The 70746-nt window shown below is 49.6% G+C and overlaps 1 protein-coding gene across 2 annotated transcripts; it reads right to left on the reverse strand.

The window, feature by feature from the left end:
* Positions 854-42031, reverse strand: FLT4 (fms related tyrosine kinase 4). 2 transcript variants are annotated; one of them, XM_018051629.1, is made up of 30 exons: positions 41922-42031; positions 28162-28258; positions 27272-27516; positions 26961-27073; positions 26674-26836; positions 26335-26474; positions 25894-26062; positions 25481-25598; positions 22767-22921; positions 22514-22676; positions 20885-21011; positions 19677-19785; positions 18333-18695; positions 17907-18053; positions 17677-17808; positions 17412-17518; positions 16998-17133; positions 16421-16525; positions 15753-15866; positions 15497-15585; positions 15226-15376; positions 14449-14543; positions 13956-14078; positions 12640-12751; positions 11386-11485; positions 10920-11025; positions 10172-10323; positions 9007-9127; positions 7840-7925; positions 854-2733 (listed from the first exon to the last, which is right to left on the reverse strand). In XM_018051629.1, exons 1-30 carry the CDS (start codon positions 41986-41988, stop codon positions 2541-2543), a joined length of 4098 nt encoding a protein of 1365 aa, XP_017907118.1. In that variant the 5' UTR covers positions 41989-42031; the 3' UTR covers positions 854-2540. The 2 variants fall into 2 exon arrangements, with proteins under 2 accessions (XP_017907118.1, XP_017907117.1); XM_018051628.1 differs by having other exon boundaries at positions 20885-21014.

The following is a 70746-nucleotide window of genomic DNA, read 5'->3' on the forward strand; positions in this document are numbered from 1 at the left end:
AGAGTGAAAAAGCTAGCTTAAAATTCAACATGCAAAAACCAAAGATTATGGCATCTGGTCCCATCACTTCATGGCAAACAGATGGGGAAAAAGTGGAAACAGTGTCAGATTTCATCTCTTGGGCTCCAAAGTCACTGAGGACAGTGACTGCAGCCACGAAATTAAAAGACGCTTGATCCTTGGAATAATAGTTATGACAAACCTAGACAGTATATTAGAAAGCAGAGACATCATTTTGCTGACAAAGATCCATATAGTCAAAGCTATGGTTTTCTACATAGTCACGTATGGATGTGAGAGTTGGACCATAAAGAATGCTGAGTGCTGAAGAATTGATGCTTTCGAACTGTGGTGTTGGAGAAGGCTCTCGAGAGTCCCTTGGTCTGCAAGGAGATCAAACCAGTCAATCCTAAAGAAAACCAACCCTGAATATTCATTGGAAGGACTGATGCTGAAGCTGAAGTTTCAATACGTTGGCCACCTGATGTGAAGAACTGACTGATTGGAAAGACCTTGATGCTGGGAAAGACTGAGGGCAAGAGGAGAAGTGGGTAACAGAGGATGAGATGGTTGGATGGCATCACTGACTCGGTGGACATGGGTTTGAACAAACTCTGGAGATACTGAGGGACAGGAGAGCCTGGCATGCTGTAGTTCACAGGGTGGCCAAGAGTCAAACACAACTGATTGACTGAACAATAGCAGCGTTTTGGGCAGAGAAAGGGGGCATGGGCTGCCTCTGCTGCCGTTTCCTTTGCACGGCCTGTCCAGTGGCCTTGTAGGGCTGACGATCAGGTGGGAGGAAGGCTAGAATAAAATCTTAACAGAGATCTGGAATTTAGCTGAGACTCTATTCACTGTAACTCAAGACTGGCATCACATTTATTATTATCTTTTGTTAAATACTTTATATTTTTGGAGCATATGTCCTGCAAGGGGCAGGGGGAGGCTTTCTTCTCAGTACATTTTTGTGTGTGCAGTTATGTGACAGGAGAATGGGTGGACACGTTTCAGGAGGGGTCTTGGGCCTGGGCCACTGCACGAAAGTCCTTGAGATGTTTCTCTGATGGAAACACCCTTTGGACTTCAACCAGGTAAACCTGAGACCCAGGTCTCACAAGCAGGTGATATCAGGGGAGAAGGACACCTGGGGACAGTTAGGGTTACAGCCACACTTACAGTCAATGTATCTTAAAGGAACAATGTACAACGTGGTGGTGGTGGGGCGGTGGTTCCTGCCAGGCATGCCCCTACTCGCTGCACGGCCGCCTGTCCTGCAAGCGTCTCGTGGTGGGGAGCGGGGTGTCAACCTCCGTGATACTAGGGATGAGGGTCTTTCTCCTGGGGTGTGGGTGGCCAGGCAGTGCGGAATGGTCCAGCCTCCAGAGGGCCCTCCACTGTTCTGTGGCAGCAGAGGCTTGACCTTCCAGGCCACTGATGTCAGGTACAGACCAGGGGGCAGGAGACAGGGGCCTCCATGGGGGTGTAGGGACATCTGTGGATTGCCTCCCGGTATACAGCAATACTGGTAGGTCCTCTGGGCCAGCCCCAAAGCCTTTCTTAAGGAACCCATAGTATTTGGCTCTCATAAGGATGTTCACAGCTTGGGCGGTGCCTTGGGTAGCAGATCCAGGCCCCAGAGGGAAGAACCAGGTGGCTTTCCAATGGGCAGCTCTAGACCATCAGATGACTCTTCCAATTCTGGACCAGGCAGGTACGGCTGGGGGCCTTCTCCAGAAAGAGGTGGCAGCCACAGTGGGGTCTTTTATGCCAGCAGTTGACTGGGTGTCAGAGGCAAGAATTTCCCAGATTCAGAAACACCTTTCCTGGGTTCCCTTCAGACTGAAGTTTTTAAAAGTAAAATTTTCACAGCAGCTCAAATAGCCTCTGAAATTCTAATGAAAAAAAAAATGTTGAATAGTTCTCAGCACTCAGGAGAAGGCTGCTGTAACTGGTTTGGGACTGCAGAGATGGCTACTCTGAGCTGCTTGGTCAGGCTAAGGAAAGGAGATCTCCATTCCTCTCCACTCAAATTTCTCATTTTTTGCTTTGAGTTGGAAATATGGCACCTTCTCTGAGCCTTGGAGAGGCAAATGAAGAAAGCCATTCCCACAGGAAGGGGCAGGGCTGGGAGACCACACTTCAACCTCGACTATTATGTTATTCCCATATTTCTCATCAGAAGTCAGGGATCACACCATCTACCATGCTGAGAGAGGCACCCAAAGAGATATTTCCTATAAGAGTGCCCAGCCCAGAGCTGGCCTCTGTGGATGTTGAGCCAAGTGGAATCTGAGTCTGAAGGGGAGGAGGGCCCCAGGGATCTGCAGGGTGTCCTGGGCAGGCATGCTGATGGAATTGAAGGGAATGCTGGAGCCTGGGTTTTACTCTTCCTAGCTAAGGAGGAAGAAATGTCTCCTGGCCCAAATTAGATGAGACAAGCTTCCAGCCTGGGTCTCTAGCCCTCTGATCACTGGCCAGGCGTGACCCCCAACCCACTGTCAGAGCCCAGGGTCCAGGGTGGCTTGTCCGAAGCTGCTTTAGTAGCTGCTGTCTGTGAAGAAGGGCGCTCGGGCGGCTGGGGTGCTGGAGCTCTCCTCCGGGGGCCCCGCCAGCTCCCCGTACTCGCTGTTGTAGAACTCCTGGCCCTGGGGCCCCAGGTCGGGCCGCCGCCTCCCCTGGGGGTCGAGGTGTGCCGCGGTCACGCTCACATTCCTGCCTGGTCCTTTACAGCTGCCGAGACAGGAAGGTGACATCAGTCAGAAAAGAAGAAGGATTGGAACTGTGTTCAGGTCTGACTGGAATCACCAGAAACAACCAGAGCAACAAGCAAAGCCAATGGAAACACACGCAGATTTGACTTAAATAGAAAAACAAAGCAATGTGCCTGCTGGCAAACACCGTGCCTAGGCGCGGGACAATGGAGAAAGCCCGACTCCATCCCACCAAACCTGCTTCTCTCCCAGTCTTGCTCATCTCTGTAAATGGCACCAACGTTGATTTAGCGTCTCAAGCACCCAGGTGTCTTGCTTTCCTCCTCCCCTTCCCTCACCCCTCACATCCAGCCCACTCGGCAGTCCTGTCCTTTCCGTGCTGAAATGCGCCTTTAGAGTGAGCTGCCACCACCGTGCGCTCTGTACTGCCCTGGCACGTCTTTTTCTCCCACTCATGCCTCCCTACAGGCCAGCCTTCAGAGATCCTTCAAGTCACACCCTCAACACAACTGGTTCACTACAACTCACTCTCTGAACAAAGTCCAAGCTTCTGCCCCTGGCCCAGAAGGCCCTGCAGCGTCCGGTCCCCTCCTGCCTCACCGATGGCCCAGTGATTCCCCCTCCTTAGCTCTCATTTTCTTTGAGATTTCTGCAAGTTTGTTTCATTGCTTTTGCTTTGCATGGTGCTACTGAAAAGCCTGATGCTTCCGTCTATCTCTCTCTCTCTCTTTTTTTGGTGACTTGATGTTTTACCTGAATGTTTATCTCTAGGCGAACCTGATACTTCAGCTAGGAAATGTCTCAGAGTTTACTCTTTTTGGACCAGTTTTCGCAGGTACCCTTTTAATGTGTAGATTTGGTCTCCTTTTATTTAAGAGCATTATCTTGAATTACATATTTAAATATTAGTTCCACTTCACTGTTGGCATTTTTCTCCTTCAGAGACACCAGTTGTACATATGTGGGAGTTTTCTATTCAACTTCTAAAATTTTCACATTCCTTCTGACCCTTTAGATCTCTTGATTTATTCTCGACCTCTTTTCATATCTATCAAATGTGCCCTCCACTGCAAGTCTGATCATATTCAATTGCCCCTTGGGCACTCTGCTCTTCATTTTTGAGAGGATTTGTCTTTTATTTCAATTCCTTCCATAAATTTAGTCGGCTCCCATTTGATATTGTCACACTTTGTCCCTTTTTATTCTGAATTTTTGAATTTATGACTCATAGTGCAGCTACTTATTTCATTATGATTTATGCCGCTGTGTTGTATCACAGTTTTTCCACGCTGTTTTTGGAGGGTTTATGGCTACTGAAAAGTTTTAATTCTGATTTCCTTTTTTATTCTTATAATAACCGTATGGATAGTGCTCATTTTTTTTCTGTTCATACTTATCAGGCTGAGATTACCTTATGGGTTTGATCTGGACCGCAAGGAGATCAAACCAGTCCATCTAAAGGAAATCAGTCCTGAATATTCATTGGAAGGACGGATGCTGAAGCTGAAACTCCAATACTTTGGCCACCTGATGCAAAGAACTGACTCACTGGAAAGACCCTGATGCTGGGAAAGATTGAAGGCAGGAGGAGAAGGGGACGACAGAAGATGAGATGGTTGGATGACTTCACCAACTTGATGGACATGAGTTTGAGCAATCTCTGGGAGTTGGTGATGGACAGGGAAGCCTGGCGTGCTGCAGTCCATGGGGTCACAAAGATTCGGACATGGCTGGGTGACTGAACTGAACTGAACTGACCTACCCTATGGCAGGAGGGCCAGGAATGTAGGTGTCTCCGTAGCTTTCTTCATTCAGGAGTGCTGTAACAGCATAACACCTTGAATCCAGCTGCATCCCTCTCTCCAAAGGCTCCATTCATGTCCCATGCTGTATCACCAGCGGGGACTTGCCACTCCCTTAAGAGGGAGTGCTGGACACCTCCCCAGCGGCTGCTGTGCAGCCATACTGACCAACCACAAGCCTAGCGCTTTCAGATCTCCCTTTCACCTAGAGTTGGGTGAACTGCCATGTCACAGGGATCCTAAGGCACATGGCATCCTAAGTGCCGCTGAAAGGACTGGGTGAGTCACCTTGAAGTGAGGATGCGTTAACTTCCCACAGGGTGAGTACTAACCAGTGGTTAACAGAAGATAGGAAAGAACAGAGGAGATAAACTCCTTCCTTCTCCCTGACAGATGCTTTCAAGGTACGTTCCATCCCACCTCTACATCTGTTTGGGGAATGTTCCATTTGCCAAGTGACCGGCTACACCTCTTTGTGGCTCATCATGATGTGTTTCTAAGGGAACCTGGGAAGAGAATAATGTCCTCTGTTGCTCCCACCATGATGTGCAGTTTCTGTAATGAAGAGACCCTTGGGCGTGTAACTGTCTTTTCAACTCTTAATATAATCTTGTTTATATAAGGCTCTTCTCCCCCACTAGGTGCCTGAGATGCACATTCCCCTCCTGCTCACTGTCCTTTCAGAAGCATAGCCTTCCTAAGGCCGCTGTCCTGATGTTTCCCCTCCTGCTCACTGTCCTTTCAGAAGCAGAGCCTTCCTAAGGCCGCTGTCCTGGTGCTCACACTCTGCAGTCTCCTGTCTGTGTGGCCATGGTCCCAAGGACCTTGACGGTCCCCTCTCAGGGGGCAGTCCCCAGACAGCTCTCCTGGGCCAGGCTGTGGGCATGGCTGTGCTGGTTCTGCTGCTGAGTTCTCTGCTCACACACAGCTGGAGTCTCTCCCTTGCTCATGTCACAGTCACGGGCTCTGAGAGGTCTTGTTTCATATGCTGATTTTAGAAAGATGTGTGGAGACTGGAATTTAAGTAGTTAGCATCTTCTGGCTCATCCTCTTACTGAAATACTATTTGGGGAGATTAAAAAACAAACAAACAACTGTTTGGTAAAGAAAAATTAGCCAGAAACTATTTTTGTTGAATAAGTAAAAAGCATTAGCTTTTCAAAACTCGGTTACTCATACAGGTTACATGACAGAATCAATAAAAACAAAGAAGGAGGTCAAGATGCATGCTGGAGGTACAGCAGTCATCTGCAGGCATGCGACCCCACGAACCTCTGCGTTCACAGCGCTGCAAACGTGCCTTTGCAGGCTGCTGGGAAGGTAACAGATATTTGGCTAAGTTGCAGAGATCTTAATGATACCTACAAGAAAGGCGAAGAATGACCTCAACTATCCTGCTGTGATACAAATTAACACCTGTGGTCTAGGGTAAACTATTCAATGATAACACCTATTGATTCAAAAACAGCCTAGGCAGAAGACAAAGAAAACTACACCAGATGACCCCAAAAGGGGTCCCTGAAAGACACAGGTGTCACAAAAGGATCTGTAAAAAGCAAAAGAGAGCACTGTTTATATTAATATAATATTTTAGGTTCTATCATTTAAACAGCTATGAGCAAGTCAATTACTAAAGTAAATAAGTAGAAGTACAGATGGATACGGGGCACATGAAAAGATGCTCACTATCACTAACCATGAGAGAAATGAAAATAAAAATTACAGTGAGCTATCACTTCACACTGGTCAAAATGGCCATCACCATAAAAACCCACTAAGAATAAATGTTGGAGAGGGTGTGGAGAGAAGGAAGCCCTTCTTCACTGTTGGTGGGAATGTAAACTGATAGAGTCACTATGGAGAACAGTACGGAGATTCCTTAAAAAACGAAAAATAGAGCTACCATGCTGCTGCTGCTGCTAAATCACTTCAGTCGTGTCTGACTCTGTGTGACCCCATAGACGGCAGCCCACCAAGCTCCCCCATCCCTGGGATTCTCCATGGCCCTGCAATCCTAACTCCTGGGCATATATCCAGAGAAAAACATGATCTGAAAGGGTGCATGCATCTCAATATCCATTGCAGCACTGCTTACAACAGCCAAGACATGGAAGCAACCTAAATGTCCATTGACAGAGGAACGGATAAAGATGTGGTGCATAGATACACTGGAATATGACTCGGCCATGAAGAAGAGTGAAATAACGCCATGTGGAGCAACACGGACGGGCCTAGACACTGTCATACATACTGAATGAAGTGAGTCAGACAGAGAAGGACAAAGATCATATGACATCCCTTACATGTGGGTGGAATCCAAAAAGACTGGATACAAAACAGAAGGAGACTCACAGACTTAAAGGATGAACTTACAGGAGCTGAGGGCAAAGATGTGGGGAAGGGACAGCTAGGGAGTTTGGGATGGACATGCATACACTGCTATACTTAAAATGGCAATCAGCAAGGATGCACTGCGTAGCACATGGAACTCTGCTCAATGTTATGTGGCAGCCGAGACAGGAGGGGAGTTTGGGGGAGAATGGACACGTGTGTATCTACGGCTGAGTCCCTTCACTGTTCACCTGCAACTATCACAACATTGTTAGCCAGCTATACCCCAATACAAAATAAAAAGTTAAACAAGAAAGACACTAATCTTCACTTATGTGCTTCGCTTCCATGCAACTGAGTATCTTAGGCCATTGCCCAGACCCATCTTTAATGTGCAGTTTCCCCTGGATTTTAAGAGATGGCTGTGTGAAAAAAGAATTGTGTGTTCCAAAGAAGTTGAAAAAAATGGATCAAAAGTTAAAAAAAAATGTACTCATTTAACTATTTAATGTATACCCTTCAAAGTTTAAATAGTCAGATCTATTTTTAAAGAGTGGAGGTATCTTCTTGGAAAATGGAGGTCATTGTTTATGGAGCTCACCCCCTATGCAAGCACACTGGAAGATTTCTCTGTAACTGTATTCTCATCAAAGAAGTACAACAGCCAGCTCTAAGTCACATGATCTGTGGCCTCCCCTGGCTGGGGGAAGGGTGTTACATCCATTGGACACAGCAGATGTTTCGTGGTTTCACAAAGAGGTTATTGTCTAGTATCTGTCAAAGGGGAGAGAGGTTTTTGGGGACAGTGACGAGGGGTGGGGCTTATGGGAAGGCTGGTGGACAAAATCCTCAAGTCCCAGTGTGGTCTGCCTTGAACACACAAAAAGGTAATTTGGAGACACGAAAAGTTTCAGGTAAGAGAGTGAGAGGCACATGGAGGTCCGGCCTCCCCGCGCTGGGCCCTGGCCAGGAGCGGGCTCCAGAAGCCCTACCTGAGCCTGCTGTCTTCTCTGTGCCTGCTCTCCAGCTGCTCAAACTCCTCGGAGGCCAGCACCATCCCACTGTCCGTCTGGCTGTCCTGCGCAGAGAGATCACGCCAAGATTGTGGGTGGGTCCCAGGAGGGCCCGTCTGTAGGCAGCTGCCCCTCAGACCTGCCCCACTGCTGCCTGGACGCTCATCCTTCGTGCGGGAAACAGGCCTCCGTTCCATCACGGAGGCCGTCGGTCAGGGTCTCATGCCCCTGCCGCAGAGGGAGGAACTGCGGCTGGCGGGGCCCCGCCCTATGAGTCAAGAGGGTGGCAAGACGGGGACGCCCCTGTTGGGAGATATACAAGGCGGCCATACACCTGCTCAGGACACAGCAGAGCAGGAGCGCCGGGAGAAACAGGGGAAGTCTAGAAAGAATCTGACAGCTCACAGTACAGAGAAAGGATCCTCAGATATATCCAAGGTTTGGTGGGGCTCTGTCACAATCAGTGTGACTTGGAGTGGTCTTGATTTCTGTGGAGGGGGACTGAACTGCACTCTCATCAAAGATGGGGGCCCTCCCCCTACGCCTTTATCTGACCCTGGGGATGGGAGCTCGGGTCTGCATGGCGCTGGTTCAGGGCACCCATCGCAACCCCTGTACCCAGCCTCCCCTGGGCCTGTACTCACCCCAGCCCCATCTGGATGGAGGCTACAAGGCTGTGCTTTTACACAATGGTCAGATTGCCTCCAGCCTTACTGAGCTGTAAGAGGTCTCCTCTGCTTGACCACATCTGAGAACATGAGTGGCCTTCCCGTGCCTCTTACCCTAGACTTCTTGTCTAGTTCCCCATCTTCTCCTCTCCAGTCACGGGGCCCGATGGCCACCCACGGGGGGCCCTGACTCGGGTCGATCCCAGGAGAACCGTCTAGAAGGAGGAGCTGACTTTCCACTGGGTTTCTACTAGGGTTTCTACCTTGCTGAGAGAGAGAGGCTGGGTGCTGGGGAGGGGAGGCCCTGGGTGGGTGAGGAGGGCACAGTGAAAGGAGCAGAGACATGGTGGCACGGGGCTCCTTGTGCTGAGCTGGCTTCTGCCACGAGCCTCGGGACTTCCTGACGTCCAGCTCCCTGTGGAAGGAGTCCAGCGGCCCTCACCTGGGGCGGCGGCACAGGCCCACGCATCCCACTTACCACTATGGCCTTGTAGGTAGTTGGGGTCATGGGAAATTCCTCAAATGTTTTCATCCTGGAGGAACCTTGGGTTTGAGTCCCTCTGGCAGGGCATCCCGGAAAGGACACACAGTTATAATATCTGTGGGGAGGAAACGGCAAGTGCTGAGAAGTGCAGCCCAGCACCCCTCCTGAATGCTCTCTCCACCTTTCCTTCTGCACCCCTCTCCTCTCGGGAAGGACCCCAGGCCTGGGGCTGAGTACAGGGGCTGGTCTAGATGGCTCCCCAGGCCCCCGAGTCTTGCCTCTGCTCCCAGGCAAGACGAGTGAACCTCCCTGAGGCCACTGCTGGGGAGGATGTGGGAAGCAAGCAGCAGAGGGCACCTGGCCTGGGTGTGACGTGGAGCTGGAGAGAGACTTGGGGAGGACTTCCCTCCAGGATGGGCCACCCTATGCAGGGCAGGCAGTACTGATGTCACAAGCCCCTGCCTGACCTGCACGTGTGTGCGTGTGTGTGCACATTCGAGTGCCTACAGCAGGGCTGGTGGAAGGAACCTGGCAAACCCAGCTGGGTGTTGCTGCTCCCCAGGCTCGGCTCGCTCTCTGCTGGGGAAGATGGCGTGGAGAGTCCCGAGCTCTTCTCTCAGCAACACCGATGCGAATGTAGATATATGACCTTCTTGGAATGTGAATATTCACTGGCCTCTGACCCCAAACTCTGGATACTGAGGCTCCATTCTAAATCCTGAATAAGGTTAGTGAGTGACCAGCCCCATTCTCAGGGTCCCTGGGAACTCGCCCCTCTCCCTGCCTGCTCCGTTTTCTTTCCTTACAGGGTGGAGCTGGCCAGGGTGTTGTGCCTGAGAGGGGCGCTCCCTTGAAATGGATGGCGGAGGGCCTTTCAGGGCCTAGGAGTGTGGGCAAGCAGAGGAAGCCAGAGGGCAGAACTGAGGGGGCATGGAGAAAACCAATGTTGAGAGGCCACATGGGCTTGGAAGGACTCGACACTGACCACACCCACCGGGGCATCAGCGATGCTGTCACTTAGCTCTTTGAATTGATAAACAATGGCCTCTCAAGTCCTTGTCCTTCACTTTTCCTTGATGACTGATGAGGATAAAACTTACATGTCCAAACTGCTTTCCCCTTGCCCGTGGGACCCTTGGATCTGAAGAGGGGGGCTGACCTGGCGGCCAGGCTGTGCTGGTGCAGGCTCAGCGGGCTGTCCTCTGCGTCAGTATCCGTCTCTGTGATGTGCGTTGCCGTGGTGGATGCCTGCAAGAAGCTGCCTTCCTCCGAGCTCTGAGAACCACAAGGAGCCACACAGTCCTCATCTTCCTGGCAGGAATGGCACAAAAAGCTAGGTTCAGAGGCCCCTAGGCCCCACTTCGCCCCTACTCCTGCGCTCAGGACTTCTAGAGTTCCTGATCCTTCAAGTGCTGTTCTCAAGGGCTCCAAGGGCTAAAGGAGCTGGGCAAGTTCTCCTCACAGCCCTTCCAGGTGCCCCATCTAAGGAGGAGGCAGGCATAATAATAGCGTCCTCGTTCCAGAGCCTGGCTGTCCCACAGCCTCGAACATCAGTACTTCCCACCCTCAGCTTGGGCAGCACTGGCCACCAAGTGCCTGTCTCAAGTCCCTGAGGCTGGGGCAGCAGGCAGCTCCCTGCCTCCTCCTCCAGGTCTCAGGCTGCCCTGAGCCAGCCCTGAGCTGGGGGAGGGAGATATAAGTCAGAGGTGGGTGCAGGGGGCAGAGGGGCAAAGAGGGAGGTAGAAGAACACGTCACTCTTCTGCCAGGAGGTGGGGGCTCCTTGCCAGCTCCCTGAGGACCAGCCTGGGCCTCTTTGTGGGAAGTTGGGCTCTGACCATCCACGTGATGATCCCTGGCTTGGGGGCCAGAGGTCCCTGCAGCAGGACAGGGAGAGTCGGGGCCTCACCTGCTGGGCGCTGCCCTGAAGCAGGTTCCCCAGGATCTCCACCAGATCTGAGAAGGCAGGCCTCTCTTTGGGGTCTCCCGCCCAGCAGCTCAGCATGATGCGGCGTCTGTGGGTACAGCTGGATGCTGGACGGCCGTCTGAGTGCACCCCGCACCCGACCCCAGCAGACCCAAGTCTCCCACCTCCTGCTGATCCCTCACACCTGCTCTGCCTGCCTCCCTCCCCTGGGCTTAGGCCGGGCCGTCTCTCCTACCTGCAGGGAGGAGAGCTGTCAGCAGACCCATGGTGGAGTGAGAGACGGTGTCTGCAGGCCTCCAGCCCGGCTCCTGTGCCTGAGCCCCCTCCCGCCTCCCACCCCTGCTGGCAAGCCCCATTTCCCAAGCCTGCACACAACCCCCCCTTACCTTTTCCTGGTGCCCACCCACCCCTACGGCCCCTCTGCCTCGCGGCTTCCCAAGAGACTCACATGGCAGGAGTGGCTAGCTCTGGGGCCCGCATCCGGGTGCCCTCTTTCAGCCGCTGGCAGAACTCCTCATTGATCTGCACCCCAGGGTATGGGGAGGCCCCTGATGGTGGAACAGGATGGGGGCTGGGTGGGGAGCAGGCTACCGCTGTTCAGCTCAGGTCCGAACCGCCTCTGCCCCGGCCCCTCATGGCAGGAGCTCACCCTGCTGCCCCCCTCCCCTCGGACGAGTTCTTTGTTTGGTTAAGAGGATGGTGGCACCCGCTTGTGACAACTGCCATGAGCATCAGAGCTTTCACAGGCACATTGGCAGAAGCACTTCCCATCCTGGGACCGTCAGGGTCAGTAGAGCTTTGCTGAGCCAGCTGAGCGGCCCTGTCACAATGCCCCCTCTTCAGAGAAGCCTTCTCCAGTTCTTCGTTAAGTCCTGTGTCTCTACCAGCAAAAAGGACCTAGCTCCTGCAAGCCATACAGTAGTGGAAAGGCCCTTTAAGATAAGGGTCTGCCCCTCAAACCCTGCACGGCTCCCAGTAGACTTAAATTCCAGGCCCTCACCCCAGAGGGCCTGCAGAGGCTGCCTGGACCAATACAAGCTTTTGTGGCATCTCCCAATGCTGACTGCTTGCATCCTGCTCAGCTCCCCAGCACAAGGACCACGGCCCTGGCCAGCCCTCACCCTGGACTGCTGTTTTGCAGGCCCTCTTGCCTCCAGCCCACCCACCGTCGTTAGCCTGCCCCTCCTGGCCCCTCTGGCTCACATCCAGCACTGTCCTTCCTCGGCTCCCCGTGCACTTTTATCTTTACTAACAGTATTGGTCGTGGTTGCCATTCAGCGTTTTCACTTTTCTACTTGTTTCCTGCCTCACCCCCAACCCTGGTTGGGGCCCTTCATCTTGGATCCAGCGAGGCCTGGTTTACTATGTGAGGTGGTAGCAACTGTGGTCATCGAGGGAGCAGCCGGTCTCCTTCCAGATGCTCCCCAGCCCCATGACGGCAGGAACAGTGTCCTCAACGGCTTGTGAGGAAGGGACTCGGCCAGGGAGGGAGGGGTCTAGGGAACTCCTACGGCCTTTCCCTCTGTGATGGGTGACGAGCCCAGGAGCTGGTGGGTGAACACAGGGTTCTGCCCTGGGCGCAGGCATGAAGGGGGGGACCCAGGGGGCCCTCCAAGCACCTGTCTCAGAATGAGCGGGACTGCTCGGCCCAGGCGTGCACCTCTGCTGAGCCTGCCCTGCCCTGCCCCCTTCCTGTACTCACCCAGGGAGAAAATCTCCCAGAGCAGGACCCCAAAGGACCACACGTCACTCTGCGTGGTGTACACCTTGTCAAAGATGCTCTCAGGGGCCATCCACTTCAGGGGCAGCCGGGCCTGTGGGATGGACGTGTGTCCCAGTGGGGAAGGGAAGAACGGAGGGAGGCCAAACCCAGGGGCATCCCTCCCCTGCCCCTCCTCTCCCCAGGACTCTGGAGTCACCGCACAAGAAAGGCTCTTTGGTCAGGCCCACCCTGCGTATATTCAGGTGGCTCCCGCAATTGCTCTGTCCCCCCCCACCTCCCCCCAGTCCATTCCACAGGTGCCTGGTGACTTTGAAGGCTTCTTCCCTGCTACTACTCTGGGCAGACATCCAGTCCCTCTCTTCCCCTGTGCTCTCCCAGAGAAAGCTTGTAGCCTGTCTCCAGCTCCAGACCCTCTGGCCCAGTATATTGAGGGATGCTGTATCCCTGCACACCCTCACCAGCTCCACCTCTATCCATTCACTTGAAGCCTGGTGTCACTCCCGAGCCCACTTTTGGTGGCTCCTAATGTGACTTCCCTCCTATGGCTTTGACCTGGGAGCCTGGAGGACCATGGGCCTTCCTGACTTGCCTCTGCCTCCACCCTAGCACTCCCCCCACCCCTCTCTTGTTATAGCTTGTAGAGGGAGTTTCTGGACAGCTGACTGTTACCTCCACAGTCCCCGCATAACTGAGAGTTAGAATAAAGGACAAAAGCCTGCATGGCGGGCCTCTCATTGTTGTCTGTTGTTTAGTCGCTAAGTCGTGTCTTGCAACCCCATGGACTGTAGCCCACCAGGCTCCTCTGTCCATGGAATTTCCCAAGCAAGAATATGGGAGTGGGTTGCCATTTCCTTCTCCATAGCCTGGACCCAATGTGCCTGTCAACCTCCCTCTAAGCCTCTTCATTCATCCCCTGGGGCAAAACCCTAAACAAATTTAGATGCCAGATGCCTGCTTGGCTACCTCTGAGCACCACCAATGAGACACAAGATGCACCTAGCGCCCAGGTATTCTTCTGTAACTGTGCTACACTAGGCGTGTCCGCCTCGAGGGCAAACAGCATGTGGGATCTACCTCAGCATGGCCAGCCCCTACGCAGCAGGTGTGTGGAGTCAGTGCCCACCTAACAGACCAAAACGGCCAGACACGGGCTCCATTTGGAGCACTGGGGCCATTGTCAGCTCCTGTCTCCACTCACCTGCTGCAGGGTCTCCAGGATCCCTGTGGGTGCAGGTCCTCAGACCTCCCGGGTGGATGGCCCACAGCCCCCACCCCCCGCTGTGGCCTGTACTCACACTGCCCTTGCGCACATAGTCAGGATCCTTGTAGATGTCCCGGGCCAGGCCGAAGTCACAGATCTTCACCACGTCGCTTTCTGACAGCAAGATGTTTCGAGCGGCCAGGTCCCTGTGGATACACTAGGGGGGTGAAGAGGAGCCGTGAGGCGATCAGGGCAGGCCCCTGTGGCCACACCCGCACCTAGAGCTCCAGGATACCCTGCGTGAGTCCTGCTCTCCTGAGGATGGATTCAGTGTGCCCCACGACTTGCCATGGAGTAGCTGGTGGCACTGTGCGGACAGCAGAGAAGGCTGCGCAGAAGGACAGACTGGCTCTGTGCCTAGCTCTGCCCCTGACTAGTGGAAAACCCTGGGAGTTCGGTTCTACCCTTTGGACTCAGTCTACAGCTCTGCAAAGTGGGAGAGATGTGCCTTGACTACAGCGTCTCTGCGGGCTCAGCTGGTGAGTTTTGGCCTTTCTCCCCTCTGAAGAGACTGCTGGGGCAGTCACCTTTCGAGAGGCCAGGAACTCCATCCCTCGGGCCACCTGGAAGCTGTAGCAGACAAGATCTTCCATGGTCAGCGGGCTCAGCCACAGGTCCTTGGCTGCACGAAGAAGTGAGGCTGGCTAGGAGGGTCCTCAGCCGTGACTCCCGCTTTCCACCCAGCCCCAAAGGGAGCTCTCACGTGTTCACTGACCCTGGCTGTGTCCCTCCTGGCCAGGCTTAACAAGCCTACTGGTCCCCTCTCCTGCCCCTCAGCTTCCCTTCTCTCCGTGGTACCCAGGGCAGTGAGTACTGTTGCCACACTAGACCTCTGCCTTTGCTACTTCTGCCTGGACAGCTCCTCACCATGTTTGCAGGGCAAACTCTTATTTATCTGCTGCTGCTAAATCGCTTCAGTCGTGTCCGACTCTGTGCGACCCCATAGACAGCAGCCCACCAGGCTCCACCATCCTTGGGATTCTCCAGGCAAGAACACTGGAGTGGGTTGCCATTTCCTTCTCTAGAGACGACCAAATCAAACATCAGGAGTCTCACACCCCCAGGAGGTTGACCCCCCGTGAGGATTAGGATTTTGAGCTCTGACATTAGGGCGCACGGCTCGCTGGCTATGGCGCCCTCTGGCGGGAGCATGGGTGCTTTGCTTCCTGAGGTGGCATCTTTCTAAGGCAGAGTGCATTTCATCCGCTCCCGTGTTAAGTCCCTCCAGGAGGGCCCCAGCTTGGCTTATCCCAGGGTCCTGGAGCATGCCAGCCGTTTTGGGCAAGGGGAAGCCAGACTCTTACCTTCTTGGACTGGAGCGGCCCGCCCTGCCCCGCCCTTGCCCGTTAGGAGCCTTGTGAAGAGGGCCATGTCGCAGTTCCCTGGCCTCCTTTGGTCAGCCTTGGCGCCCTCCACCATGGAGCAGAAGCGCCTTTGTTGCTCAGCAGACTTCCCCTGAGATGCACAAAGCAGGTCGGAGCGGGAGGAGGCTCGCCATCTACTGGAAAGGCACTTTCCGCCCTCCCCACCCGGCTCACCAGCAGAGGCCTGGCCCTCGGTGGGGCGCCCACCTACCGCGCACGGATTGAAGGCCTCCCGCTTGGCGCGCAAGAAGTTGGAGAGATTGCCATACTTGCAAAACTCCACGATCACCATGAGAGGGCCTGGGGCAGGGCAGGAGGGTGCGCTGGGGGGCAAGCAGCACAGCCACGGACCCGCCCCCAAGCCCTCCTGTGTCCAGCCCATTCCCAGCCCGCCTGGCCCTTCACACCCACAAAGATGAGGGCACCTTGGGGCTTTGCCCTCCCCGCAGGGCGCCCGAGTTCTTTACCATTGGGCTTGGTGCAAGCCCCCAGGAGGTTGACCACGTTCAGGTGGTTACCAATGTGGATTAGGATTTTGAGCTCCGACATCAGGGCGCGATGTTCGCTGGCTGTGGCGCCCTCTGGAAGCAACATGGGGGCTTTGCTTGATTCCCGGGCCCATCTGGCCCCTGACCCAGGCCCTGAATATCCCTTTTTCCGGGCCACTAGCTCAGACGGTAAAGAATCCCCCTGCAATGCAGGAGACGCAGGAGTCCCAGGTTTGATCGATCCCCTGGTCTGGAAGATCCCCTGGAGGAGGAAATGGCAACCCACTCCAGTCTTCTTGCCTGGAGAATCCCATGGACAGAGGAGCCTGGCGGGCTATAGTCCATGGAGAAGCAAAGAGCTGGACACGACTGAGCGACGAGCACTTTCGCTTTCAGCTGAGCTGAGGCCTGACCAGCGCTCTTGCTGGTGGGAGTGCAGTAAATACCGCTTCCCTCTGAGGCTAAAGGTTTAGGTGGGACTGATAAGTATTACTCAGAGGTGAGCCCCAGGCCATGGATTCCCTGTATAACCTCTGGTAAGAATCTGTTCTGAACCTGTTTCCCTTCCGGCACCACAGACCCACCAGCCCACCCAGAGTTGCTGATCCTCACCAGCTAAGCCACCCCTTCTACCCACGACCCCACACCTTTCAGCATTTTCACGGCCACAGTGTCACAGCTGCTGCCCTTGTTGATGCCAAAGGCTGAGGCTTCCACCACCTTCCCAAAGGCCCCGTGGCCGAGGACTCTCCCTGTGGGGGCAGGGAGCCGGTTCCAGGTGAGCTGTATGGGGGTGTGGGTGGAGAGGACTGGACAGAAGGGACAACCCCTGTGGAGGGCCAGGAAGGAAGGCCCAGGAGGGGGAGGAAAGTCAGGAGCCCCCTTGCCAAACAGGAAGTGCATGGGGAGCAGGGTGGGGAGAGAGGGAGGAGAGAGACAGACAGGAAGGCCTGCATCCTCTCCCAGCAGGTGTGAGAGGCCCACCCTGCTCAGAGCAGCAGGAAGTGACCTTGGGGGGCCTGGGAATTGGAGCCCCTATAATAGTTCTGGGGATGCGTGCCTAGATGGACAGGTCAGGCCAGGTGGGGGCCAGGTGGGACTTTCTGGCATGAGTTCTGAGAATGGAGGGATTGCAGGACTCCAGCCTGCCTGACCCCAGAGCAGCTGAAGCAGTGTCCGCCCAGCAGGACTGGGTGGGTGAAGCAGGCTGGGAGCGGGTCTCACCAAGGTGCAGCCGTTCCCGGGGGAACTCCCACTGACTAGCGTCGTAGGACAGGTATTCACACTGCTCCTCCAAAGGCACCTCCCCGGGGTCCATGATGATGGACAAGTAGCCGGTCTTGATGTCTGCATGGGTTGGCTGGGAGGTGGGGGATGGGGACAGCTCACTGACTCGGCCATACCATCCTGGCTTCAGTAAAGCTGTGCTCAGGACAGATGGCCTCTCCTTAGGGACTTCCGATGTAGGAGGAGACAGATGGACAACCTCTTGTCCTCTAAGAGTGCAGCATGGAGGGGTCTGGGGGGCCTCCCAGGATACAAGGCTTCCAGGTGAGCCAGGGTGAACCATATTCCTTAACTTAGGGGCTGGGCAGGGTGGAGAGAGCCCATGAGCAGCTGGGGACGAGGAGTGCTTACCCTCCTCATGTTACAGAAGATGAGGAGAAGGAGGACCCAGAAGAAGACAGCGATGACTCCTGTGCCAACAAGGATCACGATCTCCATGCTGCCTTTATCCTCAGAGCCTGAGTGGGCAGAAAGAGGGGGTGGCTACTGTGCACATATTGTGAGGGGGGAGAGGGTTCACCCTTCCGGCGGGCACAACTGGCAGTGAGGTGGCCATGAGGAGACGGCATCGAGCGTGGGCAGAAGGTGGGCTGAGGGGCGCGGGGGGAGGCGGGACCTTCCACAGCCACGCTGGCAGAGGAGTTGACGCAGCCCTTGGCGTTGCACGCGCTGCACAGATAGTGGCCCGCGTCCTCCTCGCGCACGCGCTGGATGCTCAGCCTCTGGTTCGAGTCCGCCAGGTCGATTCCTGCAGCGAGGGAGGTGGACGTTTGAGTTCAAATAGGTCTGGGGCTTTGGCCTCGAGAGCTTCCGGACCCCGCCCTCCACCCATACCCATCCCCCTACCGGACTCTTCTTCCAGCAGCCTCTCATCTTTGTACCACACGATGCTGGGGACGTGCGCCCCAGCCACTGGGCACCGCATCTCCAAGGAATCGCTCACGTTCACCAGGAGGTCGCTTAGGTTCTGTGTGAGCCGTGGGGCTTCTAGGGCTGGGGGCGGGGTCGAGAGAGAGCTGAGTGGAGCTGCAGAAAGCAGGAGGGCACTCCAGGAAAGGGCCCTCCAGTGCTAGGAGCTCTCCAAGCTGAAGGGTCAGGGTCTGAGCTTGGGGTGGGCAGGGCTGTGCACCCCCCGGAGGGGAAGGAGAGGGGCATGGGTGCTCTTGCATGCTTGGGCTTGTGAATGGACTTCCCGGGCGCGTGCTGGGGGGGTGGGGAAGGCTCCTTGGGGAGCGCTGCCCACCCGGCCCCTCTGGCCCCGGCTTGCCTCACCCTGCACGGACAGGTACTTCTTATGGCAGTGCTTGTCGTGGCTGCGCCGGTCCTGCACCTCGCACACGTAGTCACCTTCGTGCTCTGGTGCCACACTGGGGATGGTGAGGGTGAGCGTGGCGTGGGGCTCCCCGGGCGCCCCCTCTTCCAGGCTGGCGGCCAGCGGTGTGGCAAACAGGTGCACGTTCTTGCAGTCAAGCAGCAGTGGGTTGCCCTGCGCGTCATGCAGCGTGGACAGGTTGAGGCGGTACCAGTGCAAGTGCTCGTATGTGTAGTTGTCAGCCCGGCAGCTCAGGCGCACGGCCTGGCCCTCCAGGGGCTCTTCTGATGGCTCTGACTCTATGCTGAAGCCGTCGGGGATGGCTGGGGACGGAGGAGGAACCACTCGCTGTGACACTGAGGTGCTGGTGAACCTACCCACCTGCTCAGGGACTCTCTCTCTTTCTCGCTGACCTTTGAACTCACTCAGCTCTCAAATAGGGGTGTATGTCACCCTGCCTGGGCCAGGGACACCACTCTGGAGACCTCTTCTCCATCTCGCTGCCAAGAGACCAACTTTCCCAAGTCAATTCCACCAGGGGCTCCTCCTGCTGTGCCTCCCTCTAGTTTTTCCTGAACAAGCCCCAGCTGGGTACGGCCCCTGCCTCTCCCAGGAGCCCAGGCCACCAATGAGTTTCTTGCCAGCAGCTGAGCAGGTGCGCGAGGGCCCATTCCCCCTCACTGCTGAGCACACTCCCACCCCGTCCTCTTCTTGACACAGTCTGGCTCCATTAGCCTTTGGCAGGGGCTCCCGATCTCCTTTTGCCCCTCTGGCTGTCCACTGTCGAGCTCCCATGGGCTCCTCTCTCCTGCAGAGTGTTTTCTTTGGCTCCACCTCTCTTCCAGGTGCCCGCATTTAAACCTCTGGGCCCAGTGACTGTCCTTCCATGGTCTTCCTAGTGTTCCTGAGGTCATTAACAGGTTTGAAAAATCTGAGGCAACCATGGACCTTCTTCCCAGGGCCAAATGCACATAAGAACCAGCTGCCGTGCAGGATCCACGGCTCAGGAAGGGGGTGGGAGGGAAGTGGAGGGAGGGAGCTGTGGGGAACAAGATGGCACCCCTTGGGAGGCACCTCCTGGTCTAAGGGCAGATGGCGCTGCCTCATCCCAGTTCATATGCCTGTAGCCTCCAAATCTGTCCTCCTGCTGAGGCCCAGAGGCCCGGGGGCCTGGGGTTCCTCCTGGTGCCTCATAAGACACTCACTGGGTCCCCAAAGCTGGCGTATTGTCTCCTCCCAGGCCTGGCCTCCTCCTGCGCCCACCTGGCTCCTGACCTCTATCCAGGCCTGCCCAAGTCACTCACTGGCCACGTAGAAGTAGATGAGCCGCTCATCCTGGCCCACTTTGTTGAAGACCACACATTTGTACATGGCGGACACATTGGCCTCCTGGATCACCAGCTTGCTCACCGTCTGGACAGGATACATGTCAGGTATAAGGATCCATTTCCTGCCTACATTCCCCTACCCTAACCTCCTCTTTCTGCATGGAAGTTGCTGTGCCCACCAGAATAATGGGGGAAACTGAGGCTCTGGGCTGGAGATGACCAAAGGACTGGTGAGGCAAGGAGAAGGTGATGAGGTCCTCGGGCAGCAGCAAGAGGTGGCTCCCCTGAAAACTCAAGGGACAGCACGATGGACAGCTGGCCTCAGCTGTGGCTGGGGTCAGAAGGCAGTGTGAGGCAGGGCCAGAGAGGCCTCTGGCTGCAGGTGGGCTCAGGGTGCTGCCATGCTGAGGAGGCGACAGGGGCCTGGTGGCACTGGGTTGGTCCAAGCCAGAGTTCGGATGCACGCTCGGGTCACATCGAGTGTCAGCCTGTGGTCCCAGGAGTCGCTGTGTGAGGCCCCTGGGACGTGCCCACAAACACTTCGGGGCTGCCCCCTGTGATGTGCCCACAAACACTTCGGGGCTGCCTGCAGCGCCTCTCAGTGCTCTGGGTTGTGGCAAGGGGAGGAGATGGGGTCCAGGGCTCCAGAAGGACTCTGGCCTGGGGGAGTGGGCAGCTTGGAGGCAGAGGAAGAGAGAGGGCCATAGTCTCTGCCTACCAGCCCAAGAGCCCACCCCCCAACCTCAAGCCGGGCACTTCCTGGCCAGCCTGGAACAGGAAGAGGCTCTGGAGGTGTGTAGGAAAACAGGAAGTGACTGTAGGAAGTGGGTGCCTTTGTTCAGTCCTTCCCCTGCTTGGCCTCTTCTAGGGATTGCCCCCAGCCTGGACCAGCCGTCTTTGGGGAGGATAGAGCTTGTCCCCAGCCCCAACTCTCCCAGTCCTTGCTAGTTTGGGCCCACAGCTGTGAATCTCAGCTTCCCTCTCTGGGAAGCAGCGGTAGGTCAGGCCCCTGTAGTCTATTGCAGGCAGGGAAGCTGATGTCCAGAGACATTGCAGAAAGGTTACTGACTCTCAGCTGCTATTGCAAGAACTCTGCAAGTCCGGTGGAGACTGAGAAGGCTAGGAGAGGACCTCACCTCTCTCTTCTTCTCCCCCAGCCACTCAGTGGCCTGGCTGGTCCATACCTTATTTTTGCCCTCTACAAACTCCGTCCAGGTGTCCAGGCTCTCAATGGGGTTCACAGCATCCTGTGTGGTCACCTCCCTCCAGTCCTGGCACTGCGGCATTCGGTCTCGCTGCTGCCGCCGCCTGCTGCTGAAGACAAGGAAGGACAAGGGCAGTTAGGGATCCAGGCAGAGAGCGACTACACTAAGGGTAGGGTCAAGCTTTTCTCATACTCAGGGTCCTCTCATCTCGTGGTGGGAAAGGTTGATGCCCCAAAGTAAGTGAGGAGGGCAGGAGCTTTGTTTCTGGCACACTGTTCAGGGCTCAGCAACCCATCCTGCATGGGCTGCCAGACACAGCCTTACCCAATAGACCAGGATCTGTGCCTGCAGAGCACCACACGCCTGTGACTCTGTGCCAGTCCTTTGGTCTGCTGTGTCCCCTGCCCCTAGCCACACGTGTCCCTTCCTGCAAAATCCACCTAGATCTCCTGGGGCAGCAAAGTCACTCCTGTTAACTCCTGCTACAGGAAGCCCTCTCCTTCCGTCCCTCTTCTAAAGCTGCAGCCCCTCCCTGGGATGGCTGTGCATTCCAGCACCTTTGGTCTCCTGCTGGGATGAGGGCCTAAGGGGGAAGGCATGGCTCAAGGGAGGCTCTTGTCTGCCCCTAGGGAAGCAGAACTGGCCCTGGGGCTCTGTAATCATGCAGGGCATAACAGTAGAGCATCAGATGGAAACACATTTGGAGGTGCCAGTGATCTGCAGCTTCACAGTCCAGAAGATTCTCTTATGAACCCCAAATGTTGTGGGCTGGCCACCCCTACTGAACCTCCCTAACTGACCATGCCAAGGGCCACAGTCTCTCTGCCAGTGTAGCTGCCTCGTCTCCCTTGGTTTCCCAGCTAATGTCCTTCCCCAGCCTGGGACCCTGTCCCCTGTCCCTTAGGATCTCTTGCTAAATGGCCGATGTGACTAGTCCCTCCCCTGCTCAGCACCATTCACTGTCTCTCTAGTGCTTTCCAGACCACTAACCACCTTGGCGCCCTCCATTCCTGGCCCTTGCTGGTTCAAGTTTTCCGTTCTCCAGGACTGACTGTCCCACTGGCACCCAAGTAGGGCAGTGTGGCCCAGCAGTTAGGCAAGCTCTGCTGCTCACTGCCATGACATTAGGAAAGTCATGCCCCTTCTCCAACCTCACTTTCTCCTCTCTAAGGGGTCATGATGAGCACTACACAGATGAGCAGGTGAGCCTGGACATGCTTAGTGTGCCTTGGAGTTCACTCAGTCCATGCCTCACAAAACCAGCCCAGGCCTGCCTGCTTGGTGAGGGGTGTCCTCCCTAGTGCCCAGAGGCATGTCCTTTGGTCCCCTCCAGACATGCAGCTGTGTGTCTGGGGAGCATCGCTTTCAAGGGAGAGGATGGTGGGGGCTGCACCATCCCTGTGTCCAGCCTGGCCTGACAGTACAAGGGAGGGTCTGAGCCTTGTTCAGGCAAGGTGAGGTCAGGGATTGACTGCAATGCATGAATCATGATAGGGTTTGGGTTTAAAGTGGAGCTATGGGGAGGGGTGCTGGTAGAGAGAGGGGGTTATGGTTGAAGTCGGGGATGGGGCTGGGAAGTAGGGGGAGGCAGGGTGGAGCCACACTCACAGGCTGCGCTGGCTGACGGTCCTGCAGGGCGTCCACGGCCGCCAGTGCCACTGGACCCTGAGAGGAGGGGGCACCCCGTAGGCCGTGCAGGTGAGGGCCTGGCGACTATGGCGGGAGTAGATGCTGGGGGAGGAGGCCTCCTTTTCATGGATGTGAGGGGGTACTGGAGACACAGGCGGACAGCCTGTCACTCAGCATACCCCCAAACACCCCTCCTGCCCCCCTCCCCCTCTCCTGCCCCACCCGCACCTACCATTCACCACCAGCTCCAGGCTGATGTTACGCCTCAGGCCAGCTGCGGTGTTCCACAGGGCCAGGGTGTAGATGCCCGCACTGGCCTCTGTCACCTCCTTGAGCACCAGAACATGGGGACTGTGGCGCCCGGACACTGCCTTTCTGTCCTTGTACCTGGCCCAGGGAAGGAGTTCAGGGGGCTGTGTGACCTCCACCCCAGCCCTGTCCTGTCCCTCCTTCCCTGAAGTGCCCCAGCCCTGACCACTAGGACACAGTCAGGAGATGGGAGAGGCCTCCCCGCCCCAGACCTGCTTCTGGACTGGGGGATAGACGGCTGTGCACCCCAGGCTCAGGACCAACGAGAGTCCCCAGGGGCCCTCGTCTCTGCCATAGGCTTCATGGGGCTGAGCTGTGAAGGAGTGGAGGCGTGGTCCGCAAGGGTGCAGCTCAGATCCTGACCACGTGGGGGTCTGGGAGCTCTGACCCTGACTCTGCACTTCCTGGAGCTCTCCAGATGCGTGGGCTTCTTGTTGCCCTGCCCCTTTTCCCAGGGCCTTTGTACTCACTTCCCTGCTTTGCTTGGATGCTAGACACCTGCAGGGCTCCCTCTCTCCTATATCCACCATCACCCAGCCATCAGAGCAGCTGTGTGGACCAGGAGCTGGCCCTCGGCCCTGTCCCTGCTCATCTGCACGCTAGCGTTCACACACGCGCCTGTTGCTTGTCGGTTCCCACACTGAGCTGTACGTACGGCCAGTGCCGTACGCCCTATGTGAAGAGTGGCACCCAGCACACATCGGCGCTCAGTGTTCATAGGTATAAATGGATGACTCATACCCCAAAGGAGACTCCTCTCCAGTCCTGAGTTGGGAATGAACCCAAGCTCTGGCCTCTGCCTGGAAGTAGCCCTCAGGCAGGCATCGTCTTCTGGTTTACTAAGCCAGAGAGACACGAGGAAAGCACAGCCCTCAGGATGGAAAGTAACAGCGAGGGGCATGCAGGGGACTGGCTTTCAACTGCTGCACCACAGCCCATTTAGAAGAGGTTGGACTTGCCAGAAGTCACACAGCAGGGCAGGGCAGAGAACGGCCAGGCTGGGAGGCCTGCTGGGCTCTGGTGCAGAATCCTGGTTGCTACTTGCTGCGTTTGTGATCCTAGGCACACTCCTTCATTGCCCCAAGCCCCCGAGTCTTCACCTGAAAACCAGGGAAACCACATGCTCCTTCTTGCAGGTGTGGTCAGGTCTCCCAAGATACAGCCTTGGGGTCAGTGTGGTGCTGAACACACAAAGGCTGCTTTGGGGGGAGGACCAGCCTGTCCACTAGATCTCAGTCTATTCACTTGCTAGTAATCACCGCATGAGTACCTCGAAGAGTGGACCCTGGTGGGGCTATGCTCACCACTAATGCCCTGGGGCAGGTGTCTCAGTGGACAGTGGGCCCAGTGGAGCACTTCTTGGAGGCAGATATTGACCAAGAGAAAAAAAAAGAAAGGGCCAGATGTGGTGGGAATGGCAAGAGGAAGTCAGCTGCCTGAGGATCAGGCCTGGACCAGATCTTTGCTGCAACAGAGCTGGCCACCCTCCCAGACAGGGTCAGTACTACTGGCCTTGGAAAGCAGGGGACAGGGCCTTAGCCCAGACTGCACCAGTGCCCTGCAGGATACTATCTCAAGTGTCCCGGTCCTGCACCAGGTGGCCCGGACGGACCCCAAAGCCTGTGCCTCACAGGGAGAGTCCCAGAAGTCCCAGGCCCAGGGCTTCCAGGGCCCTCTCAGGAGAAGCCTGCTTCTGGACTATGGCCAGAGAAGTGGGGTGCTGGCTGAGAATGTCTGGGCTGCTTCTTGCCAAGCTCTAGCCTTTCAGAAAAGGTCATCCTGCCTGGTTGGAGGTGCTCCAGGCTAGAAAGGCGAGGCTCCCCTGGCCAATTGTGAAAGGACCGAGCAGATGAGTCCCGGGAGGCACAGGGCTTGGGCAGGAATGCCCTTCCCCTTTCCTGGCCTATTTCCCTCCTGTGTGTGATGAGAGTCAGGCGAGAGTGTGATCTCCCAGGATCAGGCTGTATGGACTGCTCAGATGGCCGAAGGGTGCATGGTGGGGTGCTGCGCCTTCCCGAGTTCTCGGGGAGCGTCTGGTGAAGGTAAAGCCACCACTGAGGGACGTCTCTCTGACTCTTGGCATACCCTGCAAGGAGTACCTTACTCTCAGGTCACACCCAGGAGTGGGGATCTCGAATTTGTAGGCCTCGCGGAAGCTCAACTCACTGCCACACAGCTCTCGGGCCCAGCCCAGAAATCCTTGTGAAACTTCTATCATATCTCCAAAATTCTGGTTAGAAGTATCGAGGGAGGCAACCTGTTTGGAGAGGAGCCTAGGAAACCTGAACCATTTCTCTTTGACCCCCTCCAGTAGGGCCTCAGGGAGGCCGAGTGGGTGCAGGAAAGAGCTAGATAAAGCCCTGGGCTAGGCCCACCACACCCACACATAACAGGAGGCCAGTATTCACACTCTTTCACAGTTTAGCAGCAATTCAGGCCAACCTGCCCTCCAGCCAAAATATCACATGATGTGTATATTCCTTGGAATCTTCATAGGGGGTCCCCCACTCCAGGCACAGGTCCTCATCTAGGTTTCAGGAAGAAGACCCTGATAGGGGGAATTTTGCCCTTCCCTTTCTGTGGTTCTTTCTTACACTGGACTTGGTGGGTAGGGAGGGGCAGGAACAAGGGAGGTACCATTGGAACTCCGGTGGGGGATAAGCTGCCAGCTTCACGGGCAGCTTCACCAGCTCATCTCCTGCTGTGGCCTCTAGAACCGGACCCTTGAGCCACTCGACGGTGATGAAGGGCTTCTCTGTCAGACAGGAGACATCAGGGTAAAGCCAGGGCTGGTGGGGCTGACCCACCACCACCCAGGGATTCGCAGCCACCCCCAGTTGCTAGATGCCCTGCTCTCTGGGGCGTGGGAACTGGGCAGTCGATCCATTCATGACCCTCCCTTCCCTCTGGCTGGACTCCACATGACTCGGGTGCACCATGACCTATGGCCCGGGGCCCACACTGCACAAGAACCCTTGTGCTCCAGGCTTGACAACTGACACCCAACCTAGCCCAGGCCACGCTGGGCACAATGGCCTGACAGGCCGTACCATGCACAATGACCTCAGTGCTCTCCTGGAACTGCTGGATACCATTGTTGGCCTGGCACACGTATGGGCCCAAGTCACGCTGGCTGACGTTGTGGATGGTGAGGATGCTGGAGAGCTCTGTGTGAGTCTGCTGGGAGCGCCGCTCTGGTACCCACTTACCCCGCTCTGCCTGCCCAGGACCAGGGGAAGCACAGGGTCAGAGCAGGTGGGCTCTGACAGAACTGACCCCCATAGGCACACCCCCCCCAGCCCAACCAGCAGCAGCTCCAGAAGCCTTGGACTCAGACTGACTTTTCCTTGGCATAGGAAAACTTCCCTATCAGACAGGGGCTCCTGGGACAGAGGGAAGTATGTGTGGGCCAGACCAGGGCGAGTGTGGGCCGTGACAGGGATTCCTGGGGATGATTCAGGTACAGCCCCTGCCAGGGATGCTGAGCTCACCTGCTTCCCTGGATAGTTCCAGTCAAAGGTGACACCTGAGTTGAACTCGGCCCACACGGTACAGTTCAGGACTAGTTTTTCCCCAACCAGCAGCTCCAGTGATCTCTTGGGGAACAGCTGGATGTCGTAGAGCTCATTGCCTGGTGACACATGTACAGGAACCCCCATGCCCTTTGTAGGACGGTGCATGCGGAGTACAGGGCGCAGGGCATCCCCTGAGACCAGCCACACCACAGCGCCTACAGCCCTGCTGCTGGGAATTAGAGGGCTCCTGTCCTCTTTCTGCTCTTCTCCTCCCGGGACGTGGGGAGGGCCCCGCAGCCCCAGGCAGCCCCCTACCTGTGATGTGCACAACGAAGGGGTTGGACAGGAAGGCCTGGCCGCCCCAGGCGGTCTCACACTGCAGGTACAGGGCGTCACGCAGCAGAGGTGTGGGTACCCGCATGCCCCGGCGGTCATCCCACACCACCTCCTGTCCATCAGGCTGCAGTGCTGAGCTTTGCTGTAGGGACGCAGTGGCTGTCAGGGCCCAGCTACCGCCTGCCCCTTGGCCAGGCGAGTGGCCATTCCCCCAGGGACAGAACCAGAGGGCCGGATCTAGGGTGGAGATTGGGGTGGGGCTGTACCGAGCGCAGCGTGACGTTCAGGCCGGGGATGGACACCAGGCAGGGCACCCACGTGGAGTCCTTCCTATTGACCAGGAGTGTGTCTGGCTTGTTGATGAACGGCTGCTCCCAGTCTGAAGAGAGGGGACAGGGTGTGGGAGGTGGGGCGGGGCTCAGGGAGTGTCTGCCCAGGTGTGGAGCCGCAGGGCAGCCCCCCTCCCCCAGGGTCCCGAGGCTGGGGTTGCAGCCACAGATGCCAGCCACCTCTTGAGGACCCAGGACCCTGCCCATGGCTCCCGAGTACCCTTGGGGTGGGTGCTGGGCCCCCTCACCTCTCACAAACACATAGGTGCTGGCTGCAGTGGTGCCCTCGATGCGAGCCTTGATGTACTTGTAGTAGCAGCGGTAGCTGCCTGTGTCGTTGGCGTGCGCCTCCTGCAGCTGCAGAACCTTGCAGTAGGGCCGGGCATCTGTGCCTTCGCAGTCTCGGACCGTCCCCGTGTCCTCACCATCCTTCTCCTCTGGGACTGGCGCAGCCTGAGCTCCCGGCCAGGCCCACTCCAGGGGGTGCTGCCCCCTGGCGAAGGAGGCAGGACATCAAGAGAGGCCCAGGCTGCAGCCCCGGGGGGCAGTCCCTGTGGAGCCTCTCAGAGGCCCAGCCTTGCTCATAGCCGATTTCACTCAGAGGTCAGGGCAGACCAGCCCTTGGGCACATAACGCAGGGTACCCCTGAGCCCCCTGGGGCCCCTGCCTGGCTCCTGGGCCTGCACTTGGCAGGCTGTCCTTCAGAAAAGCCTGGGCCTCAGACTACAGCTGGGGCTGAAGGGAAGACAACAGCTTGGTGGTCTGTGCAGGTGGGTCTGGGGCCAGTGAAGGGTGGCAACCTAGCATCTGTGTGGGCTGACCTGGGGGTGGGCATGGGGTGGCCCGGGTCAGCAGGGTGATAGGTCTGTGGTCCGGGAGATTGTGAGGGCTGGGTATGGGTGAAATGGGGTAGGGTGCAGGATGCCTGTGTCTACAGGGCAGGGGATGGTCTGTGCCTCTAGGAACCTACACTGAAGCCACCTGGGGGCACCCCTAAGCCTTGAGGCCTCTCTGCCTTGGGGTTGGGGTGCTGCCTTCTGAGTCCTTTGCCACCATCAGCTCCACCTTCTGCAGTCTCCTTAGCCTGCTAGGTAGGAGGGACTCAGGCCCAAGCCCCCCCTGGGTGAGGGCTGAATACCTGCAGGAGATGGACAGGCTGTCACTGGAATCGATGACATATGTCTCTTCCGTGATGTTCAGGGCTGGTGGGGTCATGGAGTAGCCACTGGCCAGGCCTGGGTTGGGAGATAGGGTTAGTGTGGGATTGGGTCATAAGTTCACATGACGATATCGATCTGGTGCTGGCGGGCCCCTCCACAGGGCAGGTGCTGCCTAGCCTTTCAGCCCAGAGCAGGACTGATACGATCCAAGACATCTGGGAACCTCCGCCTCAGGCTCGGCCTGCCTGCTGGCTGTAGCCCCAAGTGAGCCCTGATTGAGGCCTGGGCTGAACTCAGGCCTCTGGTCCCCCAGGAGTGGAGCTGCCGACATGAAGTCAACAGGGGAGACCGCAGGCTCCCTCCTACATTAGGCGAAGCCTGCAGTACATTTCCTTGGCATTAAGACCCCCCCCAGCCACTGCTTTTGAGGGGGTCCTGCACAGCGCAGCCCCCCAAACATGCCCCAGACTGAGGCCTTGGTTTCTCCCTGGGATTCTTCCTGTGGCCTTGCCCTCTTCTACATCCCATGGAATCCATCTCACATGTGCTTGGTGCCATCAGTTTCTCTTTGCCCCCAAGGGACCTTCGGGCTGCCCTTGTTCCCCACTCCCTGCTCCCCCTGCCTCAGCCCCTCCATGATTCCAACAGGTCTAATCCCCAAACAGAGAACTGCCTCACCTGGTTAAACACTGTCCTGTAGCCCTCCAGGACCCCGGCCCTGCTGCCCACACGGCTTCTTAGTCTCCATCCTCCTCCCAGCAGGAGAGTGTTGCGAGCATGTGTACATATGTGTGTGCATAGGCGTCTGTGGGCATAGATCTGCGTCTATAGGACTGATGATGTGTGTGATTTTGTGCATGTGTGTTACTGAGATGTCTGTGTGCGTGCGCATATGATCCTGGAGGAGGGTGGGAGCAGGCCCCAGGGGAGGTCTGGGCCTGGAACTCTGGCAGATGCATCCTGCCAGGACCATCCTGAGACAACAGGAAGTGAGGACTGTGTGGCTGGAGGCCCAGGGCTCTGTTCTGTCCCTCCCCCGAGTCCCTGTCCTCCTGGGGGGCACAGCCCGCTGCCCTGCCCTAGGTCCACAGGGCCAGTTCCTCTGCCCTCCCCAGTTCAGCTTCCTGAGGCTTAGAGTCTTGCCCTGGCAGCAAACTGTGGGAGGCAGACCTTGGAGGAATCCCCACTATAGTTGGTTCTACATCACCCTGACCCCAAGCTGCCCTAGAAAGCAGCATAGGATGGCACACTCTGCACACCACGATCTCATTTCAGCATCACATGGACAAGATAGCTGCCAGGGTCTGGCCTCTTGCTGGCCAGACTTCTCTGTGTACCACACCACCACTGGTCAGAGGCAGACGGTCCTCACTGAGCATCTAATCTAACTAGCGTCTACTCCAGCCAGGGAAACTTTGGCCCTCTGGGACCACTATGCAGTCTCTCCTTAGCTTGAATTCAGTGCACCCCCTCCTGGCACTCAGGACAGAGGCCCCACCCTGGGGTCCCCAGGTGGGAAAGTAGCAGGTCCATTCCTTCCCAGGGTGGGTTCCGGCTCCCCATCACACTGCCTCACCTAGCCCTGGGGCTGCTCAGGTGGAGAGGCCCCACAGTGGGGAGGATTCCTTCTGGTGGTGAGGGGCCGGGAGTGGATGCCAGGAGGACACCTCTAAGGTGGGTTTTGAAAGAGAAGTAGGATTTTCCAGGCAGAGGAATGTGAATAAAGCCACTCTACAAACTGGCTTCCGACCTACAGAAGCGGAGGAGGGGCAGGGATGATGGACGTGGGCTTGGACGTGTGAAGGGTGAAAGAACCAGCTCCCAAGTGGACCACTCAGGGTTCAGGCCTGAGGCTGGCGTTTGGGCACCAGAGCAGCCAGGCAGCGGCCAGGACCTGTTTGCCCTGGGCCATTTGTGCCCCATTGTGAGGGCTCTAGTGTTATGCTGGGCTGGGAAGGCCAAGCTGGAGCCCCCTTCCCTGAGGTGCTCCTCCAGGGCATGCCCTTGGCACTAGAGCTATGGCAGTCGCCAGCTCAGCCTCCTTCGGCAGCTCTCCTTTGCTTCCAAGACAAAGTGGGGAGACCCCAGGCCTCTCCTGTCTGCCCACTTGTCTTCTTTCCAGCTTTATCGAGACATCTGAGAGGCACAGACTGCTCACAATTGTCCCAGAGTGCCAGACTTCATCCTGAAGTCTCTGTGTTCATTTTTTCACCCTGGACATTTGTACTTCCTTCCCTCCTGTGGATCTGCTTCTTTAGGTTCCAATTCACGAGTCCCTCTATAAGGGGCAGTCACTCAGGAGATAACTCAGGCGGTGCTGGCCCCTAGGCTCATGCTGCTAGAACACTTACTAGACTAAATCATGGTTTTCTGGTCACATCTGAACAAAGACTGCATTTCATCTTCCTAACCTTAGTACAAAAGAAGTACACACCCCAAATTGAGGATACGTATTCAAGAATACGTGGGCAAACTGGGAGACTGTGGAGCGACAGGGAGGACTGATGTGCTGCAGTCTATGGGGTTGCAGAGTTGGACAGGATTTGGTGAGGGAACAACAACAAATTCAAGAATGGCAGGATGGATGAAGGATGATCAGATGAATGAATGGATGATTATGTGGAAGGATGGTGGGCTGAGTGGCTGGATGGGGTATGGAGCCTACAGGAGCTTCCTCCCTAGAGGCTACCATACCGCCAAAGGAAGCATCTGAATCATGGTGCTAAATGGGAGGTTCATCCATTATGCTTGCTGACCCTTTCAGCCATCTGAGAGCCTTTCCTTTATTGCCACATGCCCTGAATTTCCCCTGTGCTCCTTTCCTCCGCCCCCCGCCCCCGCCACCACTTCCACTGGACCCCGTGTGAGCAGTAGTCTGCGCTGAACACATCCCTGGCCTCCTCCATCCTTCCTGCCTTAACTGAAACCTGCATTTCTGAGGACACCGCTGTCCCTGGGGTGGTGACTGCTCCCCCCGTACACGTTGGAGACCTCCTTGTGGCCACTTCCCCTTCTCCAGCAGCACCGCCCGCTCCCCACTAAAGCTGTCATCAGCCCTGTCCTGGTCATTTCCCCTCATTCTCTGCTCCTGGCTCTCCAGGCCCCCCAACCTCAATCCAGGCCATTTCTCAGAACTTCGGCAGCCACAGGACCGAGTCACCAGCACCCCGCCTTCGCGGTCCTCATGTGCCCTGTCCCCCGCCTCCCTGCAGCCCCTCACTTCCTGGGCATACCCGGGTCTTGGTCCACCCAGAAGCTGTCCCCATCAAGTGCCTATTTTCCTGTTCTTGCTTTGCCTCCTCCGTCTCCTGCTGAGTCTCACCAGGGCTAAGTCCTTCAACCTCATCAAAACATCCAGGCCAGGAACCCCTCTGCGCTGCCACCTCCTCCTGGCCCCACCCCTCTTCTGGCTTTGTGTGGCCCACAGCTCATCATTCTGAATGCTCCCTTGCCCCTGCCTGCTTCCCCAGCCCTGCAGTGCCCATGGCCCTGAGAGGCTCAGCAAGCAGCGCAAAGCCCAGGACCCATGCTGACTCCCCTCTCTCCTGGTGGCAAAGCCTGAGCGGCCTCGGGCTGAAGTCCAGGGCGGTCCCTCCTCCTTCCCTCTCAGCACTAATGAAGTAGAGGCATCAGATGGAGACCCCTCATCTTTCCACACTCAAATCCCACACCCTTCCCATACCCACATCTCTGACATTCCTGCTCCCAAGGCCAAGCCCTCCAACATGTCGGGGATCCCAACTCCCCCAGATCCGACCTTTGCAGATCATTTCTTTCTTTTCTGGCTACCAACTTTCCTCTATGCAATCATCTCCCATCTTGTAAACAAACAAACAAATAAACAAAAACTCTCCACTTCCTTGATCCTATATTCCCTTCCCCTTTTCTACCCCCATTCATAGTAAAAATTCTCTTCGCTGCCTCCTTCCTTTCATATTTGCTCATCTTCCCACAGAGGGCAGCCTCCCTCTGCTCCCTGGAGCCACTGGCAAGGTATCCTGTAGCCTCTGTGCCGCTGCAGGAGGCTCTCCAGGGCAGAGAGCAGAGCTGTCCCCTCTTCTGCTAGCTTCTGTGAGCTCACCCTCCTCCCCTTGTCTTCCATCCCTTCTGCCCAGCACCAAATACTGTTGCTCTTAAGTGGTCGTGTATTAGGTTGGCCAAAAAGTCCATTCAGGTTATTCCATACGATCATATGGAAAAACCTGAACAACATTTTTGGCTGACCCAGTACTTATAAAATCTCTGCCTCCAGCCCAGAGCCCCTTCTCTCAACTGCAGCTTTAAGGGACAAAATCATGCTTAAATTTCATCAGTGACATTCCACCATACTTCAAGGGACATCCAAACTTCTGACTGTGGCCTGCCCATCACCCTCTTTCCACACCCTCTTGACCAGGAGGTGTGACCACTCTGGCCTCCTGCTCTTGTCTTCCAGCCCCCGTGGCCCCAGGCTGTTCCATATCACACCACGCTCCTTCCTACCCCAGGCTTTTACACACACCACTCCTCCTGACGAGCCTCTGCTCACATGCCTTGTACAGCCAGGCCCTTCTCACTTTCAGGCCTCAGCTTAGACATGGCCTCTGCACTCCCACCCCCAAAACCTATTCTTGTCATAATATGTAATTTTGTTATTTACTTAGGTTATGTTTTTCCATTTCCTCTCCTAGACAATACGTTTCAATGGGGTAAGGACCCAAACGGTCCCCTTTCCAGCCCACTCCATGCCTAGCACCGCACTTGACACAGCCAAGGCTCCATAAACCCTTGTTGAATGAATAAACAAACGGACAGATGAACAAATGCACAAATGAGTGGATGGATGGAAGGATGGATGGGTGCAAGGGTAGAAGTGTGGAAAAAAGGAAGGGTGGCTAGATGGAAGGACAGACAGACAGTCAGATGGAGGGATGGGGAGAAAGACGAATGGATGGCTGACTGAATGAATGGTTGGTTGGCTAAACACACCTCTGCAGTCAACCTCTGGGTTAAAACTCTGTCAAACCTTGTGACTTCGTGAAAGATTCCAGTTTTAAAGGCCAGGTCCCCTGGTGACCATGAATAGCCCAGACTGCTCCGTAGCTGGGGGCGGTTCAGGCCTGTGCTGCCATGCCTGAGGCTCTGTACTGCCCAGCCCCCACATGCAACCCCAAAGAAGGCGCATCCTTCCTGCCTGGCTGTTGTCTGTCCCCGCTGTCCTTCCCTTCCCGAAGCAGGAAGCACTGTCATCCCGGCCTCTGCTGCACTCCCCCTGCCTTCCTGTTCCTGGCCCAGGAACTGGCTTCTTCCTTCCCCTGGCCAGCAGCCCTGGCCCCCTGGCCTGAGCAGAGCAGTCAGGGTAGGCGCCAGGCCGAGGTCAAGGGGCCAGAGTGCATCCCTCCTCTTCCCTGTGCTGTCAGCAGCCTTGGGCAGGGGGGCCCTGGGGTCAGCCGCAGGTGCTGGGCATGGGAGCAGCACACCGGCGTCCTGGGCGAGGGCAGCCAGCAGGGTGGGAAGGCCGGCGGGCTAGATGCTGGCCACATCCCAGCACTTGGCGCCTCATTTGATCCTTACACTTACTGGAAGGGAGGGACGGATCGGGAGTCCAGTCAACAGGGAGGACACTGAGGCTCCAGCCTCCACGTCAGTGGTAAGCAGCAGCTGTGCAGGAGCCCAAGTCTGCCCAAGTCCAGGCCCGTCCCTGCCTGGGACCCAGCCCTCACACTTCTCCGTCTCCTCCTCTCCATTGCCACCGCTGGTGCCAGTCTCCTGACCTCTCTGCTCCTTAGCAGTCTCCTCCCTGGCCTCCAATTTGTCCCTCAGCCCAAAGGACACCTTCCTTGGCTCCTTGTGGCCCTCCGGATCTATAACGGCCCTTGGCCCAGCCTCCAGAGCTCTGCCCTGCCCCACTGGCCCCCTTCCTGGCCAGTTTCACCTCCCAGTGCTTCTGCCACACGGTCAGGATATCAGCCACACCCAACGTCCCCCGCTGAGCACCCCAGGCACTCATCTACCACACAGGAAAGGGCTGTGTCACTGAGCGGCTCCTGAGGGCCAGGATGTCACTGGGCCACGTCTCTGTCCTGAGGCCCAGCACAGCCAACCCAGGCCCATGATATCAGGATGGTGCTCCAGCTCGGGGGTGCCATTCCACCTCTGGCAGTGTGTGGCAGTAGTGGTTTTTGCATTTGGCAATTTCCTATTTCAGGCCCTGTGATGATCACCCAGTGGATAACAGGGGCTGTACAGCAGTTCTGGTACTGGGATCCATGGTCTCCTGAGCAGCTGTGCCCTGCAGACTGGAGGCAAGCTGAGGGGGAAGCACCGGGGCCAGGCGAGGCCAGGTGGGGGCTCTGTGCAGCAGTCCCAGGGCTCAGCCAAGCTGGAGAGCCTGCTCTCCCTTCACTCTTGGGGCCAGGCTTGTGCACTGACCTCGGGGGAAGGCTCACGGCGTGTTCTGCCTTGGCGTTCTCCCCAGCTCCAAGTAGATGGCAGTCTCTGTGCTTCCAGAGAACAAGGGTGAAGGCATCAGAGAACAAGGGTGAGGGCATCGGTCCTCCTGCCTCCCGCCCTGCGGGGCTGAGAAGGCTAAGCCGGGAGGGGCTGTTCAGAGAGAGTGCTCAGCCCTGAGAGCCCAGCTGTGTCCCCACCAGTGTCACTCTGACTGTATGACCTTGGGCAAGTCACTTCCCCCAATCCACACTTATGACATGAGAATTGTCCCCAGGATCACTGAGTACCACAGACCACAAATAACGTACTATCACACGAAGAACAGTGGTAAGATATGCTGTTGTGGGCTGAGGCACACTGAGAGCCTCTTCCAGCTTTGGAAAAGCGTTGCCTTTCACAGCTGGAGCAGCTACTGTGACTCGGTGCTCTGGCCACAGTGCTAAGGTTTGGGGCGATCAGAGAAAGTCTTACCAGTGGAAGGGAGTGTTCACATGAGTTGAAAAGGAGTTTGTGGAATGAATAAGAAATCGCTGGTCCAGGAGGAGGGCGCAGAGGGCAGAGGGCCCTGTGGCAGAGTGCTGGTGACCTTGGGCTGTCAGGCAGGCAGAGCTGTCAGGGCGGCGGTGCACAGCGTGGGGCAACAGGCCCCAGAGTGGGGCCACGGGTCACAGGCCTAGCCGTAGGCTCTTGGCAGGCTCATTTAACTGGAGCCCTGCTCAAGGTGTGCTTCCTCCTCCTAGAGCTGGCTCCAAGACTTCAAGCCCACCTCTGAGCTCCCCCGCCCTCCCTGGCAGCTCTCCTGAGCTCCAGCCCTGGGGGCTCTGCTTCCCCGATGTTTCCTGCCAAGTACCCCCAGCCCTAAGACCTGGACCATCCCCACTACTGAGGAGGACAAGGAGCCAGAGGGCAGCACAGAAGTGTCCCCGGCCCAGATAAGCAAGCATTTAAAGGGCAGAGAATTCCCAGTATTGGCAAGGCTGTGAGCAAACAGGTACTCACAGAAATGAAAATGATGCTCATTCACTTTGACCCTCAAATTCTGCTTACTCCAATACATCCTGTTACAACAGACAACAAGCGCAAACACTTTCTGTACGCCAGCACAGCCTACACACTTGTGCGTACCACACCCCTCTATTGCCCCCCTGGAAGAAGAAAGTGAAAATGTTAGTCACTCAGTCATGTCCAGCTCTTTGTGACCCCATGGACTGTAGCCTGCCAGGTTCCTCGGTCCATGGAATTCTCCAAGCAAAAATACTGAAGTGGGTAGCCATTCCCTTCTCCAAGGGATCTTCCCAACCCAGGGATCGAACCCAGGTCTCCTGCATTGCAGGCAGATTCTTTACCATCTGAACCACCAGGGAAGCCCCCTGAGGTGGGTACTATCCTGATCATTGTGGAGATGAAAAAACTAAGACACCGAGGTTAAGTTAACTAGTCAGAGATTACCTTTGGGTGACAGGATTATGGAAACTGCTGTTTACTCTATACCTTCTCAGAACCAGCATCAACAGCAGAGTGGCTGGAAGCCTCAGGGTTGCTTCTCGCCTCTCCCTACCACCCTGGCAAAGTGCTTTGCACTCCCAGAGCTCCAGCATTGAACAGCAGATGTCCTCTAGCCCGAGTGTGACCCCTTGACGTTCCGGGACTGCCCTTTTCAGCCCCTTTCCTTGCCATCCGACTGTCTGGCCAGCCTCAGTGTCCCATAGCTGGGTTACCACTCTTTCGTCTCCCCACTAGTCCAGGCCTTTCGCAGTGGTTAGAGGAGGCTTTGAGAACACAAATCCTTCTTCTACCTAAAACCATTTCCTGCCTCTCTGCTGCTTGGAGATGGAATCTGAGTTTCTCATATGACTCTCTAGTCACTCTTGTCACTTGCCTGGTACCTGCTCCAGCCCTAGGCTTGCATTTTTAGGTTCCTGGGAGCCTCTCTGCACATTTCCACAGCTTCATGCAGCAGCCTGACTGATTACACTCAACAGTTCCTCAACGCAAGGGTTAGATCCTTTCCAGGGTGGCATCACCAGCATGGGACTTGGCCCTGGATTGCTCTTGACTGGCGTTGAGGATCCAGGGAACAAAATTAGAGTGCACAGCGTGTGGGCAGAGGTGGAGGTGGGGATGGAGGGCAGAGGTCCTGCACTGAAGCACGCACACCTGTCAGGGGCAGATCCAGGGGGAAGCAACGTGTCCAGCGGCATGCTGTTTTTGAAGGCTCTCTGGGGCATCGAGGTGAAAATGTCCACGAGGTGGTCAGCAATTTAGGACCCCACATGCCCACCTTGCTGGAATATGGACACACCAGCTATGCCTGCCACTTCCTACTCCTTAGCCCTTATGCCATGTGGCACCAGACCCCAGACACCTGTCACTTCCCTCAAAGCTGCTCTGACAATCTAATGAGCCATTTCACTCCTCTAATTTTCTAATTAATTTTACTAATCTCCAAAATGAGGGCAATAGCCTATGTCACAAGGTTAAAATCTTCACACACCCTGTGTGGAGAAATTTGATTAACCATTTCAGACTGAGGTGGGACTCACTGGTAGTGTGTGCGCGCGTGTGTGTATGTGTGTGTGTGCATAAGTGATGCTTCACACAAACAAAACTTCATTAGGTAGAATTCTGAAGAGCTTTGAGGATGGTGTTTAGGTTGGATAAGGATGAGAGCCTCCCGTGAACCTACCCTAAAGCTTAGATTCTGTGCTCCTGGGGCACACAAGGGGTGGGGAATGAAGCTCTCTTCCTGCCCCAGTAGATTCCTCCCACTTGGTGCAGCATCACCTTCTGTCTGAAATTCTTAGCAGCCTCTCGCATGTATGTGGAGCAGAAGAAAGCTCACACACTGAGACTGTGGTGTGGGTGCAGGCTAGGTGGATATGGGGCTCGGGCTCCTCTTGGAGGAGGCCCTCTAGCAGGAGGGCCTGTACCACCAGCCCAAGGGGACTGAGGAAGGCTCAGATCTGTGTTTCAGAGTGGTCTTGCTAAAGCAATTTTTGGAAGCAGGGAGTTTTGGAGAGGCTGAGTGGGACTGTAGGCTGCTTGAGTATCCTCAAGGGGTGAGATGGGGGAAGAGCACCCTAGTAGGTGCAGGGCGCCCCGTGCAGCAGTCATGGGTGCAGCCAGCTTTACCAGGCAGTTGCCCTGGCCTTTCTGGGGTCAGGGCTCTGCTCTGTGGCGGCAGGACGGGCAGTGTTATCAGACAGCCCAGCTGGCTCAGAGGTGGCCCCCCAGTGCTGCTAAATCTGGGCCACGGGCTCCTGCTGCAGGAAGAGGGAACGCAGGCAGGATGTCCTCTCCTGTGGCCGGCAAGTCCTTTCCCATGAACCCATGCTGACCTCACTGGCCACGTGGCGGGGCTCCCCCACTTGCCACCCTGACTTGTGCGTGCTCACAGGGCCACCCGCACCCCATCCGGCCCTCAGAGATGGGGGTGGCCTGGGACACTGGAGCCAGGCAGGGCTGTGCCTCTTTCGGGCCACACCCAGCCTCAGTGGCAGCCAGTCCCAAAGCCTGCATCTTCCTGCTCCCAGACTTCTCCTTTCAGTGTGACCGGAAAACGGAGATCCCAGAGGAAGCCAGTGTCTGAAAAGGATCGAAACTCAGGAATCCCTGGCTCCAGCTGGACACGTTGGCCATGTCTTGTTCAGAGGTCGGTGCAAGGAGTGTGGGAGTCTCTGGACTCCTCTCCCTACCCATCCCCCTTCGCCAAGGGATATCTCAGGACTGTGGGGCACAGACTAGGTCCTAGTGGGAAGAAATCTGCATGGTAGGGGGGAACACCAAAATGGCAGCAGGAGGGGTGTAAGCTAGATGCAGGAAAAACCTTCCCCTCATGACTGAGACCCCACTTAATTTCCCCGGATTCCCTGACTTCCCTCTATCATATCACACTCCCAACTTTCTTCCTTCCTGCCTTTGACTGGAGGCCCGGCCTCCCCAGTGGAACGCCTCATTTTCCCCATCTCCTCCTCTTCTCAGGGTTCCCATCTGGTAAACAATTTCATGATCTATTCTGCCACTTCAGCCAGAGACTGGCACTCGTCCCTCTCTCTCCACCATGCCCTGCTGCCTCCTTCCCTGGTATATCTCCTGGGTGCACCTGCAGCCTCCTCGTTGTGGCCTTGCATCTGCTCTTGCCCCTCTGGCGATGGCTTCAGGGGAGTCTGACCATGTGGCTCCCCACTACACCCCTCTTCCAGGTGTGCCGCTAGCTCCTGCGTCTCCATTTCCTGTCTCTTCCACCCCATTGCTCTGCCCCCAGGACTTTAGCCTCATCTGATCACCATCTGACTTTTCTGTCTCTGGGCCTTTGAGGCAGTCTTTGTCCTGCTTGGAACCCCTTTCCTGGAGTCTGCAGACCCCTCAAGGAAGCTCCAAGCTGGAAGCAACTTGGTGGAGCCCACACCACCAGCTGGACCACACTGGGCTCACTGAGCACTATCACCCCTGGGCTACGATGTCATGTTTGTGCCCCTGCAAGTCTGGCACTTGAGAAGCTCCTGCAGAATGGACTTGGTCCAAATCTTCCCTTTGCCACCCTGAGCAGACACTAGAGCTTTCACCTTGCACAGGACTATAGTCCCCCTCACTGGTTAGGCTGCCTGCCACTGCCTGGGGGTCAGGCTGGGGGCGGCACAGCAAGGAGATGGCCAGACAGTCCCCTTGTCACACCTCACGCCCAGCCTGGCGCCTGGTCATGGGGACACTGTGCTGTGGGGAGGCAGAGTCCTTCGGCCACACTGACCCAGTGCCTCCAGCATGCTGGGTCGGTGAGCACACCTGTATGTGAGTCCTCAGAGCACTGAGCTAAGGCCAGTGCTGTACCTGCACTGACTCACATGCCCGCCCCTCTCCCACACCTCTGTCCACACCTGGCTCTGGCTCAGGGCTGAGGAGCAGAGACGGGAAAGAGCTGGGATGGTCATGAGTGTCTCAGCCGTGGCAGGAGCCAGTAGCCTCATGGCAGGCCATCCAAGCTTCCTGGCAATTGCCTCCTTCCCCACATGTCCCTGAGCTGACTGCCCACTGTTCAGAGGCACAGACAGCCCCTCTAGAGTCTAAGCCCCAAGAGATAAAGCCTGTAGGAGGTGGCCTCTGCCATCTGCCTTCTCTAGTGTGACACGATTGGGGTAAGGAGTCCAGCCCCAAGCACAGCCTCTCAGAGCGTGCCAGCTTGTTGCAGTGCTATGTGTGGGCAAACTGAGGCATAAGGAGAGGAAGGGAGGGGTCCAGGCAACACAGCAAGTTTAGGGGTAGAGCCAGGAAGGAGCCAGCTCTGGCACAAGCACCGCATCTCTGAGGGTCGCCTTCAGGCCAGGCTGCTCACCTGCCAGCACGTGGCCTCCCACTGGGGCTGCGCTGGAATGTCTGTGCTTCTGCTCCAGCACCCCCATCAGTCTAGGGGCTTCTCAGGTCCTCTTCAGCCCCAAAGTGGGTGGCACAAGTATAAGGCTCAGGGACTGTGGCAATGGTCTGCTCTCAACAGGTTATCTCCCTACCAGCCGTGCCCTGGTCCAGCCAAGGCCGTCCCCCTCCACGGGCCCCTTGGCTTCATTCTTTCTCTTCTCCCTCACTGCCCAACTTTGGTAAGAATCACCTGTACTCACTGCGAGACTGACTTATCCCCCCTCTGTCTGCCACCTTGCACTCTGCTCCACTCAGGAGCACCAGGACGTGAGTCTCTCCTGGTTTTCCTTACACTCTGCACGTTGGATGTTTTCTATCTCCCTGGAAGCCTCTCGCTCTCTGGTCCCCTCTTTGGGGAAGATGGTCCCATCCTGGGACAGCTTCCTCTTCAGCCTCTCTCCTGAGCCTTGGACACTATACCCACTGCCTGCTGGATGTCTTCTCAAGGTGGGGTCTCCCACTCCTCAGCCCTGAAGTCCAACCACGGCACCTGTGAAAGCCTGGGCCTGGGAAGGGTGCAGGGGAGCAAAGAAGGGCCAAGAGGCAGCCCCTCTGCTCAGACCTGCCCTGACTTGGAGGCCAGAAGTTGTCTTCTTCCATCCTCCTCCCCCTAGGTTCACCCACACGTCCCTTCACTCCACTCTCCCCAGCCCTTCAGCCCATATAGACACAGAGAATGGGGTTCTGGTATCCCAAAGACCTGGGTTGAACATGTCCTTTACTACTGGCTTCCTGAGGACTTTGGGGGAAGTTACCCCTGTCCTTGGTTCAAGCGTTCCCGTTTGTAAAAAGGGTCTAACATTTCCTTGTGAGGATTAAAAGAAATGAAACATGTAAAGCCAGTATTCAAAGCCAACAGTGTTTAAAAATAGAGGTATCCATTTCTCCCTTCAGATCTTTCAGAACTACTCCCTCAGACACTGGGGACCCATGATCGGTCCTCCGCCCTCTGACCCCCAGGGTCACTGAATCTCTCATGGGCTTCCAGCTCATCTGCCTCTCATTCCTGATGCCTTCCCCCTGACATCTCCAAACAGCCACCCCTCGCTCAACCCCCGAACTCTCTTCCCTCCAATCGCTCAGAGGCAACCTTTAGTCATGTTCCCATCACCTGTTTCCACACTGCCTCTCCTGTGTTGAAGACCCTTCTTTGCAGCCCCTGCCTTATGATCCTTAGCTTGGCCATCCAGGGTGCTACCCCCCAAATAAGGCGAGGGCCGGCCTTCTGCCTCTTCTGCCATGCTGATCACTTACGAGCTGCTGACTCAAGATCAGCCTCAAAATCCAACAACTGCGCCCAGTTTTCCCGGACTACGCCTGATTCCCTCCATCCCTTGGGACTGCTCCATCCCAGCAGTCCTTGGCCTGGGGAAAGTGAACAGCAACCAGAGTTCCCTCAGGAATGCTGATCTCGAGCGCAGACTAGAGTCGCGGGGAAGTGCGCCTCCGGGACTACGACCCGGCGGGGACTGCAACTTCTGCGCTGGGGGACAACCTCAGTGCGCGCGGATCGCAGGATAGAGTAGTGCGGTGCCCGACTCCGCAGAAAAGCGTGTAAGCAAGCGAAGGATCCAGGCTGAGGATGCAGCGCGAAGGGGCCCGGGTCCAAGGGAGCTGAACCATAGACCGTGGAGTGAAGTCGAGAACCCATCTCCACGCTGCTGGGCTGCCCCGCGGCCCGTCCTCTCCCTTTCCTCACCCCGGCAAGCCCGGCCCGACTCTCTCTGCTCCTTCCGGGATCTGAATTCGTGGCTCTCAACCCTGTCTCCCCTCGTGCCCAAGGGTCCCGCGGGCCCCGTCCCCCGACCGGTCTCGCGTCCGTGCAGTCCCACCATTTGCCCAGGGAAAGCGTCCCCGCTCGTGGCCAGCTGCGCACTGGGGCCGGCGGAGGGCTCACCACGCTCGTTGTCGAGCAGTCCGAGGCAGAGCCACAGGCGCAGGCACAACGCGGCACCCCGCTGCATCTCCGGCCGCGGTGGCGCGGATCAAACGTGCGACCGCAGCTCTCGCTTGAGTGTGGGCTCGAGGCACCGCGCGGGCGGGGCCGGGGCGGGGCTGCGGCCGGGGCGGGGCTCCCGCGGCGGCCTTCGCATCGGAAAGCAGCCCTCGCACCTCTTAGGACCGCCCTCTCGCCTAGGAGACTGCCGCAGAGACGTGAGGGTGCTGGTGCGAGGGAGGGCTGGTCCGCGCCCCACTTCCGAGTCAACCGCAACCCTTCAGGTTGGCCATTGTGAGTTAAAAAGGGCATGAATCCAGCCGCCAAGATTGGACAAAACGTGGCAGCACGTATTTTTCTGTAATTTTCTTCAGTTAATAAATACTATGCTTAAAGTAGGAAAAAGAAGAAAGCAATATAATTTAAAATAGCAATATATCAAATCTTTGAGACCGTTCAGTAAACTTTATCTTACCGCCTACGTGGTGTAGATGCAGACTGTACCCTTGGGCCAGGCACCCAGTATAACTAACCTCCATCCTGCAGGCATGTCCTCTTTAGATTTCCTCCAAATAGTTTTGCTCTGAGCTCATTCATAAGTCCTTTCATCAGGTGACAGTTTGCTCTCTGACTTGGTAACCCTTTCATAGACTTCCTTTCTCTTTTCAGGTCTGTCTCTAGATTTTTCCTATTTAAAAACAAATCCCATGAGCATGACTGTCTCCCTCTTCTGCTTTCATAATCACACTTTTACTATCCCTCCCCCTACCACCTGCAAAAGTCCATTCATCCTTGTCAAAAACCATTGTTGAAAACAATTGTTACTAAATCTCTAATGCAAGAGAGAATGGAACTTAAGTTGTAATCATATATGGAATATTTAATAAATAATGTGAAAGGTAGGCAACCAAATAAATGAAGTTAGATCCTTTTCCTCAACCACATGTTGCTTTTCTTTCAACTTTTGTTGTTAGTTTTAACATATTGAAATCTGGTTTTAATATATTGTATTTAGTTTAAATATGTTGATATATAATCAATGTACTATAAATGAGAATTTTAAAGCAAACACTTCTGTTTCAGTCCCACAGATTAAAGAATATAAAATGGCACAAGCTTTCCAGAAGCTTGCCCTTTCTCCTTCTTAACCCCCAAATCCTGGCTTTATCATTTCCCTGCTTTTCTTTATCATTTTATTTCCCAGATATATTTTGCTTGTTTTTAACCTTATTTAAATGGATTCATTGCATAATCTTTTGCTCAGCATCTTTTGTGAGATTCATGTGTATTGCTATGAAGACCTATGAAAAAGTGAGTGTTAGTCAGTCTTGTCTGACTCTTTGTGACCCCGTGGACTGTAGCCCACCAGGCTCCTCTGTCCATGGAATTCTCCGGGCAAGAATACTGGAGGGGGTTGCCGTTTCCTTCTCCAGGGGATCTTCCTGACCTGGGATTGAACCCAGGTCCCCTGCATTGCAGGAGCTTTACACACTGACCCACTGGGCAGTGAAGACCAACACTTCACTCATCTTCACTGATGCATAGTCTTCTGTGTGACACAACACAGTTCATCTGTGCACCTACTGTTGATGGGAGTTTGAGTTGTTACCAGTTTCCAACTTTTCTGCTACAAACATATGTTTTTTGGTATACATGTGCCCTGTTCTCTAAGTTACATGTACAAGAGTGACACTACTAGATTTCTTCTACTTTGTAGTTGGTACCAACTATTCTTCCCTTATTTGTACACTTTGCACTGTGATTAGTTCCCTGTGTTCCACACCTTCACTGACACATATGTCAGTTTTAATTTTCGAATTTAGCCATTTTAATTGATTTGTAGTGGCATCTCTTTATGGTTTTCACTAGATTTTCCCTAATTAATGTTGAATTTGAGAACATCTTTTATAATTTTCCATTTGAATGTCAAGTCTTTTGCTTCTTAGCACTTCCTATTGTCTTTTTTGTATTGATTTGTAGGTTTTTTTTTTTTTTTTCTTTTGGCTGCTGAAATGTTTTAATCTATTTTTTAAAACTTTTATTTTGTATTGGGGTGTAGCCAGTTAACAAACAGTGCAATGTTGTGATAGTTTTAGGTGAACAGTGAGGGGACTCAGCCATATATGTATATATATATATATATATATATATATATACCCCAAACTCCCCTCCCATCCAGACTGTTACATAACATTGAACAGTGTTCCATGTGCTGTAACACTAGGTCCTTGTTGGTTATCCATTTTAAATATAGCATTGTGTACATGTCCATCCCCAAATTCCTAATTATCCTTTCCCCCGTCCTTCCCCTTGGCAACCTTAAGTTTGTTCTCTAAGTCTGTGAGTCTCTTGTTGTTTCGTAAGTAAGTTTCTTTGTATCATTTCTTTTTAGATTCCACATATAATGGATGTCATACAATATTTCTCCTTCTATGTCTAACTTACTTCATTAAGTATGACACTGTCTATGTCCATCCATGTTGCTGCAAATGGCATTATTTCGTTCTTCTTCATGGCTGAGTAATATTCCTATATATATATATATGTACCACATCTTTATCCATTCCTCTGTCGATGGACATTTAGGTTTCTTCCATGTCTTGGCTATTGTAAACAGCACTGCAATGAATATTGGGATGCATACATCCTTTCGGATCATGTTTTTCTCTGGATATATGCCGAGGAGTGGGATTGCAGTGTCATATGGTAGCTCTATTTTTAGTTTTTAAAGGAACTTCTTTACTGTTCTCCATAGTGGCTGTATCAACTTACATTTCCACCAACAGTGTGGGAAGATTCCCCTTCTCTTCACATCCTTTCCAGCATTTATTGTTTGTGGATTAAAAAAATTAATTAGTTTGTTTTCATTGGAGAATAATTACTTTACAGTATTGTGGTGGTTTTTGCCATACATAGACATGGACCAACCACGGGTGCATATGTTTCCCCCAACTTGAACCCCCCTCCCACCTCCCTCCCACCCCATCCCTCTGGGTTGTCCCAAAGCACCAGCTTTGAGTGCCTGCTTCATGCATCAAACTTGCACTGGTCATCTGTTTTACATATGGTAATATACATGTTTCAATGCTATTATCTCAAAACATCCCACCCTTGCCTTCTCCCACAGAGTCCAAAAGTCTGTTCTTTACATCTATATCTCTTTTGCAGACTTGCATATAGGATTGTCATTACCATATTTCTAAATTCCATATATATGCATTCGTATACTGTATTGGTGTTTCTCTTTCTGACTTACTTCACTCTATATAATAGGCTCCAGTTTCATCCACCTCATTAGAAATGACTCAAATGCATTCTTTTTTATAGCTGAGTAATATTCTATTGTGTATATGCATCACAACTTCCTTATCCATTCATCTACCAACAGACATCTAGGTTGCTTTTATGTCCTAGCTATTGTAAACAGTGCTGCAATGAACTTTGGAGTACATGTGCTTCTTTCAGTTCTGGTTGCCTTGGTGTGTATGCCCAACAGTGGGATTGTTGGTTCGTATGGCAGTTCTATTTCCACTCTTTAAAGGAATCTTGTTTGTGGATTTTTTTGGTAATAGGCATTCTGACTGGTGTGAGGTGATATCTCATTGTAGTTTGGACTTCCATTTCTCTAATAATTGGAGATGTTTAACATCTTTTCATGTGCCGATTGGCCATCTGTATGTCTTTGGAGAAATGTCTATTTAGGTCTTTTGCCCATTTTTTGAGTGGTTGTTTGTTTTGATGCCATTAGGCATCATTTGCTATTTGTAAAATTTGGAAATTAATCCCTATTGGTCATATCATTTGCAAATATTTCCTTCCAATTTTTGGGTAGTCATTTCATTTTGTTTATTGTTTCCCTTACTGTGCAGAAGCTTTTGCATTTATTTTTGATTTTATTTTTATTTTTCTGGGAAACAGATTGAAGAAGACATTGCTGTGGTTTATGTCAGAGAGTGTTCTGCCTATGTTTTCCTCTAGGAGTTTTATAGTATCTGATCTCACATTTAGGTCATTAATCCATTATGAGCTTATTTTTGTCAATGGTATTACACAAAGAATGATCTAATTTCATTTTTTTTTACATGTAGCTATCCAGTTTCCCCAGCACCATTTGTTGCAGAGACTGTCTTTCCAACATTGTGTAATCTTGCCTCCTTTGTCATAGATTAATTTGTCATAGGTGCATGGATTTCAGGGTTTTCTATCCTGTAACATTGATCTATAGTTCTACTTTTGTGCCTGTATCATACTATTTTGACGAATGTAGCTTTGTAGTATAGTCTGAAGCCAGGGAGCCTGATTCCTCCAGGTTTATTGTTCTTTTTCAAGATTGATTTGGCTATTTGGGGCCTTTTGTGTCCCTATACACATTTTGAGATATTTTTCCTAATTCTCTGAAAAATGTCATTGGTAGTTTGATAGAAATTACACCGAGTCTATAGATTGCCTTGGGTAGTTTAGTCATTTTGACAGTATTCGTTCTTACATTCCACAAACTTGATATATCTTTCCATCTGTTTATGACTTTGATTTCTTTCATCACCATCTTATAGTTTTTGGAGTACAGGCTTTTTATTTCCTTAGGTAGGTTTATTCCTAGGTATTTTATTCTTTTTGATGTGATAGTAAATAGAAATCTTTCTTAATTTCTTTTTCTGATCTTCCATTGTTAGTGTATAGAAATGCAACAGGTTTCTGTGTTATTAACTTTGTAACCAGCAACATTACCAAGTTCATTGATGAGCTCCAGCAGTTTTCTGGTACCACCTTTAGGATTTTCTACATATAGTATTGTGGTATCTGCCATTAGTGACAGTTTAACTTCTTCTCTTCCAATTTGGATTCCATTTACCTCTTTTTCTTCTTTGATTGCTATAGCTAAGACTTCCAAAACTATGTCGAATAAAAGTGGTAAAGCAGATAGAAGAAGTAAGAACTACAATCCTGCAGTGGCTAGAATGAACACCACAACGCAGAAGGTTAATCAGAATGAAGAAGCAGAGTGTTAGTTCCCGAGATGAAGGGACAAGACGAAACCCCAGAGGGAGATTCTGGTTCAGGTTGGCAGAGCAGAAGAACCTGTGCTCCTCTCCTCCTCTGCGAACACCAAAATTGCAACTAGTTGTTGAACAGCCATCGACAGGGGGATGCTGAAACCCAGCAAAAAAGATACCGTACATCCAAAGACAAAGAGGAAACTGCAACGAGATGGCAGAAGGGGTGCAAACACAATAAAATAAAATCCTATACCCACTGAGTGGGCAACTCACAACCTGGAGAACCATATGATACCAAAGAATCTCACTGTTATGAAGGTTCTGAGCCTCATATCGGGCTTCCCAGCCTGGGGAGCTGGCAAAGGAATTGGAAATCCCCAGGAAGTCTGACTTTGAAGGCCAGTGGGATTTGATTTTAGGACTTCCACAGGACTGGGGGAAACAGAGACTCATTCTTGGATGGCACATACAAAATCTTGTGCACACTTAGACCCAAGGGAAAGGAGCAGTGATCCCACAGGAGACTGAACTGGACTTACCTGCTAGTGTTGGAGGGTCTACAGTGGAGGAGTGGGGTGGCAATGGCTCACCCTGGGATGGGGGCACTGGCAGCAGTGGTCCTGGAAAGAACTCCATGGCATAAGTCCTCTTGGAGGTCACTGTTAACCCTATTATAGAGTCCCCATAGACCCCAGGGCTGCATCCCCATAGGCCAAACAACTAACAGGAAGGGAGAGCGCCACCACCCATCAGCAGATTTTTAGATTTAAGTTTTATTGAGCTTGGCTCTGCCCACCAATGCCCTGTTTTGCCCACCACCAGTGCCTCCCATCAGGAAGCTTATACAAGCCTCTTAGCCTCATCCATCAGAGGGCAGCAGCAGAAGAAAGAAGAGCCACAATTCCACAGTGGCTAGAATCAAAATCACAACACAGAAAGTTAGCCAGGATGAAAAAAACATAGGGTTTTTTCCCAGATGAAAGGGCAAGATAAAACTCTAGACAAACAACCAAATGAAGATAGGCAACCTTCCAGAAATAGAAATCAGAACAATGATAGTGAAGATGATCTAAGATTTGGGGAAAAGAATGGAGGCAAGAAATAATTACCAATGACCTAGAAAACTAAAGAACAAACAGAGATGAATGATACACTAGAAGGAATCAATTGGCAGAATAAATGATGCAGAAGAATGGATAAGTGACCTGGAGGGCAGAATGGTGGAAATCACTGCTGCAGAACAGGATGTAGAAAAATGAATGGAAAAAAAAAGACAGCCTAAGAGACCTCTGGAACATTAAATGCACTAACATTTGCATTATAGGGGTTCCAGAAGAAGAGAGAGAAATGACCTGAGAAAACATTGAAGAAATAATACCTGAAAACTTCCCTAATATGGGAAAGGAAATAGTCAACCAAGTCCAGGAAGCATAGAGTGTCTCAGGCAGGATAAACCCAAGGAGGAACACACCAAGATACAGAGTAATCAAATGAATGAAAATTAAAGACAAAGGTAAAGTATTAAAAGCAACAAGGGGAAAACAACAAATAACATACAAGGGAACATCCATAAGGTTATCAACTGATTTCTCAACAGAAACTGTACGACTCAGAAGGGAATGGCATGATACACTTAAAGTAATGAAAAAGAAGAACCTATAGCCAAGAATATCCTAACCAGCAAGACTCTTGTTCAAATTTGACAGAGAAATCAAAAGTTTTACAAACAAGCAAAAGTTAAGAGAATTCAGCACCACCAAACAAGCTCTACAACAAGTTCTAAAGGACCTCCTCTAGGCAGAAAATGCAAGCCTAGGAAAAGACCTACACAAAATAAACCCAAAACAATTTAGAAAATGTTAATATGATCATACATATTGATAATTACCTTAACTGGAAATGAATTAAATTCACAAACCACTAGGCAAAGTCTGGCTAGGCAGATGAAAACATGTGCATATATATAATAATTTTCCTTCCACTTCCCACATCATTCCACTTAACCCCCAAATTGTAAGTAATTATTTTATATTGTTAGGTTAATCATGTTTCCTTTATGGCTTGCAATTGTAATTATATTTTATATTTTGTCCAGCTATTGATTGTGAAAACTGGTAAAGATCTTTTACTATTGTGATTATGTCAGTATTATTCACTTAATATCATGGTATCATGATTGGTCAACAGAAAACAATAGAAAAAATAGAATTAAAGTGGTGAGAGTTGACATTCTTGTCTTTTTCCTGATCTTGGAGGAAATACTTTCAGCTTTTCACTATTGAGTATGATGCTAGCTGTAGGTGTGTCATATATGGTCTTTATTATGCAGAGGTATGTACACTCTATGCCCACTTTTTAGAGAGATTTTACCATAACTTGGTGCTGAATTTTGTCAAAAGCTTTTTCTGTATTTATTGAGATGATCATATGGTTTTTATTCTTCAATTTGGTGATATAGTGTAACACATTGATTGATTTGCACATGTTGAAAAATGCTTGCATCTCTGGGCTTTCCTTGTGGTTCAGTTGGTAAAGTATCTGCCCGCAATGCAGGAGACCTGGGTTTGATCCTTGGGTTGGAAAGATACCCTGGAGAAGGGAAAGGCTACCCACTCCAGTATTCTGGCCTGGAGAATTCCATGGACTGTATAAACCCATGGGGCCCACAAAGAGTTGGACACAACTGAGCGACTTTCACTTTCTCACTGGGATGAATCCCGCTTGATCATGGTGCATAATCTTTATTGTACTGTTGGATTCTGTTTGTTAGTATTTTATTGAGGATTTTTGCATCTTTGTTCATCACTGTAATTTGTGTGTGTGTGTGTGTGTATGTGTGTGTGTGTGTGGTATGTTTGTCTAGTTATGGTATCAGGGTGGTTGTGGCCTTATAAAATTAGTTTGGAAGTTTTCCTTCCTCTCCAATTTTTTTGGCACAATTTCACAAGGATAGGTGTTAACTATTCTCTAAATGTTTGCTAAAATTCACCTGTGAAGCCATCTGGTCCTGGACTTTTGTCTGTTGGGAGGTTTTTAATCACAGTTAAAATTTCAGTGCTTGTGATTTGTCAGTTCATATGTTTTATTTCTTCTTGGTTCAGTCTAGGGAGACTGTACCTTTCTAATAATTTGTCCATTTCTTCCAGGTTGTCCAATTTTTTTGTCATACAGTTGTTAATAGTAGTCTCTTATGATCCTTGGTTTTGGATTGATCCTTTTGAACTGTGATGTTGGAGAAGACTCTTGAGAGTCTCTTGGAATGCAAGGAGATCAAAGCAGTCAATCCTGAAGGAAGTCAATCCTGAATAGTCATTGGAAGGACTGATGCTGAAGCTGAAACTGTAATACTTTGGCCACCTGATGCAAAGAACTGACTCATTGGAAAAGACAATGATGCTGGGAAAGATTGAAGGCAGGAGGAGAAGGGAGTGACAGAGGATGTGATGGTTGGATGGCATCACTGACTTGATGGACTTGAGTTAGAACAAGCTTTGGGAGTTGGTGATGGACAGAGAAGCCTGGCATGCTGTAGTCCACGGGGTCGCAAAAAGTCAGACATGACTGAGTGACTGAACTGATCCTTGGTATTTTCATGGAGTCAGTAACTTCTCCTTTTTCATTTCTAATTTTATTGATTTGAGTCTTCTCCATTTTTTTTCCCTTGATGATTCTGGCTTAAGATGTATCAATTTTGTTTAAAATTTCAAAGATCCAGCTTTTAGTTTCATTGATGTTTGCAATTTTTTCTTTGTCCCTGTTTCATTTATTTATGCTCTGCTACTTATGATTTCTTTCCTTTTTACTAACTCTGGGTTTTGTTTTTCTATCTCTAATTGTTAAAACAATTAGATGTAAACAAAAAACCACATAAAACAATTTAGGTGTGAGGTTAGGCTGTTTACTTGAGACTTTTCTTGTTTCTTGAAAAAAGATTAAGGATTGCTATAAACTTCACTCAGAATTGCTTTGCTGCATCCGAGAGTTTTCAGATCATTGTGCTTTCATTTTTCTCTAGATATTTTTTGATTTCCTCTTCATTCTTTTCAGTGACCCATTGGTTGTTTAGTAGCATATTGTGCAGCCTCTACATGTTTGTGTTTTTTTTATAGTTTTTCTTCTTGTGGTTTATTTTGAAAGTCATAATGTTGTCATTGGAGAAGATGCTTGATATGATTTCAATTTTCTTAAATTTACCAAGGCTCATCTGTGGCCCAGCAGGTGGTCAGTCCTGGAGAATGTATAGTGTGCTACTTTTGGATGGAGTCCTCAGTTATGTCAAACTGATCTAAAGTGTAATTTAAGGCCTCTGTTTCCATATTAATTTTCTGTCTGGATGATCTGTCCATTGATGAGAGTTGGGTGTTAAAGTTCCCCACTATTATTGTGTTACTCTTGACTTCTCTCTTTATGAAGTATTCCTATGTTGATTGTATATATATTTGTTGTGTCTTCTTCTTGAACTGAACTCTTGATCATTACGTAGTGTCCTTGTCTCTTATAACAGTCTAAGTTTTAAAATCTATTTTGTCAGATACAAGTATCACTACTCAAGCTTTCTTTTAATTTCCATTTGTATGGAATACTTTCTCCCATCCCCTTACTTTCAATCTGTAAGTGTCCCTAGGTCTGAGGTGAGTCTCTTATAGACAGTGTATGTATGTGTATATATATATAAGGATTTTATATATACATATATATATATATATGTAAAATCTTGCTTTTGTATCCACCCAGCCAGTTTGTGTCTTTTGGTTGGTGAACTTAATCTATTTATATTTAAGGTCATTATTGATATATATGATCCTATTGGGCTTCACATGTGGCTCCCTGGTTAAAAAAGTTGCCTGACAAGCAGGAGATGTGGATTCAATCCCTGGGTCAGGAAGAGTCTCTGGAGAAGGAAATGGCAATCCACTCCAGTATGCTTGCCTGGGAAGTCCCTTGGGGAGAGGAGCCTGGTGGGCTACCGGGTTGCAAAATAATCAGACATGACTTAGTGACTAAAGGAGGAGTAACAACAGTAATCCTATTACCATTTTCTTAATTGTTTTGGATTTATGTTTTGTAGATTTTTCCTTCTCTGTGTTTCCTGCCTAAAGATGTTCTTTTAGCATTTGTTGCAAAACTAGTTTGGTGATGCTGAATTCTCTTAACTTCTGCTTGTCTCTAAAACTTTTGATTTCTCTCTCAAATTTGAACAAGAGTCTTGCTGGTTAGAATGTTCTTGGTTATAGGTTCTTCCTTTTCATTACTTTAAATGTATCATGCCATTCCCTTCTGACTTGTACAGTTTCTGTTGAGAAATCAGTTGATAACCTTATGGGTGTTCCCTTGTATGTTATTTGTTGTTTTCCCCTTGTTGCTTTTAATATTTTATCTTTGTCTTTAATTTTAATCAGTTTGACTACTATGTGTGTGCATGTGTTTCTCTATGGTTTTATCCTGTCTGAGACTCTCTGTGCTTCCTGGACTTGGTCAACTATTTCTTTCCCATATTACAGATGTTTTCAGCTATTATCTCTTCAAATATTTTCTTGGGTCCTTTCTTTCCCTTTTCTCCTTCTGGGACCCCTATAATGTGAATATTGCTGTGTTTAATGTTGTCCTAGAGGTCTCTTAGGCTGTCTTCATTTCATTTCATTTTTTTTTTTTAACATTCTGTTTTGTGGCAGTGATTTTCATAATTTTGTCTTTTAACTCATTTATCTGCTCTGTCTCAGTTATTCTGCTGTTTATTCCTTCTAGTGTATTGTTCATCTCTGTTTGTTTTGTAGTTCTTCTAGTTTATTGGTAAACATTTCTTTCATCTTCTCCATTATTTTTGTAATATCCTGGATCATTTTCATTATCATTATTCTGAATCTTTTCCTAGAATGCTGCCTAGCTCCACTTTATTTAGCCGTTTTTTGGGGATTTTTACCTTGTTCCTCCATCTGGGACATAATCCTTTTTATTTTGATTAGCTTTCAATGATTGTGGGTTTTGTCCTGAAACCTGTGGGATTGTGGTTTTTCTTGCTTCTTCTGTCTGCCCTCTGGTGGATGAAGCTAAGAGGCTTATATAAGTTTCCTGATGGGAAGGACTGGCTGTGGAGAAAACTGGGTCTTGCCTTGGTACTCAGTAAAACTTTAATTTGATTATCTGCTGATGGGTGGGGCTGTGCTCCCTCCCTGTTGGTTGTTTGGCTCATGCCAGTGGTTACCTCCCAGGAGTGCTGCTGCCAGTGTCCTGCTGCAAGTTACTGTTGACTCATGCCGCCACAGGAGACCCTCTAATACTGTCAGGGAGGTCTTTTTCAGTCTCCTGCAGGGTCACTGCTCCTTTCCTCTGAGTCCTGTTGTGGACAAGGTTTTGTTTCTACCCTCCAAGAGTGGAATCTCTGTTTTCCCCAGGCCTGTGGAAGTCATGCAATCAAATCCCACTGGCCTTCAAGGTAAGTCAGACTCTCTGGGGATTCCTAGTTTCTTTGCTGGATCCCCAGGCTGGGAAGCCGTACTTGAACCTTCACAACAGAAACATGTGAACCTGCACAACAGTGAGAGAACCTCTTTGGTTTATTTTTCTCCAGTTTGTGGGCTGCCTGCCCAGTGGGTGTGTGACTTGATTTTATCATGATTGTGCCCTTCTACGGTCTTGTTGAAGCTTCTTTTTTCCCTTGGACATGGGTGTCTTTTTCTGGTAGGTTCCAGCACCCTCATGTCAATGACTCTTCAACAGCTAGTTGTGATTTTGGTGCTCTCACAGGAGATGAGTGCACATCCTTCTACTCTGTAATCTTGAATAAATCTGTTTTTGTGGTTTTGATTGGCATTTCACTCATGGTTCGTGATGTTCAACCTTTTTTCTTGTACTTACTGGCCATTTGTACAAATTTGGAGAAATGTCTATGTAAGTCCTTTGCCCATTTTAAAAACTGAGGTTTTTTTCCCCCTTTACCCTTTTTTTCTTGTGTTTCTTTTGCAGAGAAGAAACAAACTCTGACTCCATGTTGGAAACTGTTTGTTTTCATTGCTTTTGTTATTATAATCATACCTAATTGCCTGCCTCAGAAGACCCTGACCTGTTACCTGAAGGTAAACTAAAGTGCCTTTGTTCAGCTCAGAGAGAGATAATCTGACCCTGCCCACCTGTGAATAGAAGACATTAACACACCCCAAAATCTATGGCCATACCACCCTGAACGCGCCCGATCTCGTCCAATCTCAGAAACTAAGCAGGGTCGGGCCTGGTTAGTACTTGGGCGGGAGACCGCCTGGGAATACCAGGTGCTGTAGGCTTTTGGGGCTTCCCTGATGGCTCAGAGGTTAAAGCGTCTGCCTACAATGTGGGAGACCCACATTCAATCCCTGGGTTGGGAAGATCCCTTAGAGAAGGAAATGGTAACCCACTGCAGTATTCTTGCCTGGAGAATCCCATGGACGGAGAAGCCTGGTAGGCTGTAGTCCACGGGGTCACAAAGAGGCAGACATGACAGCAACTTCACTTCAACTTCCAAAGACTAGAAATGTTTTGCAAGACGGAAGATCCTTTCACTTTACTTCCCCACTGCCTCTCCCTCTCTATTCTGCCTTTTGACTTTGGTTCCTTATAGCCTCTCTTTTTGGCCCTGCAAAAGAACGTGGCTTCCAAACCCCAACAAGATGGTTACTTTGAGATATTAGTCTACCATCTTCTCTGTCAGCTGGTCCAAATAAAGTCATATGCCTTCTCTCAACACCTTGTCCCTTGGGTTTATTGGCCTCTTGTGCAGTGAGCAGAGTGAGCTTGTACTCAGTAACATTGTTTCTGAAAATATGTATGTTTGCATTTATTTAGTTGGCTGCACTGGATCTTAGGTGTGGCACACCAGCTCTTTGATCTTCCTTGTGGCATGTGTGTTCTTTTTTTAGTTGTGTATGTGAGATCTTTTATTTGTGGTGTGTGGAGTCTTTTGTTGCAGCATGTGCAATCTTTAGTTACTGCATATGAACCCTTAGTTGTGGCTTGTGGGATCTAGTTTCCTGACAAGGGCTTAGTCCTGGGCCCCTTCTACACTTGGGAGTGTGATGCCCTAGTCATTGAGCCAACAGGGAATTCCCCCTAGTGAATTTCCATTCAGTTCAGTTAAGTTGCCCGGTCGTGTCCAACTCTTTGTAACCCCACAGTCTGAAGCACACCAGGCTTCTCTGTCCATCACCACCTTGGAGCGCTTGCTCAAACTCATCCATTAAGTCGGTGATGCCATCCAACGATCTCATCCTCTGTTGACCCTTTTTCCTCCTACCTTCAATCTGTCCCAGCATCAGGGTCTTTTCCAATGAGTCAATCCTTTGCATCAGGTGGCCAAATTGTTGGAGTTTCCAGCTTCAGCATCAGTTCTTCCAATGAATATTCAGGATTGATTTCCTTAGGATTAACTCGTTTGATCTCCTTGTAGTCCAACGGACTCTCAAGAGTCTTCTCCAACATCACAGTTCAAAAGCATCAATTCTCTGGTGCTCAGCTTTCTTTATGGTCCAGCTCTCACATCCATACATACATGACTATTGGAAAAACCATAGCTTTGATTATACGGACCTTTGTTGGTAAAGTAGTGTCTCTGCTTTTTCATATGCTGTCTAGGTTGGTCATAGCTTTTCTTCCAAGCAGCAAGTGTCCTTTGATTTTTTAATCACTGCAGTCACCATCTGCAGTGATTTTGGAGCCTGAGAAAATAATGTCTGTCACTCTTTCCGCTGTTTCCCCATCTATTTGCCATGAAGTGATGGGACCAGAGGCCATGATCTTCGTTTTCTGAATGTTGAGCTTTAAGCCAACCTTTTCAGCCTCCTCTTTCACTTTCATCAGGAGGCTCTTTCAGTTCAGTTCAGTCGCTCAGTCGTGTCCGACTCTTTGTGACCCCAAGAATCGCAGCACGCCAGGCCTCCCTGTCCATCGCCAACTCCCGGAGTTCACTCAGACTCACGCCCATCGAGTCAGTGGTGCCATCCAGCCATCTCATCCTCTGTCGTCCCCTTCTCCTCCTGCCCCCAAGCCCTCCCAGCATCAGAGTCTTTGCCAGTGAGTCAACTCTTCGCATGAGGTGGCCAAAGTACTGGAGTTTCAGTTTTAGCATCATTCTTTCCAAAGAAATCCCAGGGCTGATCTCCTTCAGAATGGACTGGTTGGATCTCCTTGCAGTCCAAGGGACTCTCAAGAGTCTTCTCCAACACCACAGTTCAAAAGCATCAATTCTTCGGTGCTCAGCCTTCTTCACAGTCCAACTCTCACATCCATACATGACCACTGGGAAAACCACAGCCTTGGCTAGACGGACCTTAGTCGGCAAAGAAGTTCTTTATTTTCTGCCATAAGGGTGGTGTCATCTATGTATCTGAGGTTATTGATATTTCTCCATGAAATCTTGATTGCAGCTTGTGCTTTATCCAGTCCAGCATTTCACATGATGTACTCTGCATATATAAGGTAAATAATCAAGGTAACAATATACAGCCTTGACATACTCCTTTTCCAATTTGGAACCAGTCTGTTGTTCCATGTCTGATTCTAACTGTTGCTTCTTGATCTGCATTCAGATTTCTCAGGAGGCAGGTAAGGTGGTCTGGTATTCCCTTCTCTTGAAGAATTTTCCGCAATTTGCTGTGATTCACATGGTCCAAGGCTTTAGCATAGTCAATGAAGCAGAAATAGATATTTTTCTGAAATTCTATTGTTTTTTCTATGATCCAACGGATGTTGGCAATTTGATCTCTGGTTCCTCTGCCTTTTGTAAATCCAAATTGAATGTCTGTAATTTCTCAGTTTATGTACTGTTGAAGTCCGGCTTGGAGAATTTTGAGCATTACTTTACTAGCATGTGAGATGAGTGCAATCTGTGGTAGTTTGAACAATCTTAGTCTTTTATGGGGATTGGAATGAAAACTTACCTTTTCCAGTCCCATGGCCACTGCTGAGTTTTCCAAATTTGCTGACATATTGAGTGCAGCACTTTAACAGCATCATCTTCTATGATTTGAAATTGCTCAGCTGGGATTCCATCACCTCCACTAGCTTTGTTCATAGTGATGTTTCCTAAGGCCCACTTGACTTTGCACTCCAAGATGCCTGGCTCTAGGTGAGTGATCATACCATCGTGGTTATCTGAGTCATTAAGATATTTTTTGTATAGTTCTTCTGTGTATTCTTGCCACCTTTTCTTAATATTTTCTGCTTCTGTTAGGTCCGTACAACTTCTGTCCTTTATTGTGCCTATCTTTCCATGAAATATTCCCTTGGTATCTCTAATTTTCTTGAAGAGATCTCTAGCCTTTCCCATTCTGTTGTTTTCCTCTATTTCTTTGTATTGACAACTTAGGAAGGCTTTCTTATCTCCTCTTGCTATTCTTTGGAATTCTGCATTCAGATGGATATATCTTTCCTTTTTTCCTTTGCCTTTTGCTTCTTTTCTTTTCTCAGCTATTTGTAAGGCCTTCTCAGACAACCATTTTGCCCTTTTGCATTTCTTTTTCTTGGAGATGGTCTTTATCACTGCCTCCTGTACAATTTATGAACCTCTGTCCATAGTTCTGGCACTCTATCTAAGATCTAATCCCTTGAATCTATTTGTCGCTTCCACTGTATAATCATAAGAGATTTCACTTAGGTCATACCTGAACGGTCTAGTGGTGTTCCCTACTTTCTTCAATTTAAGTCTGAATTTTGCAGTAAGGAGTTCATGATCTGAGCCACAGTTATCTCCAAGTCTTGTTTTTGCTGACTGCATAGAGTTTCTCCATCTTCAGCTTCAAAAAATACAATCAATCTGATTTCAGTATTGACTACCTGGTGATGTTCATGTATAGAGTCATCTCTTGTGGTGTTGGAAGAGGGTGTTTGTTATGACCAATATGTTCTCTTGACAAAACTCTGTTAGTCCTTGCCCTGCTTCAATTTGTACTCCAAGGCCAAATTTGCCTGTTACTCCAGGTATCTCTTGACTTTCTACTTCTGCAATCCAGTCCCCTATGATGAAAAGGACATTTTTGGTTGGTGTTAGTTCTAGAAGGTTTTGTATGTCTTCATAGTACCATTCAACTTCAGCTTCTTCAGCATTAGAGGCCGGGGCATAGGCTTGGATTACCATGATAGTGAATGGTTTGCCTTGGGAATGAATAGAGATCATTCTGTCATTTTTGAGACTGCATCCAGTACTGCATTTCTGACTCTTTTGTTGACTATTATGGCTACTCCATGTCTTCTAAGGGATTCTTGCCCTCAGTAGTAAATGTAAGGGTTATTTGAATTAAATTCACCCATTCCAGCCCATTTTAATTCAGTGATTCCTAAAATGTCAATATTCACTTTTGCTAGCTCCTGTTTCACCACTTCCAATTTGCCTTGATCCATGGACCTAATACTTCAGGTTTCTATACAGTATTGTTCTTTACAGCATCTGGCTTTAATTCCATCACCAGTCACACCCACAACTGGGTGTTGTTTTTGGTTTGAGTCAAGCAAAGTGAAAGAAAGTGATTTTGTTGAATAGTTTCTATTGTAGTTTTTCAAGTTTCTTGGTGTTTTTCCAGTTTTTCTTCTGCTAATCTGCTATTTAACACTTCCAGTGAATTGTTTATTTCTGCTGTTGAAATTTTAACTCCAGTTAAAATTGATATTTTTATATAGCTTGTTACTATATGTTCATTTTGTTCATTTGTTTTCCTTTAAGATTCTTCAACATGTTTATAACTTTTAAAGTCATTGTCCACTTATCCCATCATCTCTCTAATTATGGTTTTGTTTCTGTTGACTGGTTTTTCTCTTGGTTTTGAGTCACATTCTTCCAGCTTCTTTGCTTATCTAATAATTTTTATTAGATTTTAGGCATTTTAAATGTTATATATCTATGAATATCTAGGCTTCCCTGGTGGCTCAGCTGGTAAAGAATCTGCCTGCAATGCAGACCTGGGTTCGATCCCTGATTTGGGAAGATCCCCTGGAGAAGGGAAAGGCTACCAAATCCAGTATTCTGGCCAAGTCTTTATGAAAGGCAAACACAGCTTAACATGCATCAAAAAACTTGAGGTGACTCATTTACAATTTTCTGGAGTACTTTTTATGTATAATCTTATCTTGAACTTTGTACTATAAATTCCAACTGCCTCGGCCTCCCTAATTCCAAGATATGTTGCCTTATCGCAGCAGGTCTATTAAGCCTTTTTTGGGTTTCTTCTCCTTGTGCCATGATATAGAAAGCTGAAATTTTAGTATGATGGTTGGACAATTTGTAGAAGTCACTTTGATTTTCAATGCCTGAAAAACATTGTTTGACAAATTTTGTATGGTTTTTCTAATTGTTTATAGTCAGAGGGAAAATTTGTTATGGTGAAATTAGTCTTCCAATTTTGGTTGAACTTATATTTGTGTGTGTACTTGTTAGTTAGATATTGTCTGTTTTAAACTCTCTGTTCAGTTGTTTTGTCAGTTATTTTTTATGTTATTGTCTTTTTGTTTTTAATCTGTAGAACTTGTTTATGCAGGATACCTTTGCTAGACATTTATTGCAAATATCATCTACTCAGTGACTAACTTTTGCATTACTTTAGTGCTTTTTTTTCATTAAAAAAATCTTTTTTTTAATAAATTTATTTATTTTTAAATTGAGGGATAACTGCTTTAAAGAATTGACTTTTACACTATCTTTGATAAGTATAAGTTAATTGAAAGAATTTTAGTGGAGTATGGAAGTTATTACATTTTACATAGTACCTTTTCTAATTTTTCCTTTTGTGCACGTTTGTGTATTCTCTTTTCAAAATTTCCTGCTTATTCCAAAGTCATGAAGACATTTTTCTCCACTTTTCCCCCTCAGTACATTAATTTTTCTTTTTTCATTTAGATTGACTACCTACCTAGAATTGATTTGTATATAGTATAAGATTGATATCAAGATTTTTTTGATTGCTATTTCATTGATTTAGCATAACTTATGTAAATAACCAACCTTTTCTCACTACATTTCAGATTTGTTATAATCCATGTCACCTTATATGGATTAGTCTGTATCTAGACTGTTATGTTTCATTTGTCTACTTGCCCATTTTACACAATGCCATGCAATTTTAATTATGGTGGTTTTGTATTAACTTTCAATAGATAGTCATGTTAGTTCATGAAATTTATGCTTCTTTTTCCAAAGTGTGTTGCTTTTTATTGGCTTTTTAATTTCCATATTAATTACAGAATCAGCTTGTCAATTTTCAGGAATGAAAAATATGCTAGTACTTTGATTGAAATTATACTGAGCAGTTATCTTCTTAATAGTTTTCACTCAGGAATACGTTATGTCCATCCATTTATCTAGCTTCTCTTTTATTTATATATATAATATTTTATAGTTTTGATTTACTTTATTTTATTGTAACTCATATCACAGCGTTTTATAATTTACAGTATTATTTCTTCTTTGAACTATAGGTTATTTAGAAATATGTTGTTTAATTTAAAAATACTTGGTGATTTTTTATTTATAGTTTAAAATTATGTTATAAGAGAATGTATTCTTACTGAGTTCAATCTAATGAAATTTGCTGAAGCTTGCTTTGAGGCTCAGCATGTGGCTTATCATGGTAAACTTACCAATCTTGAAAAGGCTGTTTGGTGTAGCATGGTGCTGTACATGGTACCTAAATCAAGTACTTTAATCATGCTGTCCAAGTCTTCTATATCCTTAACCTTCTATTTGTTTGTTTTCTTGTTCTGAAAGAGGTATGCTAAAATTGTTAATTTTTGTTTTACATAATTTCAATATATATTATTATATATTTATGTATCGGCTTTGTATGAGTTAATGAAATTGGGTTTTTTAACTTCTTAATGGATTAATCAAGTATTTAATTTTTTTTCTTCAATTAATGTGAAGTTTGCAAAGGTGGCTATTATCCTTTACTTCTCTCTGTATCTATGCCCTTTACAATGTGCCTTGGCAGCTTTTATCATCAATTTTATGTATTTTGAAGTAATATTGCTAGAGGCATGAAAATTTAAGACTACTTATATCTTCTTATGGAATTGATCCTTTTAGCTGTATGTAATATTTGTAACTTTTATCTCTTGTAGTACAACTTAACTTAGAGTACACTTTGTCTGACTTTATTATAGCCATACCAGTTTTTTGTTTGTTTGTTTGTTTGTGTGTGGTTTATCTTTTATTCTGTTTTTCCTTCCAATCCATTACCAATTCTGTTTTAATTCACCATATAGGTTCTTAAAACTCAACATACAAAATTCCACAATTAAAATCACAGAGTATATTGGGGAAATGCGACCATGTGTTTGTTAGGGGAAGCACACTGACTGAAACTGCTCATCCTGACCAGGCACGATAGTAACCATTTGCACGAGTTATTTTAAAAGTTCCATATCGCCTATCTGCAGGTGGCAAGAGATGTCTATAAGCTCACCCTTTTGGACCCCCTCTCCTGCCTTCTTCTCCCTCTTCTTTTAATCTGGCTTCCTTTCCTCTCTTTGAAATCTTTGAAGACCTGAGATATTTTCATTTATTCTGTTAGTACTTGGATATGAAGTTCTGTGTATCTATAGGAGGTTTTCTGAGAGACTGTAATTTTATATTTAAGGGAGTGTCTGATTAGGAGTGCCAGGTTTATGTGTGTGTTTTATGCTTTGTATTCTGTGTTGTGATTTGTGATGGCCATTTTGCTTTCTGTGGCCACCATTTGGTTTAGACATGCTGCCATTTTATTAGAACTTGAGACCTGGGCTCAGGAACACTTATCTAGACCATCTCCAACTCCTGAGACTGAGGAAAAATGTGAAGACACCTGTAAACATTTTATTTATTCTAATTACTATTTATAAACTAGTAAATTTTATATTGTACTATCTAATTCATGACTAAGTTTAGAAAATGAAGCTAAATTTCTGGTTGTGTCTGGATGATACTGCTGTTGTTAATTTATAAATGAGTCCTATTTAATTGACTTAAAGTAAAGTTCATTCAGTTCAGTTCAATTCAGTCACTCAGTCGTGTCCGACTTTTTGTGACCCCATGAATAGCAGCATGCCAGGCCTCCCTGTCCATCACCAACTCCTGGAGTTCACTCAGACTCACGCCCATTGAGTCAGTGATGCCATCAAGCCATCTCATCCTCTGTCATCCCCTTCTCCTCCTGCCCCTAATCCCTCCCAGCATCAGAGTCTTTTCCAATGAGTCAACTCTTTGCATGAGGTGGCCAAAGTATTGGAGTTTCAGCTTTAGCATCAGTCCTTCCAATGAACACCAAGGACTGATCTCCTTCAGAATGGACTGGTTGGGTCTCCTTGCAGTAAAAGGGACTCTCAAGAATCTTCTCCAACACCACAGTTCAAAAGCGTCAGTTCTTCAGTGCTCAGCTTTCTTCACAGTCCAACTCTCACATCCATACATGACCACTGGAAAAACCATAGCCTTGACTAGACAGACCTTTGTTTGCAAAGTAATGCCTCTGGTTTTTAATATGCTATCTATAAGGACTTACAAATCAAACAATTCCAAATTAAGCTAAATGAATTTCATGTTCATGTGATCTAGGAAGTATAGTACCTGGTAATATAGACGTGTCTTTAGAACCATCAATAAGTATAATACTTCTGTTGTACCTAGACTTACTAGAGGTCAAATATGACTGTATTCTATCTGTTACAAATCTGTCAACAGGAAGAGGAACTCAATTTGGAATAAAACTTTTCAAGGAAGTGTTTTCAATAAAAGAAGGTGTGAAAAAGGAAAAATTACTGAAATGAGTGAGTTATACATGATCAGGATTTTCTAAGATTGGATTGCATTTATTGGGGTAAAAGGATTTTGCTAGGAATGTCACAGCCATAGGAAAGTTAGTCAGAGCCAGCTAGGTCCAAGATGGCAGAGCTGACTTCCACTAGACCTGGAGTCTCAGTATATACCCCCATTATAACATAGCAGCAAACTCAGTGACACACTCACCAGCATTGGCTAAATCTGCTTGAATGTTCTAAACCCTTTTGAGTTTTTGCATAAAAATTCCTAAGTCAAATTCTATTGCAGTTCTTTTGACCTCAGCTAACTTTGGGATGCTTCAAAGGGCTGCTGAAACATCCCAAAGAGAGATATTAAACCAGTTGTGTTTATTTGGTAGATTAAATTAGATAGGAAGTATTATCAAAAGAGTAATAAATCCTCTCACATTATATTTTATGGTAAATATTGCTAATATAGATATATTAGAAATTATATAGAGTTACTAAAATTCTGATATGTTCTAGTATTCTAATGGGAAAACTGATGACTTCACAAAGGATAAAAAAAGGACTGAATGAACTGGCAAATGTGCTTATAACTTTTATGGCTTCCATCTGAAAAGTTACAGGTTTGAATCTATGTTTTTCAGGAGTAGAGAAAACCTTCCCCTCAAACTAATTATGACCGTAATTTAAACTTTATAAAAAAATTGAAACATTTATCTTTCTATCTGACCCTGGAGATTGGAAACTCTTATGTTTCTTGTAACTTTATTAGATAAATTAGAAAGATTATCTCACTAACAAGTACAAAAATCTCAAGGAATTTTTGATAACTTGAGAAGGGAGGGATTAGCCTAACAAATCTATGATAAGCCTTTGGCATGACTTTCTTAGCTGTGAAAGGTTTTATTTTAAAAGTTCAGTCTGAGACTCTGTAAAAGTTTCAGCAAAGCAAAAAGTCTACGATCACTTAGTGAAGTGAAGTGATCATTTATGGTTATATAAATCATCAGGCCAAGTGTATTGAGATCAGACCTATTTTGCAAACAAGCTAGTCTTAATTTGGTTGTATTTAGTAAAAATGAGGGTGATTTTAGGGAGAATAATATGTTTCACTGAATGGTAAATCCCAATTTGTTAGTGGAGGTCTATATCTATGAAGACTCATTTCCTGGATAGTTCTTTGCTGTTATGGGATATTAATGTAAAATTTAATTGACTTCTTAAAGAACACCCTAAGTTTGTTTCTGAAAGTTATCTCAGTAATCTGTCCTTGGATGAAGATCAGACGCCTCACGACCTGCAACCAGGACTGGAAAAAGACATAGTTTAAGGGACTATCTTCAACCTGGATGGAAGGAACTTTTTATCAGGTACTGTTAACTAATCATGCACAGAAAAATTGAAGGGAAATCAACTCCTAGATTAATTCCCACTTTCCAAAGGCCCATACACTGGATTGCCCTATAGAGAGGACTGCTGATCTGATTGCACCTTAGAAAGATGCTCAAACAGAAGAAACTGCATTATACTAGGACAAGACAATGATGACATCAGAAGTAGACAGGTGGCCCAAGATCCTCAACATGACTTGAATGATCATTTATAATGTTCTCTTCACTACTTGGACCTTTGCATATGAATCAAATGTTTTTCTATCATAGGCATGATCCTATGCTAGTTTTAGAAATCAACCCAATTGTTGGGTTTGTGGCCAATTACCTGTGTCTTGTTCTAGGTTATCTTGGTGAACTTCTTTACTCTGAAACTCTAATTGGTTGGCCCTGAGGAAATTTACTTTAAAAGGAAAATTATAGTTCATGTTCAGGTCACTATTGATATTCCTCTCACCTGGTTAATTCGGAATAGTGTGTTCTGATCCTGGTCATAGATTTAAGTTTCCTTTTCAGTTCAGTTCAGTTCAGTCACTCAGTCATGTCCAACTCTTTGTGATCTCATGAATTGCAGCATGCCAGGCCTTTCTTTTAGGGTCATTCAAACTCAATCAGAGTGACAAGCTAAGTCTCAATAAAAAAACTGTAACCTCTCATCTATTAAAAAGAAAACTCCCATAACTATAGGATGGAATTATGTAGATAATACCTGGCTATGGTAACTTAAGCTTAAAGTGTCCTCTATTTTAAAAACAATGAAATCATACTAAGGATAATCAGCCTAGTAACACTAAGAAGCTGGGCTATGTGCCTTATAGACAGTGCCAATATACAACTTCCCTGGAAGATAAGGATTGGAATAGAAAAGACTAAGTGAGATGACCTGGAGTATTACTGGGCTGCACCCAGTGAAAGTTATTGGCTTAATTCTTACTTAAGACTTTACTAATAGTGTTAGCTATGTTATTTGTATTTCATCTGTTTTACAGAATTGCTGTTTCTTACACTGCCAAATGTGTGACTGAGTCTCTGATAAAATAATATATTGTTCCATATGAGATCAATGATGGTGACAGTGTAATTCTAGATTTGGAAAGACGCAACAAGAGGGAATGTTTTCCTGGACTAAGAGGCTAGTAAGACAAGTGGTTCAGAGAAACTGGATACTGTTTCATGCCCTAGTCCAGTAATAGCACTTTGAGTGGCCTGTCAACAAAATCTTTGCCAGACCTGAGAATCAGCATTCTCAGCACGGTAGAATGAAATGGTCATGAAAGCCAGCCCCCCGACCTCAAATCATGGTCAAGTTTATGACCAAGAAGGGGGCCTCCCAACTGGAAACTGACACTTGCCATCTACCTCTACAAATATTAAATCATGGCCACTACAGCTTTTGACCTTCCACACCCCTGAAAGGAGTGCGGGGTGGAAATCAGGAATAAGGCCCTCTGTACTCTGGGAAAAATGGGCAGAACTGGCCTTCAGATGGTTGGATTTTTTTCAGCAGAAGACTTTATGAGTCCCAATTCTTGCATCTTCTCCTATCTAGAGGAACACTGACATCGTTAATGGTGACATCTGCTTTGGTTATTATGGAGAATATTACAATTAAAAGTCAAAATAGAGTAGGTATGTTTCAGATATCCAAGGAAATAACTAGGTGACCTTATGGGTGTAATTTCAGATTGTCCTTGTACCGCTAAGAAATTGATCTGAGCTGTGTCAGACTTGGATGCCACAGTCTCAAAACAATGTCAGGTGGCAACCTTATTTTTTGTAAAGCGAGGCAACTGGCTACCCAGCTACAAGTCTCCCCAAAGTGCCAGGTCCAGACTGGGTTTCAGGCTTATTTTTCTGAAAATAAATGAGATTTATTTTGTCTATTAAATTCCAGTTGTTACTCTTCCAACTACTTCTAATTGGTCTATTATATCAAAATGGCAGAACAAGGGGTTGAAATTTAAATAATGCAAGTCTCCAACCTAGGACTTGAAACTCAGAAATGCTTCCAATTCAGTGTCTAGTCTCCAAACTGAGGCAGCCCTATGCCACATTTTGACAGGAAGTTATCAGAGTCATAGCCGTCCAGTTCCCTGAATTAAAACTGAGCAGGTGGGAGGGGGGTTCATGTTTGGGAACGCATGTAAGAATTAAAGATTTTAAAATTAAAAAAATAAAAAACTAATAAAAAAAAAAAAACGGAGCAGGACTCTGTGGGGCTCTAGAGTACAGATCCTTTCTGTGTTCCTCATTTCTTATTCGTGGGATATAGGCTTCATTCAGCCTCCTTGACCTTCCCTGAGTTCCAAAGGGTGGAGTCAAACAGTTGCTGATCAGAGAAGGAGGAGATACAGAAACAGGAGGAACAATCAAATGGTGGTACAGCCTTGGGGCAAGATCCTGGTTCTTAAGTGATCTGTAACAGTATCTGCAGGTGGCTGCGGGCTCACTAAGCGCGGCTGAGAGGAGCTACCCCACGTCTGAGGTCAGGGGCAGTGGCCTAGAGTGCCAGGCTGCAATGGCCTAGGAATGGCCGAGAGGGGCTGCCCTGCGTCCGGGGTCAGTGGCGGTGGCCGAGAGGAGCTACCCGGCCTCCGAGGCCAGTGGCCGCCGGGAGGAGACACCCTGAGTCCGAGATCAGGGGCTGCCAGGAGAAGCCACCTCGCACCCGAGGCCAGGGGCGGCAGCTGGGAAGAGCCACCCACGCCCCAGGCCAGGGCCGGCGGCCAGGAGGAGCAACCCTAGGAGTGGTGGCTGTGCACGCACAGGAGGGCCTAGAGGAGCTATCCCACGTTGAAGGTCAGGAACTGTGACAGTAAGGAGATACCCCCGTCCAAGGTAAGGAGCAGCGGCTGTGCTTTGCTGGAGCAGCCGTGAAGAGATACCCCACCCCCAAGGTAAGAGAAACCCAAGTAAGATGGTAGGTGTTGCAAGAGGACATCAGAGGGCAGACACACTGAAACCATACTCACAGAAATCTAGTCAATCTAATCACACTAGGACCACAGCCTTGTCTAACTCAATGAAACTAAGCCATGCCTGCAGGGCAACCCAAGATGGGTGGGTCATGGTGGTGAGGCCTGACAGAATGTGGTCCACTGGAGAAGGGAATGGCAAACCACTTCAGTATTCTTTCCTTGAGAACCCCGTGAGCAGTAGGAAAAGGCAAAATGATAGGATACTGAAAGAGGAACTCCCCAGGTCAGTAGGTGCCCAATATGCTACTGGAGATCAGTGGAGAAATAACTCCAGAAAGAATGAAGGGATGGAGCCAAAGCAAAAACAATAACCAGTTGTGGATGTGACTGGTGATAGAAGCAAGGTCCGATGCTGTAAAGAGCAATGTTGCATAGGAACCTGGAATGTCAGGTCCATGAATCAAGGCAAATTGGAAGTGGTCAAGCAAGAGATGGCAAGGGTGAACGTCGACATTCTAGGAATCAGCGAACTAAAATGGACTGCAATGGGTGAATTTAACTCAGATGACTATTATATCTACTACTGCGGGCAGGAATCTCTCAGAAGAAATGGAGTAGCTATCATGGGCAATAAAAGAGTCCGAAATGCAGTACTTGGATGCAATCTCAAAAACGACAGAATGATCTCTGTTCGTCTCCAAGGCAAACCATTCAATATCACAGTAATCCAAGTCTCTGCCCCAACCAGTAACGCTGAAGAAGCTGAAGTTGAACGGTTTTATGAAGACCTACAAGATCTTTTAGAACTAACACCCAAAAAATATGTCCTTTTCATTATAGGGGACTGGAATGCAAAAGTAGGAAGTCAAGAAATGCCTGGAGTAACAGGTAAATTTGGCCTTAGAATGCAGAATGAAGCAGGGCAAAGACTAATAGAGTTTTGCCAAGAAAATGCACTGGTCATAGCAAACACCCTCTTGCAACAACACAAGAGAAGACTCTACACATGGACATCACCAGATGGTCAACACTGAAATCAGATTGATTATAGTCTTTGCAGCCAAAGATGGAGAAGCTCTATACAGTCAACAAAAACAAGACCGGGAGCTGACTGTGGCTCAGATCATGAACTCCTTATTGCCAAATTCAGACTGAAATTGAAGAATGCAGAGAAAACCGCTAGACCATTCAGGTATGACCTTAATCAAATCCCTTATAATTATACAGTGGAAGTGAGAAATAGATTTAAGGGCCTAGATCTGATAGATAGAGTGCCTGATGAACTATGGAATGAGGTTCATGACATTGTACAGGAGACAGGGATCAAGACCATCCCCATGGAAAAGAAATGCAAAAAAGCCAAATGGCTGTCTGGGGAGGCCTTACAAATGGCTGTGAAAAGAAGAGAGGCCAAAAGCAAAGGAGAAAAGGAAAGGTAGAAGCATCTGAATGCAGAGTTCCAAAGAATAGCAAGAAGAGATAAGAAAGCCTTCTTCAGTGATCAATGCAAAGAAATAGAGGGCAACAACACAATGGGAAAGACTAGAGGTCTCTTCAAGAAAATTAGAGATACCAAGGGAACATTTCATGCAAAGATGGGCTCGATAAAGGACAGAAATGGTCTGGACCTAACAGAAGCAGAAGATATTAAGAAGAGGTGGCAAGAATACACGGAAGAACTGTACAAAAAAGATCTTCACGACCCAGATAATCATGATGATGTGATCGCTAATCTAGAGCCAGACATCTTGGAATGTGAAGTCAAGTGGGCCTCAGAAAGCATCACTACGAACAAAGCTAGTGGAGGTGATGGAATTCCAGTGGAGCTGTTTCAAATCCTGAAAGATGATGCTGTGAAAGTGCTGCACTCAATATGCCAGCAAATTTGGAAAACTCAGCAGTGGCCACAGGACTGGAAAAGGTCAGTTTTCATTCCAATCCCAAAGAAAGGCAAAGCCAAAGAATGCTCAAACTACCACACAATTGCACTCATCTCACATGCTAGTAAAGTAATGCTCAAAATTCTCCAAGCCAGGCTTCAGCAATACGTGAACTGTGAACTCCCTGATGTTCAAACTGGTTTTTAGAAAAGGCTGAGGAACCAGAGATCAAATTGCCAACATCTGCTGGATCATGGAGAAAGCAAGAGAGTTCCAGAAAAACATCTATTTCTGCTTTATTGACTATGCCAAAGCCTTTGACTGTGTGGATCACAAGAAACTGGAAAATTCTGAAAGAGATGGGAATACCAGACCACCTGACCTGCCTCTTGAGGAATCTGTATGCAGGTCGGGAAACAACAGTTAGAGCTGGACATGGAACAACAGACTGGTTCCAAATAGGAAAAGGAGTGCGTCAAGGCTGTATATTGTCACCCTGCTTATTTAACTTATATGCAGAGTACATCATGAGAAACACTGGACTGGAAGAAACACAAGTTGGAATCAACATTGCTGGGAGAAATATCAATAACCTCAGATATGCAGATGACACCACCCTTATGGCAGAAAGTGAAAAGGAGCTAAAAAGCCTCTTGATGAAAGTGAAAGTGGAGAGTGAAAAATTTGGCTTAAAGCTCAACATTCAGGGAATGAAGATCATGGCATCTGGTCCCATCGCTTCATGGGAAATAGATGGAGAAACAGTGGAAACACTGTCAGACTTTGTTTTTTGGGGCTCGAAAATCACTGCAGATGGTGACTGCAGCCATGAAATTAAAAGACGCTTACTCCTTGGAAGAAAAGTAATGACCAACCTAGATAGTATATTCAAAAGCAGAGACATTACTTTACCGACTAAGGTCCGTCTAGTCAAGGCTATGGTTTTTCCTGTGGTCATGTATGAATGTGAGAGTTGGACTGTGAAGAAGGCTGAGCACCAAAGAATTGATGCTTTTGAACTGTGGTGTTGGAGAAAACTCTTGAGAGTCCCTTGGACTGCAAGGTGATCCAGCCAGTCCATTCTGAAGGAGATAAGTCCTGGGTGTTCTTTGGAAGGAATGATGTTAAACTGAAGCTCCAGTACTTTGGACACCTCATCGGAAGAGTTGACTCATTGGAAAAACTCTGATGCTGGGAGAGATTGGAGGCAGGAGGAGAAGGGCACGACCCAGGATGAGATGGCTGGATGGCATCACGGACTCGATGGATGTGAGTCTGAGTGAACTCTGGGAGTTGGTGATGGACATGGAGGCCTGGCGTGCTGCAATTCATGGGGTCGCAAAGAGTCGGACACGACTGAGCGACTGAACTGAACTGAAGACTATCTTTGAGTTCTTCTGCAGAACTGGGGCCCCACCCAGGTGGAATATGATAACTTCAAGCTGAGAACAAGATTCCTGAAACATCACTCTGTTGTCTCACCACCAAGCAATCAGAAGAAAACCACACACATTGCAGCTCTCATCCTGAAAGTTGCCTTCTCTTTCTGAAGTCTGATGATGATCATCCTGTTAGGTCTCCTGTTTGGCCCCTGTCTCATCTATGACAAGGTCCAACAATTTCAGGCTAAATTGCTATTACTAGGAGGGTGCATGCTGGTTTCAGGGTGAATACCTTGACTTAGATCAGATAGAGAGAGACTTCTGCTCTGTTAGGCAGGATTACATCCAGGCACAGCAGGAAGAAATTACAGAATGAGACCTCCATCCCAATTCCCAAGAAGCATCTTGAGTATGAAGTCACTTAGAGGAGAGTTGTTAGGAGAAGCACACTGACTGAAACTGTCTACTCTGATCAGGGATGAT

Source organism: Capra hircus, chromosome 7 (assembly GCF_001704415.2).
Source record: "Capra hircus breed San Clemente chromosome 7, ASM170441v1, whole genome shotgun sequence".
NCBI classification, from domain to species: domain Eukaryota; kingdom Metazoa; phylum Chordata; class Mammalia; order Artiodactyla; family Bovidae; genus Capra; species Capra hircus.

Bases quoted from the DNA above. Each gene is read 5' to 3' on its own strand.
- FLT4 (XM_018051628.1), bottom strand. From the start codon at position 41,988: ATGCAGCGGGGTGCCGCGTTGTGCCTGCGCCTGTGGCTCTGCCTCGGA. The intron at 26,837-26,960 runs GTACAGCCCCAC...GCGTCCCTACAG, and splicing joins TGAACGTCACGCTGCGCTCG to CAAAGCTCAGCACTGCAGCC. The intron at 22,677-22,766 runs GTAGGTGCGGGT...CTGTGTCTCCAG, and splicing joins CCTGGAGCTGGTGGTGAATG to TACCCCCTCACATCCATGAA.